General features: G+C 33.1%; 7 protein-coding genes across 11 annotated transcripts in view; 1 reads left to right on the top strand and 6 right to left on the bottom strand.

Annotated features, from left to right (window-relative positions):
- The window catches only part of slgA (proline dehydrogenase slgA), a 52,293-nt gene extending 35,578 nt beyond the window's left edge, over positions 1 to 16,715 (top strand). For all 3 annotated transcript variants that reach the window (XM_080147171.1, XM_080147172.1, XM_080147173.1), the window contains 11 exons: positions 3,294 to 3,355; positions 4,228 to 4,291; positions 4,962 to 5,021; positions 5,302 to 5,349; positions 5,852 to 5,931; positions 6,520 to 6,577; positions 10,880 to 10,972; positions 11,539 to 11,593; positions 12,216 to 12,288; positions 13,053 to 13,125; positions 14,322 to 16,715. In XM_080147171.1, coding sequence (XP_080003297.1) covers positions 3,294 to 3,355; positions 4,228 to 4,291; positions 4,962 to 5,021; positions 5,302 to 5,349; positions 5,852 to 5,931; positions 6,520 to 6,577; positions 10,880 to 10,972; positions 11,539 to 11,593; positions 12,216 to 12,288; positions 13,053 to 13,125; positions 14,322 to 14,381 — 726 coding nt within the window. In that variant the 3' untranslated portion in view covers positions 14,382 to 16,715. The remainder of the gene's footprint in view (positions 1 to 3,293; positions 3,356 to 4,227; positions 4,292 to 4,961; positions 5,022 to 5,301; positions 5,350 to 5,851; positions 5,932 to 6,519; positions 6,578 to 10,879; positions 10,973 to 11,538; positions 11,594 to 12,215; positions 12,289 to 13,052; positions 13,126 to 14,321) is intronic.
- Positions 16,716 to 17,253: 538 nt separating this feature from the next.
- On the bottom strand, positions 17,254 to 19,227 carry LOC145305310 (uncharacterized). Of its 2 annotated transcripts, none has more exons than XM_080146920.1 (3): positions 19,096 to 19,227; positions 18,010 to 18,630; positions 17,254 to 17,658 (listed from the first exon to the last, which is right to left on the bottom strand). In XM_080146920.1, exons 2-3 carry the CDS (start codon positions 18,623 to 18,625, stop codon positions 17,444 to 17,446), a joined length of 831 nt encoding a protein of 276 aa, XP_080003046.1. In that variant the 5' UTR covers positions 18,626 to 18,630; positions 19,096 to 19,227; the 3' UTR covers positions 17,254 to 17,443. The 2 variants fall into 2 exon arrangements, with proteins under 2 accessions (XP_080003046.1, XP_080003047.1); XM_080146921.1 differs by having other exon boundaries at positions 18,010 to 18,627; positions 19,096 to 19,211.
- Positions 19,159 to 22,439, bottom strand: LOC145305309 (uncharacterized). The gene is made up of 3 exons (XM_080146919.1): positions 21,770 to 22,439; positions 21,057 to 21,286; positions 19,159 to 20,657 (listed from the first exon to the last, which is right to left on the bottom strand). Exons 1-3 carry the CDS (start codon positions 22,431 to 22,433, stop codon positions 20,649 to 20,651), a joined length of 903 nt encoding a protein of 300 aa, XP_080003045.1. The 5' UTR covers positions 22,434 to 22,439; the 3' UTR covers positions 19,159 to 20,648.
- Positions 22,440 to 23,943: 1,504 nt separating this feature from the next.
- LOC145305360 (uncharacterized) lies at positions 23,944 to 26,829 on the bottom strand. The gene is made up of 6 exons (XM_080146978.1): positions 26,671 to 26,829; positions 26,456 to 26,578; positions 25,753 to 25,810; positions 25,015 to 25,312; positions 24,434 to 24,691; positions 23,944 to 24,331 (listed from the first exon to the last, which is right to left on the bottom strand). The coding sequence occupies exons 1-6, from the start codon at positions 26,809 to 26,811 to the stop codon at positions 23,944 to 23,946; spliced, it is 1,266 nt and encodes a 421-aa protein (XP_080003104.1). The 5' UTR covers positions 26,812 to 26,829.
- Positions 26,830 to 43,206: 16,377 nt separating this feature from the next.
- On the bottom strand, positions 43,207 to 50,973 carry LOC145305530 (uncharacterized). The gene is made up of 8 exons (XM_080147168.1): positions 50,839 to 50,973; positions 50,636 to 50,702; positions 50,455 to 50,512; positions 50,130 to 50,183; positions 49,571 to 49,650; positions 45,435 to 45,501; positions 45,074 to 45,140; positions 43,207 to 43,942 (listed from the first exon to the last, which is right to left on the bottom strand). Exons 1-8 carry the CDS (start codon positions 50,932 to 50,934, stop codon positions 43,910 to 43,912), a joined length of 522 nt encoding a protein of 173 aa, XP_080003294.1. The 5' UTR covers positions 50,935 to 50,973; the 3' UTR covers positions 43,207 to 43,909.
- LOC145305531 (uncharacterized) lies at positions 50,910 to 59,810 on the bottom strand. 2 transcript variants are annotated; one of them, XM_080147169.1, is made up of 8 exons: positions 59,734 to 59,810; positions 59,475 to 59,553; positions 58,456 to 58,513; positions 57,818 to 57,859; positions 56,937 to 57,028; positions 56,695 to 56,770; positions 56,160 to 56,226; positions 50,910 to 51,376 (listed from the first exon to the last, which is right to left on the bottom strand). In XM_080147169.1, exons 1-8 carry the CDS (start codon positions 59,803 to 59,805, stop codon positions 51,344 to 51,346), a joined length of 519 nt encoding a protein of 172 aa, XP_080003295.1. In that variant the 5' UTR covers positions 59,806 to 59,810; the 3' UTR covers positions 50,910 to 51,343. The 2 variants fall into 2 exon arrangements, with proteins under 2 accessions (XP_080003295.1, XP_080003296.1); XM_080147170.1 differs by lacking the exon at positions 57,818 to 57,859.
- Positions 59,811 to 62,784: 2,974 nt separating this feature from the next.
- Positions 62,785 to 66,647, bottom strand: LOC145305529 (uncharacterized). The gene is made up of 8 exons (XM_080147167.1): positions 66,507 to 66,647; positions 65,678 to 65,747; positions 65,307 to 65,364; positions 65,061 to 65,108; positions 64,787 to 64,863; positions 64,385 to 64,448; positions 63,600 to 63,666; positions 62,785 to 62,927 (listed from the first exon to the last, which is right to left on the bottom strand). The coding sequence occupies exons 1-8, from the start codon at positions 66,585 to 66,587 to the stop codon at positions 62,895 to 62,897; spliced, it is 498 nt and encodes a 165-aa protein (XP_080003293.1). The 5' UTR covers positions 66,588 to 66,647; the 3' UTR covers positions 62,785 to 62,894.
- Positions 66,648 to 71,087: the final 4,440 nt, after the last annotated feature.

Below are 71,087 nucleotides of genomic sequence, written 5' to 3'. Positions count from 1 at the left end.
TTAATCTGCTCATGATACACAATAAGAATTACTTATAATATGTTAATGTTACTTTTTAAAAGGCCTCTGATTTTTGGGTTGATTCCCCTGACCAATATCATTAAACGTTATTATATTAAAGAAAACTTAAATTCAATCATAGTAAAAAGAAACCTTCCATTCCGATTATGCCATTATTGATTATATAGTATTGTTTAAGTACAATATCAGTTGAAATGTTTACAAGCGTCTTATTTGCCTCTAGGGGCACTTAAAGTGTTGGACAGGTGAGAGTGGATCCCCCCCACCACTTTTCAAATATAAGTTTCTTTAGGGGGGAGGGGGAGGGGCGTTTTTTCCTAGAGGTGATTTCTCTTTCGAGTGTAGTTATTAGTAATTAACTTTCAAGGACCTATGAGAATCTATATTGTAGAGCCATATCGGATCAGTGGTTTGAAAGATTCTTAAGTACACACAAACAGACAGACACAGACAGACATCCTGTTACTTCTATGTAGGGATATCTGCTTTACGATAATCACTTAATTGCCACGCTTAAATTCTGTACAAAAACGAAGCAAAAATTATGAAAAAATGACATAATATGATGATTTTACCTAACCAAGTTTAATTGCAAAATATCATTATAGAACTACGCAGTTGTTAAAGCTAGAAAAAATATTTCCGGAGTCGACATTATATTTCATAAATAAAGAAAAAGTTAGGTATAGATATACGTTATATTTCTAATTAATTTGTAAATAATAACCCCCAATTATGATAAACAATATTACTACTATTTTACATTACCCTTATTGGTTGAAAAGCTTGGACATTACTAGTTTAAACCAACCTATCAAGATTTTGGTACCCAAAGTTTTGAGCCAGCGAATAAGAAAGCATGTTTGTTCAACTTTAGATTTCAGTATAATTTATAGTTCAATTTACCCTCCCTTCCTGATAATTTGACATAAATTAAGTCTTGATATGATTATACCATTGTACCTTATCATACACTAGCGGTTACGCCCCCTAGAAGCCTCTAGGGGCACTTAAGGTAGAAGGGGGAAAAGTCGTCCTCATCCCATTTAAAATTTGAGTTAAAAAAGAGAACAAAATTATTTTTTGGGGGGGAGTAGGTTGAAGACACCCTCTCCAAAAATAATTTTAAACCTTCCCAGGATCTATAAGAAGCTTCACTGTAATGGAGAACAATATGGGTTCAGCAGTTAGCGAGATCCTTCGGGACAGACAAAAAAAAGCTTACTACTTAATATAATTGGATAAAATCATTATTAAAAAAAAAAAATACTCCTTATCTTAGATATTTAATGATTTGATTTGGTAATCTATTTTATATTTCTTTTGTAAAGTGCAATGTCTATAAAGTTGCAGCAACTAATGGATATATTACTACATGGATGTTACAACAGATTTTCATGTAATCTAATAAAGTAATCCTCCCAGCTGGCTAAAATAACAATACCCCCATCCACCCCCTTTTACCCCATCCCTATTAAACTGTGAACTAACTGACATATTATTGTGAGGTCCATATTAAAAAGGTAAATTGACGACAAATTTTTCCCTGTCAATATATCCACGTATATCATATATCCATTGTTTTTGTCATGACCGTGAAAATGAAAATCATTAAGAATTAATGTTTTATATTTTAGATGTAGACTTTTATTGGAATATTAAATAGAATTTAAACTAGGATAACAACATCCATAAAAGCTATTCCCTTCATTCATACGTTAGGACAAACATCCAATTTGCCTTTTTTTTAGGACTAAAACATAGAGATTATACGCTAATCTCATTGTACCTTGTTGTCTTAGGAATAAAATGCTGTCAAAAAGTTTTAAATAGACGTACGGACTTTATTGTTTTACAAGATTCTAAAGTTATTACGCGTTCTAAAGCATACCAAACTGTTAATTACATGCATAATTTTGTATCTATATGACAATCATAACATGCCTAAGTTAACGATATAGACGGACATACCTTAATTGTTTCAAAAAGCTTTGCTTAAAAAAAAGATAAATTAATATTTAAGATATATTAATATTTAGGTATGAATTTCATTTTATTAAATTTAAAATAATTAATTTTAATCATTTTAAAAATCAAATATAATGCCTTTTTTTGGCATTTTTTTTCTGGAATGTATCTTTTCTTTACTGTAGTACATTACACTATATTTTCCGTCTGTAGTTATGGCATAAATTATTTCTTATAGATCCTGAAGAACGCCGCCAAAAATCTTGTTATCTTTGTTAAAAGCTTTAGAATCATCCTATGGTTTTCAAACTGTATTTAATTAAGAAAGTGTAGCAACTCTATGTATGTTTTAGTTACAAGAAAGTTTTCTACTTCCCTTTGTTTGTACAATTGATTCCTAAGACAATTATGCACAATACGAGCGAATAATTTCTTAGATCAATTATGGAACATCTTTTAAGTAAGAATAAGAATACGATTTTTTTTCTTCAGTTTTCTAAATCCTGCTGAAAATTAAATATGTAGTTATTCTTCAATTGTAAATGTTCGTTAGTCTGATTGTCTGACCATGTTAAGCTTCACATTTATGGAATGTTGTGATCCTTGATTACTCTGCACCCACATAAGGACAATGTGTATTGTTAAGAAAAGTGCTGGGATCTAAAGGGATAAGACATTGGAAGATAAATTGATGATAAACAAAATTACAAATAGTGGTTGAAACCTTTGGACACTTAACTTGATTAACCAACCCATCAAAATTTGAGAAAAGTCGCCAAAGTTTTAAGCCAACAAAGAAGATTATTCTATGATTATAAAACGTTGGGTACTAGTGTAATAAACAGCCCTTTGTCCCCCCCCCCCTCCTCCCTGGCAAAGTGCAATTTTCCTGGTTTTCGAGAAATTAACTTGATGGTGCACTTCACCATTAAACTTATTCAAATACCAGGGTCCAAAAGGGATAAGACAATGGACGATAAATTGATGTACACCCCACAACAATGAAAAATAAACCGGCAGATTAAAATTATTGGTTGAACCCTGCGAGTGTGAAACAAAACATATTTACTTTTTCACAGATATTAATATGAAAAATTATAAGATTAAAACCAGTTTAGTTAGCCCCGAGGGGCCAAAAGTATTAATTTTGAGACTTTTTTTGAATATTCATGGAAAATTATCTGTAATACGATGCTATACATGATTTTCAGTATGCTTAGTACCGGTTCTAATCCACCGGATGTTAATCGGTTTCGAATGAATACGAGATATATTAGATATTTATCAATTCTAATTATTTTTAGGATTTGGACGTACGGGTGATGGTAGATGCTGAACAGACCTACTTCCAGCCTGCTATCTCCAGGTATAGAGTAGCTTCTCGTCACTGGTGGCATCGCCTCTAGCATTAAACGGATTCTTAAAACATTAAGTATTTGTATTAACTCAAGGGACAAGATAATTAATGTACGCCCTTAATAATTTTAAGCATAATTACCTCTTTTGTGGATTAAAGTTATTGATGGGAAAATTGGACACTGCTAGTTTGAACCAACCAATCAAAGTGAACATACATTCATCTGGCAAGAAAATAATGAACTCTCCAGAAATTAAGAGGACATCAGACTTTAAAATACAGTAACACCGAAAGTTTAAAAAAAAAACATTTCAAGGCTTAATTACTCCTTGCTATGCAATTTTTAAAATATGATTTTATATGTATATTTAATAATTTAAATGTATTGCATTAGTTAATAAATTCTATTCTATTCTATTCTATTCTATTTGTTTATTTTTGGATTCAACCATAGATTTTAATCCACTATAATATTTATTTTAATATTCGTGGGAAATTGTCTGCAATACTTTGCTGTACATGATTTTTCAGTATGGCTAAGAACTGGTTCTATACTAGCGGATATTAAACGGTTTTAAAGCCATACTGGAAAATATATTTTAATTATATATTAAGAGCGGAATATTCCTTAGTTTACAACTTTTTAACAAAGACAAAGTTTTTTTTTCAGCAATCAAATAATGTTGGAAATAATTGAGCATAATCAGGGATAAGACAATGGACGATTTATTGAAATACATACATCCCACATGATAAACGAAATTACCTCTTGTTCGGATCAAAAAAATAATTGGTTGAAAAATTTGAAAACTAGAAGTTTGGTTCCCAAAAACTTAGAAAACTTTACAAAACACACGATAAGATTTATGTATTTTATTTAGGTTGACTATGGAAATGATGAAAAAGTATAACACAGAGAAGGCCATTGTATTTAATACCTATCAAGTCAGTACTATTTAAATCCTTATTTAAAAGTAACAGGATGTCTTTGTGTGTCTGTAGCTTAAGATCTCTTTAACTGCTGAACCAATATGGTTCTCTTTTACAATAAGGCTTCTCCTCTGACCATGGAGGAACGAATTGACCAATATCTGAGAACTTTATTAGCAACCTTAATTAAGGACAAAAATTTCCCTGTCACAATATCCACGTATCCTATATCTTTTTGTGTAGTACACTACACATATTTTAAATATGTAGGATTCTAAAAATGACCTAAACACTTACACACACGCGCACACACACACACACACACACAAACAAGAAGTATTGTGTAAAAAGGTTACATAATTTAGGTCGTGAGATAGTCGGTCAAGTGGCTTTATTTATTTTGACAACAATGTTAAACATTCAAATGATATAATACTTAGCCCCTATCGCCCAGGCCCTTAAAAGAAAATATGACTGACAATCAATAAGAAGAGAATAAACAAAAGTTTTACAAAGTATTCTTTAATCTTTTTCCCTTTTTCTGTTTGCAGTCTACGTCTAGTTGAAAATGACATGTTAAAAATAAAAACTTTTTTTGTTTTTCTTACTTTTTCAAGTACTTTCCATAAAAACAATTTGTTGCATTATTATAATTTTAAAAATCTAATATTATTATATTTTTCAGTGTTATCTGAAGGAGGCATACAAATCATTGATACTTGACTTGGAGCAATCTAACAGACAGGTATAAATATCTATCTATCTATCCTTCTGTCTGTCTATCTAGTTTAAAGTTATCTATTTGTTTGTGTCTCTGTCTGGCAGTCTACCTCTCTATCTATCAATCTATTTATTTATCTACATTTATGTCTATCATTCTATTATTTAGAAATCCATCAGTCTACTTATCTAATTAAATACCTTTTTCTTATTAAATTTAGTGTATAATCTCCTTTTAATTAAATAATCTTTTAATACATGATCAAACCATATAGAAAAAAGATTAAATAAAATTTTATTTTCAGAATTTCTTTTTCGGAGCCAAGCTTGTGCGCGGAGCTTACATGGAACAGGTTACCGCATTTTTTTTTAGCAGCGAGGCTATACTATAATTCACTTTGTCTGTCTGTCAGTCCGTAACACTGTGGGGAAAGTGAGAATTTTTCAGATGAAGATTCTCTGTACCAATGTGCATAAAAAACTGTGGAAGGTTTCGTGGTTTTTTATATAAAGCATTAATTCTTGATTTATTAGCACTCATTGAATCTTTTTTGTCAAAATTTTTTTTATGGATGCCTTTTTGCTCAATTTTTTTTGCAGCGCAACCACTTTATAACTAGAGTATGTCCACATGTTACAACTTTAAAAAGTTTTTAAGCTAACAAGATTTTTAAAAAAATTCTAACACATGTTAGAATTAAGATTATCAGAGTAAAATTTGCCTAAAATGTTTGATATATAATATCTATATATATAGCCATTTAAGTGATTTATTGACAATCTTTTTTTTACTTATTTACTCATCTCCACTTGTATCTAACACAAAATAATAAGGATAATATTTGTGTGTAACAGGAACGTGCAAGAGCAGAGGCGCTCAACTATCCTGATCCAATTAATCCAAGCTACGAGGCCACCAGTGAAATGTACCATAGGTATATTATAGTTATTTATCACATACATCGTATTATAGACAGCTTTCAATATTAAAAGTTTTGTTAGCCAGGGCCTTTGGCTCCTCAGGACTATCAAAATTGGTTTTAATCTTATGATTTCATTTAAACATTCGTTAAAAATTGTCTGTAATACGATGCTTTAAATGTTTTTTTTTTCAGCATACCTTAGAACTGGTTCTAATCCAGCGGATATTACTACCTAGAGCAGAAGCTAAAACCGCGTCATAACTAAAAGGGTTAAAATTTTGATCTACTGCTGCTATGCGTGATATCAAATAAAGAGAAGGGTTAAAAAGGCGCAACTCATGACCATGCACAGATAAGACTTCTTTAATAGTGGGGATGTAAGTGCCTTGTTGGGACTATAAAGTACACTATCGGCTGCGCCCCTGGCATCTAGGTGCAGAAATATAGCCTAAAACCATCCCTAAAAGTCTAAAAATTAAATAGCATTAAATCATCCTGGCAAGCTCTCAAAAAAACAACATTATTAATTGATAATAAAATATATTAATTGATTTAAACTTCCAATTGAACCAAAAACATTTAAAAAAAAAACATTTTCAGATGCCTTGATCTCTGCATGAAGAGGATTCATAATCTCAAAGCTGAAGGAAAGGAAAAGGTAATCATTCTTTTTTATTCATTAAATAAAACTATTTTACCTCTAACTTCTATGCTATTCAAAATTTGCTATAGTATTAGGTAGCAGATATATTTAAGGGATAAAATAAGTTATCACTGCTAGATTGAACCAACCATTATTTGATAAATTCACTTTAAACCAGCTTGTATAAAAATTTCCCTTCCTCCCAAATAAGGGGGGGGGGGGTTAATGCAACCATCTCGTAATCAGTGAGCAAATGGCACTTAGAATTCGAATTTCCATCTAAAATTTTTCATGAGTAATCCTTGGTAGGTCTATTTTCCCTAAATGGAACAAAAAGTTGGAAAAGTAACGGCTAACGGCTGGCGGCTCAGCAGTTTTGCCATTTTTTAGATATCTATAGTACAAATTATTCACGAAACCTATCTCCACCTTATTCTCGTTGCCACTCCAAAACGCTATCAAACGGTTCTAGACGGTAACTGTTGGTACTAGAAGTTTCAAAAATGGTTATTGCTATTATTTAACATAAATTAATCAAAAGTATATTTTAAATAGTTGATTCCTACGTAATTGATGATGAATTTACCCTGAAAATAGGCAAAAAAAAACCGGCTGAACGACTGAGCCGCCAGCCGTTACCTTTCCAACTTTTTGTTCGATTTAGGGAAAATAGTCCTACCAAGGATTACAAATTCGAATTCTAAGTGCCATTTGCTCACTGATTACGAGATAGTTGCATTAACCCCCCCCCCCCCTTAGCAAAGAAAATGAAATTTATAATTTTTTGACCAGCATAAAAATTGGAGGAAAAATAGTAATTTCTTTACTTGCCATTTTGTATGAATTTTAATAAGGGTGAATTGTAGAGAAAGACGGGCGCAGTTTGCGCTGTTGTAATACTTTTATTTCATTGTGGCAAGCTAAAGTATTACATATACAAAATTGAGCGACCGAAAATGCTAAAAAAAAATCAAAAAAGAATATTTCTGAGAAAAAAAATAACTTAAATTGTAATATTTTAGGAAAAGGTGAATATAAGTATTTGTGAGTATAAAAATATTGTAACTTTTTATTTCCTTTAAATGTTATGTAATCATTTTTTTTCATGTAAAATTTTTCCATTTTATTTTGACTGAGAAACATCTTGAACGAAAACGGTTTAAATCGATTTACTAACAAAAAACTAAAAGTTTCAAAAATAAAATTTTAGGACAGAAAAAAACAAAAATCGACAAATGACGTCTAGAATTTCTGAAACTGAGTTTTTTTATTTTACTTTTAGTTGTTATAGATATATAGTGTTTTATAATTTTATCATTTTATAGATTTTCTTAAAATAGCTTTCTAACTAAAAATTAGGTTTTTATCCAATAACTTTTTACCTAACAATAATGCATATTCAAAAATTTTCTTATAACTAACAATAACATGGATTGGATGATTATATCGATATGTAACGCGACAATGACAAAACATTTAAATAATAAGAAAATTTGTCAAATCATTGAGAATGCACCGGTGTCCTGGATAGAAAACAGGTTTTTTTTTGACATACGTCTCACAAGACCTATGTAGTCATGACCGGGAGACAATGACGGTTCAGTACATGACTTTCGTTAAATCACAGCTGATCATTTTTGTAGATTTTTTTGAAAATTACTTTTTTATCCAAAATTTCATAGTTTTTCCCAAAAAAATCTCAATTTTCTCACATTTGCTGCTTAGTTAGCCTAAATTTACGCAAGAAAAGTATAATAAGTAACAGCTGTACTGAAGATTGTGCTATCACCTATAACAAGATCTTTCAGAATCAATGGAATAAGATTTGTAGTCTAGAAATTGAGTAAGAGTTAATTATTTTGAATTAATGTTCAACAATAAATTTGCACGTCAGAACTGCTTCTAGCCTCCATAGGCTTTCACCTGGCTTTAACATGATTCAATCTATCTTACTTTGCCTTTGACTCCAAAACATAAAGTTATTGCCCTCAAATTTCTTTCACTAAAACATTATCTCCTACCAATCCACATGTTAAACTTCTTGTTTAAAGACGTTAAAGTTACCATCCCTGTCCTTCAACTTAAACAAGTATGCCTCATAATACTTTCCACTAAACAGGGTACCTCTCTCCACCCTGGTATAGCCAGACCTCTATTCTAGCCAGCTGACATGTTTCACCCAGCCTATAAATCTTGATGGAAGTCAGTTTAGAATTCTGACCTTGTTTGTTAATCAACAATTTCACACACTTTTGACTCTTTCTTTATGGCACTTGTTTGTTATTGAACTTGTGGCTTGACTTTTGCCATATAAAGGGATAACCTCAAGATTCAGAATAAACTTTCATGTATTCTTACTTTTTACTTCCTTTGGTTTCCTATGAACCAACTACTGTCATGAGAGATCTTTCCATGAATGAAAGCCAAGACTGCCATGCATCTAGCTACATGATCTTTAAGACTCCCTTGCCTTAGTTACTTCAGCTAAGAGCTCATATCCTCTCATTCTTTATTACTCAGAAATTCACCATGGTTTCCGCCTACTCTGCTGATTGAAAGTCAGGTGGGTCTATGATTCCAAATTTAACACCACTTGATAGACAAACTGCCCTTTATTTTGCTTTGCTAATCCTACATTTTGGTCTTCCTGTTCAACACCTTCCTAGGTCCCTTTACTACTGGTAGCTTTTAGGAAGGGTAGTATTGATCTGCTTAGGACAAAGAACTTGCTTGCGTTTATTTTCAAATTGGATTTTAAAGTCGCCATTGGAAATCACACTTGAATAAAATCCAGTTATGATCATGTAACCAGCATTCACATTCACTCTAGTAATAAGCCACTATTATTTTCTTCAAGCTATGAGCCAAGTGCTTTGCTGTCAGTTAGCTGCTCTTACACTATCTTGCAAATTATTCATCCAGCTTAGAATCCAATATGTATCTATAATCATTCTGTAGGTTCATCATCGCCATTTATCTCTTCTTTCCAGAGCATAGGCCACGCACAATGGTTCTCCATTTATCTTTGAATTTGGCCTCAGTAGGTTCACCTATGTAAAACCTTCCATGGTTCTCACTATGATATTTAATCAGTAGTAAAGACAAGCAGTGACAAGGCAGAGACTCAATCAAGACCAGCTATAGACTGGTCTTTACATGGATTCCAAGTTCATGTCAAACACTTACAAGTGATAATCACACTTGTTAAAAATATTAACCTTCTACTAAGCTCTTTTGAACCAAGGACTGGTTGTATATTCAATTGTAGCCTGGTATATATGGTAATATAGGACTTTAAACATGGCAACTGTGGTTGTGGATATATATGTTATACTCCAAGCAGATATTGTTTTGATGTTGAGACATCAAATCAGCCAGGAACCAATATTAAGCATGATAACTTGTTAATATTTCAAGGAAACTTGTTTTAAAAATATAATATGTCATGAGGCATGCAACAGGGAAATGAAATATTTTTTAAAAATTTAATTACAAGAGTTGTTTAGACATCAATTCAAATATTTACTTCAAATAACTCTTATTTCATTTCTAGACTACAAATCTTAGATTATTCAAGATTCTTAAAGATTTTGTTATTAATGATAACACAGTCCTTAGTTCAGCTGTATTTATTATACTTTTCTTGTGTAAATTTAAGTTAACTAAGCTGCAAATGTGAGAAAATTGTGATTATTGAAGGAAAAACTATGAAAATTTGGGTATAAAAGTAATTTTCAAGGACACCGGTGAATGCCTTTTTTATATATTTTTTCTAAATGGATAAGATTATGATCGAAATGTATTTGTGGAGAGGTTTGGCCAATGTCAGTTTGTATCAACCAATCAAGATTTAATAGAGACAACAAAGTTTCTAAGCCAACAAATGAGAGTGTTGATAAGGCTTTCGGGAGATCTAGAATAATTTTTCTTTCAATGCCCCTTGCTCTTCGACCTATAATCAAAATTTGTATATGACTTTTTAAACTTTAAGTTTAACTGAAAGACATACTTACCAACAGGCCTTAATTAGAGAATAGCTACTAAAAAAGTAAAAAAAAATACTAGTTATAAAAGTGTTTTTCTATACGTTCTCTAGAACCTAGAAACTAACCTAATCCCTGTGTGAGATTTTCCTGCGTCCTAACCCTGCAGGGCTCCCCCATTTGACATATCTAACATTACCTAAACTAACAAAAAGTTTTCTATTATTGATTTGATTTGTGCTTCGCTGCTTAAAACTGTTGTAATCCTTGCTTAATTGATATTTTTTTGCTATATAGTATTTTCCATCTATTATCTATCTTTATGTCTATCTAGAGAGTTGGTATAATGGTTGCAAGCCACAACGAGGACTCTATCAGATTTGCTATCAAGAGGATGGAAGAACTGGACATCAAGGCTGAGGATAAGGTAGATAATTTGCTATCTTTTTTTCTATAAAAATGTCTATCTATAATCGATATATAAATGCTTGAATAGATATATATATATATATATAAATTATTTATTGACATGGGAAGATTTGTCGTCAAATAAGGGTCCTAATTGCTAGGACATAATATATTGATCTGTTCGTTCATTCCCTGTAGGAAGGGAGGGGATGGGGTAAAGGAGATTTAAGTGGGATAACTATATTTTAGCCAACTGTAAATGTCACTTTATCAGAATGCGTGAAAATCTGGTGCACATCCAAGTAATTACATATCGATTCTATCAATACTTTAAAAAAAAAATTTGTATGCATCTTAGCGGAAATAGTCCGTGTCATATTAACAACGTTGAAATGGATTGTATTGCTTATATATATGATTGGAATGTTAGCCCACTGTATAGACGTATATGGAAATAAAGAGACGTTAAAAATGGTACCTTTTGCTTTAATTGTAGGGGGATATAGGAATGTCTTAGCCAATAATCAGGCTCTATCTGTAAATTAGATTAGGTACCGAATTATCTATTTGTCTATGTTACTTTAGGTAATATGTTTCGGTCAGCTTCTTGGTATGTGTGATCAGCTTTCATTCCCATTAGGTAAATCATTTATTACTAGCGACTTCGCCCTTAGAGTCTCCGAAGGGATAGTGACATAGACAAAACCCAAATAAGCTTCGCTGTATATAAGAAATATATTAGTTCAGAATCTTTCGCTACAGACAGACAGACATCCTCTTACTTACTTAGTTATCTACTCTTTTTATATTTGTTTGACTAATTTGACTATTCAGTATTCTTCTAAAGGAAGGGAGAGAACATTGGACTTTTGATTATACTGGTCTCCAAAGATTTATTAACATGACATCTCTCATTCGTTGGATTAGAAATTTAGTAGACTATATAGAATCTTGACTGAATTGCACAAACCTTCAATGTCTAAACTTTTTCACCAATAATTTTAATCTTCAGAAGTGATAGTATTGTGTATACAAATATGTTCCCTATGGACCCAATTATTTTATATTCCTAGGTCAATCTGGATACAGTGTATACAAATATGTTTCCTATGGACCTAATTATTTTATATTCCTAGGTCAATCTGGATACAGTGTATACAAATATGTTCCCTATGGACCTAATTATCTTATATTCCTAGGTCAATCTGAATACAGTGTATACAATTATGTTTCCTATGGACCTAATTATTTTATATTCCTAGGTCAATCTGGGTACAGTGTATACAAATATGTTCCCTATGGACCTGTCAATGAAGTGTTGCCATATTTGTCCAGGTAAACATTACAAATTTTACTCTTTTATTTTATATTTCATTAGCGGCTAAGCCCCTAGATGCCTCTAGTGGCACTTGTTTTTTTTATATGCCTATCTATGTTGCTTTAAAGTTTCTACGATACCTAGCTAGCGTATGAGTCTCTATACAAAAAAATTCGATTTTTGTGATTTCTCTTGGCAGGGTGGTGGTACCCTCCCCCAAATAGTTATAAACCTTCCCGGGACCTATGAAAATCTACCCTGTTAAGGAGAACCCAATAGCGAGATCCTTCGGTACAAACATACAAACGCAAAAAAAACACAGACAAACAGACTTCCTGTTACTTAAGTATAAGGATTACTATTTTAGATTTTTCTAAATGGTTTCATATACATTCAAATGCATTTTTTTAAAATAAGTTTGCTGTAGTTTGAGCTATACAAACATTACTTGTATTGTTATAAGTACAAAATTACCATAGAACATTCAATCAAATGCTCTTGTTAAGTCAGAAAATATTTAATTTTGACAATTGAAAATAAAGAGAGTTTTGACTTTATTTGTTATTTATATATACACTTGTCTACCTATCTGTTTATTTATATGTCCATCAAATTTTATTTGTTCTTCCTTAATTATTTAATATTAATAATTAATATTTTCTATCTCACTGTTCCTTTTTCTATTCATGTAATCTATTCATCCATCAATCTATTTATCATTATCTCCTTTCATCTATCTTTCTATTTATTCATATACGTACATATTTATTGATCTATCTAGGCGAGCGCATGAAAATAAGGGAATCTTGACCAAGCTTGAAAAAGAGAAAACTTTGCTCAAACAAGAACTCAAGGTATGTGCTTGGCCATGAATAAAGGGATAAGTCAGCGTAAGAGATTATTTTATCAAAAGGTTTATCAAAGAATAGTGTAGATAGTTTATTTATTACTAGCGGCTTCGCCCCTAGCCTCTAGGGGCTTCGCCCTATATAGTTTTGGGAAGTCAACCCTCCTTAATAGAAATATTCAAAAAATTATTCTTTGTTTAATTACTCTGTGGTAAAATTAAACCCAGGTTGTGCGTTTTATGCACAAAAATTTTAATTTGTACAAATTAAACCCAGGTTGTTTGCCGTATACACAAAAATTTCAATTCGTAAAAATTAGACCTAGGTTGTTCGCATACACAAAAATTAAAATAAAAAAAAAGATATTTTAATTTTTTTTCTAGGGGGGGGGATTCATGGGGGCTTCGCCCCATGTTGCAGTGGGGTTCCCCCAACCCAATTACTGGTTTTTGTTTTAAAAAAATAAAAGAAAAAAAATTTTGGAAGTGGGGATTTTTTTTATTTTTGGGGGGGTTGGGGTGTCTCACCCCTCAAGAAAATAGCTTAAAACCACCAGAGGACCAGTAGGATATATTGCCAGAAGGGTAGAGCCCAATTTGATCAGCAGTTACTGAGATTTTACAAAAAATGTAAAAAAAAAATTTCGGGGGGGTTGGATTTTTTTTATTTTTGGGGGGGTTGGGGGTGTCCCACCCCCCAAGAAAATAGCCTAAAACCACCACAGGACCAGTAGGTATATTCCCTGAAGAGTAGAATCCGATCGGTTCAGTGGTTACCGAGATCTTAAGGGACAGACAGACAGACGGACAGACAGACGGACAGACGGACAGACATCAAGTTACTTTGTATTATAGATAAAAGCAGCAACGCTCCTAGCATTTAGTGAAGGATGGGCATAAATTTGACTAGTCTTAACCAACTAAAGACTTAAATTTAAAATAAAGATTGAGAACTTAATTGTTTTAGTGGTTAGCTCATCTAAACAGACATATACATAAAACTTTATATTTTTGGATGGCTTATTTTTTTAAAATCAATGTTTAAAATATCCTAAAAATTAATTCTTTATCTAGGTATAGCTTAATTTTGATGTGGTTATTATTCCTTTAGTCTAGCTTTTTTGTATTTATTTTGAATTTTTTAATAACAATTGCTTGTAATATTTCTAAACTAATTTGTTTTATATTTTTTTTCTGTTTCAGGAACGTTTGAAAACTGGTAAAATCTTCCATCGACCCGAGGGCGACTATATCCCAATCTAAATATGATGTATGAAGTCAGAGATATTTTGCAATTTTAAAATCTCTGAAATGGGTTTTTGAAAGATGAATGTCGCGTTTCTTGATTGATTAAACAGAGTATACAACTATTTATTTGAATATTTCGCTTTTGATGGTACGGCCTTCATAGAAGAAAAACAAATTATCTTCCATCCATTTTTGCTGCATAATGTATCTTTTTAGAGCTGTGTTAGGCATTATACAAATGGCTAAAATAATAATTTAAAATTTTTTATTCTTAAGTTGTATACTCTGTTGAAATCCTATCGTCTTCGTTCAATCAATCAATGTCGAAAAAATGTCGAAAAAACGCGGCATTCATCTTTCAAAACCCCATTTCTGATTTTTAGTTTTACATACCAGGGATATAGAAATATGTGAATGGAATATAAAGTTATCATCCCCTTCAAATAATAAGAAAGAAAAAAGAAGGTGAATCTGGTGGCTACTTTATCTTTCATTTACTTATCCCTAAAATCAATTGAACAACTCATCCATACCAATCTTCATATTGCATAAAAGTTGATGCATTCATAAAGCATAGATCCATTGTAAATTTTACCTCATATATAACTTTCATAATAGTCATCCATGTATTATTAAAGATAAACTACCATTAGCATATACATAAACTATATTTCCATACTGTGTTACAATGCTATAAAAGTTTAGGGAAAGAGTAAATTTTGATTTATTTTTCTAATATGAAAACAATACAGAGGTAGATTCTTAAAAATCTTTTGCCTCTCTAAAATCAGTGAAGCTCGCTGAAAATTTAGAGGGGGTAATTTTGAGCCAAAAAAGTTTTTTATGAGTTTCATCCTTCAAGAAATAACATTAACAATATTTATAAGATGAATATTAATGTGCAAAAGAAATATTTGTTTTGCATAAACGTTTCCTTAAGTTTTTGATTACAGTGTGGCACTATTTGGAACAGTTAATTAAAAGAATTTTTGCATTTGAAAGGCATTGATTTTTATTTTGTCTGTTTGGATGTTATTATTTGCTTGTTTATAATTATTATTTTATTTTACTAGCGGCTACGCCCCTAGAAGCCTCTATAGGCACTTAGGGTCAAAGGGGAAATATTTTGGGGTGAGGTGAGTCATCTTTTATTGGGAGGATGAAGACACTCTCCCCAAAAATAGTTAAAAACTTTCTTTAAACCTATTAGAAGCTTCACTATAAAGGAGAACCTTATCGGTTCAGCGGTTGGTATGATCCTTCACTACCGTCAATAAAATCTTACTACTAGGTATATATTATTATATATATTTCTTTAACTTTTTATTGATGAAACAATTGTTTCATTATTAAATAGATCATCAGTTCCAATTAAGATGTATAAAATAAGAGTAAAAAAATATATGTCCTTGTATTTTGAATCCTTTTAATAGACTAAGTAATAAGAAAGAAGAATGTGTTAGAAAATTATACCCCCTGTGGGGTTTTTACAACTTATATCCTTTATGGGCTTTATATAATAGGATTTCCGGGAGATAGGGTTAGGTAATTGGCGATGAATCAAACTATCTTACCATTAAAAAGTATAAGATTATCCAGTATGGCTTCGAAACCAATTAATATCGGCTGAATGAGAACCGGTTCTCAGCCAATCAATACAATTTTAAGTTCTTTGATTTTTTCATCTTAAGTTTTCAATGATATTTCCTATGATATTATTTTTCGATTTTAGTTTTTTTTTAATTTTCATCCTTTTTTTGTTTCAAAACAAGTTTTATGTTAACCATACCCAAGTTATTCATTCTAGTAATAAACCATCTTTTTTTATGTTTTTAAGTTGATAAAGTTAATTTTTAATAAAAAATAATATTAAGATATACTATGCAAAGTTAAAAAAAAGTATTTAACCAAAGTAAATTTTTAAAAAATGATGTGAATTAAAGGGTCCGTCCCAATAATCGTATTTATCCTACCAAGAATTTAAAAATATAAGTATTACAATTAAACATTTTTAGGTGGTTCTATTTGTTTTATCTTTTAAAGTCTAGATATTGATATTTAAAAAGTAAGCAATAGGTGCCTAAACATTACCGTAGGTTATGTTATAGTAATTTCAAATTGTTTTCTCATAATGTAAATCTCATTATAAAAAGAGTATTATAAAAAAGCTTTCGAAGGAATAATTCTTTCATATTAAATCCTTTTTGAAGATTTATTTTTTTTCAAATTCTAGATTTGAAATTGTTAGATATTTTCCTTCCAGGGCTAATCTGGTTGATTATTATTATATGCTATGTTAAATACCATATGTTATATTTTCATTAAATAAATAAAATATTATTTCTGATATATTATTATATTTCCTAATATGGCTTTGTTTTCTATAATTAGGGTTATTATGTTTATCCGTAAAAGATTATCATTTGACAGCAGGAAAAACCAAGCGGGATAGGGTAAAGGGTGATTACTCCCCTCTTCCAATCAAAAAAATTTTACATCTAAAAATTTATCTCTGTTGGGGGTAGTGTCCTCCAAACTCTTTAAGACCCCTTTTCGCTATTGTTTAACCTACTGATCTTTACTAATCGTGTAATTTAATAACACCACTCCTTAGTTTTGAGATTTACCATCCCCCCACAAAATATATTTAAAAATTTTACCCCGGAGTAAATTTTTATAGGTAAAATTTGACCTCTTTACGACCTTATCAGATTTCAAAATAAATAAACTAAAATTGGTAGTGGGAAGTGGTAACCTCCCCCCAAATAATAATAAACACTCCCGGGACCTATGAGAAGAACCACATTGGTTCAGCGGTTAGCGAGATCCTTCGGTACAAACACACAGATATCCTTTTACTTAATAACAAGGATTAGATTATAAGCAATTATAAAGATAATTTTATTATTATTTTAAATGTATACAGGTTAAAATAGTTGATTCTACATTTGAATTTTACAATATTGATCATTAAAATGTTACATAGTTATTAGCTAATTTACATAACTTAGAAAGTTACAATAAGAGAACGAACATTTATCTGTCGATAATTCTAATTGTGCTAAAAACTACATATTTTAATTGCAACTGCTTAAGAAAGTAAGACAAACTTGTTTTAAGCTTTCAAATTCTTCACAAAGCAAATCATGTTGAATATCAAATAATTGTGCAACATGATTTCCTCTTTCATATTTATCCTTCTCTGTGTTAACTATAGCTCTCCACTCAGTTAGATCTTCAACATTGGATTCCATTTCATCTTTGGTTTTCCTCAACTTATCCTTGATAATGTCTAAAAAGATAAAACACCATAAAAAACCAAGCATTGGGTGCTTCCACTTAAAATTACTAGCAACAATACAGTCACTGTGTTTTTGAAAAAAAAGTTAGTGTGTTTTTATCAATTTCGTTTTTTTTATATATATTTTTTGCAATATTTTTTTATCCACTCCAAAAATGACACCTTTATCGATGACATAAACAAAGTTTAACTGTCATTTTCACACCCATGAAATTCAATGAGGCTGTCAAATTCTCAGTTTTCTTGACCTATTTTTATATTAAGATGTTGTAGCAATTAGATAGGATACAGTTATAGGTTCCATTTTGAAATTTAAGATTATGGTAATGATCAAAGATATACCTGCAGAATTTGTTATAGTTTCAGTATTATCAACACCGAGCAGACCAAATAGATCTTTGAATAGTGCATCATGGGCATCTTTGAAAAGCATTATGAAAGGCAGCAAGGGGATTGCAATAAACAATAAAGGTTTCAAAGCTGCTTGTCTTTCTTGTGCCTTCATGGCTCTTGTTTTTATTTCATCTAGTTTGTATAATATTCTATTGATGTCCTCATGGATATGACCAAACTGTATGATTGCACCTGCTAGTTGTGCATGGCTCTTGTCATTCAAATTCTTCATTTTGACCTGAACGAGACTAATAGGATCCCTTATATTGTGACAGTTGGAAATAAGTCCTTTGCAGTAATCCACACATTGTACTGTTTCTGTTGCAAGAGATGCAAGTGTTTTGTCAACAGATGATAGTTGTTTTGCTGCATTTCTATAATACTTTTGAGCATCATACACCAGCTCCCGATCATAAAATTCTAATTTGTTAAGATTTCTAGAAATTGTATGAAGGTAATTGTCTATGCTTTTTAAAATTGGTCTGCTTTTGGCATCTTTGAATTCTTTCAATGTTAGTTTAAGGTATTGTGTTCCAGTTCTTAAAATGTTCTCCGCCATCATCATATCTTCTAAATAAGAAAAAAATAAAAAGATCATGCCCTCCGCTCGACTTTAAGGAAGCCTGCAGGAAATTTGCCGCTTCAATTACTGAAAAAACAAATACCCAAAATTTGAAGCCTCAAACTTCAAACTTAAAAAAAAGTATAGCCATCTTAAAATGACATTTAGTGAGTTGAAAATCTTCAAAAAATTTTCATAATATCAGAAATTTTGATATCAAATTATACCAGCTAGAAGCAAAATTATAAACTTATTTTGGGCACATAATCATAATGCCAGTAATTTAAATGAAAACTGTCCTTTCCGTAGTCAAAATCTCTCAAAAAATTTAGATTTGACAGCAAGGATTTTACTAAAACATACAAAGGTTGCCAAATAAGGGAGAATGTTGTAAACTTAACCCCCCTTTTTACTTTTTCTTTTATAATCTAAAAGACCTATAGGGGCGTGGCTGCTACTATTAAATAATTTACCTAAACTGTTTGAAGACGTTGCTTGGTCTATACACTATATTCAATTTTTAACTATTTGAAATCCTGAAATAAGATGTCATACTTATTATTGATGATTGAACAGGTTCTTTGAATCAAATGCCAATTTTCAGATATGACAATTTTTACAAATATTCAAATGTAAGCTTCTACTATAATCTAAAAATTTGGTTTGTAATCTTTATAAGAATAATACATGGCTCAGGTGTTGAAAATAGACTATCTATTGAAAAACACAAAGCTCAAAAGATTTTATAAAGAAGAGTATTTTAAAATTGGCACTTAATAAGAAAATTACATTACAAACAAAGCATAAAATATAAAAAAAAGTTTCGTAAAAATTCACCCTTAATTGCAACACAAATTGCTCAGCTTGTGTAAATGATAGAAAAATATAACGCATACTGTTTGTTTCTGGAAACAAAGATATTGTCTTTTGGTATGCTGTCTGTATTTTAGTAGCTATGTTGAAAAGTGCGAGGAAGGTTAGAAAATGCAATATATGAGTAAATCAAGAGAAGTACAATTTTAAATGTTTTCCTCGGTTTTACTTCCTTGTTATTTGTGATGCACAAAGATGGTTATTATATTTCCAAAAACTACAGCTTAGAGTGGTTCTATCGGTATGCATAGTATTTTTCTACCATTTACACAAGCCGCGCAATTTGTTGTTTAAAAAAGGGTGCATTTTTTCCAAAGCCCTAAAGATAAGATAGGTTATAATAGAAGTTAAATTAATAATGTTTGTTTTATTTACTTCTCAAAATCTTAAAAATCCAGCCATAATTCATCAATATATTCATTAAATGGGCATTTTTAGTAGATGTATATAGGAAACTTTTCTTGAAAAGTGCAAAAAAATATGGTAATAATGAATTACAGATTTTTTGAATTTTTAAATATTAATAATATTTAAAGAAGAATAGAAGGTAGAAGTATTAATTAAGTTAAAAATATCTACATTACTCATACAATATAATATTTTTAAAAAAAGAAAGGGGGACATAGTGTCTAAAAAAAGCATGTGACGTCATAAAAATGAGGAAGTATCAACCTCTTTATTAGGGGGTTTCTTTCCCAATTCTCCTCTCATCTCCCTCATTTATATGGCAACGCATGGCTGATTTTTAAAAAACACTTTGTCCTCCTTCAAAAAATGATCATTTAACATTTAAAGCATGGAAACTATAGACCTAAGCAAAAGAATATACATAAAAAGGAAAGAGACTTAATCATGTTAAGAATATAAAATAGTCTTATTATAAGCATAAGAAAATTACATCGACATGTATATAAGTTTTTTTTTTACATCAATGCAAGTTGAAATGAAACATTTTTTATGCCACTTAGGTAGAAAAAAGCATCCATATATACATAACATGAAAAAATCACAAACAAACAATAAAATTACTCATGATTAGTTACAATATTATAATAACAAAGTTAGTAATATTCACATAATAGAATATGTGTGAAAGGACTAATTAATCCATTTCTAGGTGATAAAACAGCTTGAATATTGTGGATATGCTTGTTTATTTGATCTGAAAAAAGAAACTGCGTTACTAAATAAATAACTAACAATCTATTTTAATAAATCACAATTTCTTCCCACCATTTCAAGTTTAGTATTGTATTTTATACTAGCGGAAATTTAGGGGGAGGGGTTGAATATGATAACACATTTTTCATTTTAGATTTAAAAAGAAAAATTTGGGAGGGGGGGACCAGACCCCCCAACCTATTTTTTTTGCTTTTTTAAAATTTAAAAGCTTTTTCAGGGAGGATTGTCATTTTTCTTGGGGTCGATTTCTCTTGGGAGGTTGGTGATACACCTGTGAGTAGCTACCCTATAAAGGAGAACCATTCCGGTTCAGTGGTTAGAGAGATCCTTCGGTATCTAAAACCAGACCGACAAACATCCTCTTTTTTATAAGTATTACCTTATTTTTCTCATCAGTAATGCAGTGTGCAATGTATGCTTCACAGACATCTTTCAGTTCATCAAATTCCTCTTTAAGCAGAGCAGAATCTAAGTCTATGAGGGTCTGAGCATGATCTCCTTGATCATATCCATCTGCATTTTTATTGACTAATGCTAACCAATCTGTTAACCTTTGCTGTGCAGCCTCAATATCTTCCTTAGTTTGTTTTAACATTTCTTCAATCTTCTCTAAAAGATAAAATATAATAATTTTATTGAATGCAGTACAAAGGAAAAAAAAGTTGTAGTTCATAATTGTTATTTAATGAATATTTTGGAATGTAGGTACTTTCATTTTAAAATATATTCAGGTAGTGGCATTCTTACTTAGTGCCCAAAATAAGCATATACTTTTGATTCTATCTGGTGTAATATAATTTCAAAATTTCTAATATAAGGTCTGGAAAAATTTCGAGAATTTCCAACTCCCAGAAAATGTCATTTTAAGATGCTTTTGACTTTTTTGTTATTAAAGCTGGAGGCTTTAAATTTGGGGTATTAGGTCAACTTATGGCAGTGTTTCAGCAGGTAAAGAACTTTATTTCCTGCAGGTTTTCTTTAAGCTACAGATAAAAAAAAAACATTATTACTTAGTATAAAAGGATAACCCTATTTCCTTAAATTTTTCAAGATGAATTGGTTTATTTACTTTAAAATAATAAATAAACTTACTTTTATTTTGTTTCGCAGCCTTTACACTGCCAATTTTATTCTCATACTTTTCAACAACTTTTTCCTCTTCTGAGTAATCCCATCCAAATAGATTTCCCCAAAAGCCAGGTGTTGCAGCTTTCTGAGCATCCTTTTTCTTGTCTTTAAGATCTCCTTCAAATAGTTCTAATTTGGTTAAAAATTTGTCTAGTTCACCAACAATCTTGTTGATCTTTGCATGAAGCTCTAGAAATTTCTTAGTTGCAGTGTCCAGTGCAAGCTTGCTTCTTTCCATCAAGCTTTTCATAGTTTTTTCAATATATTCACAGCACTTTGTTGTTTTTTCAGGTTTCTTTTCCAATACGTCAACAATCTTTTTACATTGTTCAGTTGTTTTGATAGTCTCCAGAGCAAGTACTCTCAGTTCCAGGTCAGTTGCAAAAAGAAAGTCTTTCGCATCCCTTGTTTCTCGTAATGCGTTCAGGGCAATTCTGTATTCACTTTCCTTAAGAAGTTTGAATACGGGTTGAAATTTTGATAAAGATTCATCTAGTTGTTTCAGAACTTTTCGAGTTTTATTATCTTTAAGTTTGATAAATACGTCTTGAAGAAGATCAGCTCCAAGTTTAATAATTTCTTTGGGACTAGTAGGCAGACTTGATAATAAATCCACAACAGTTGCCATTTTGTTAACCTATAAAGTAATAACTTCATTAGTATTTTAACAGTATAATTGGTAAGAGCATATTTGTATATGAAAGGGAATGTGCAAATCACATTGAGAAAATATTTCAACTTTAAAACTTATCTATTAAGTGCAGTCATTATTTTTTTTCCTTGGAACAATATTGGAGTAACTTTATTAAAGATAGTTGAATAATAATTCATAATTAAAAAATTATTTTATTATATCAAAATGATAACAATTGCCCAATGTTTTTAGGGGTTTGCTATGGAGGAAATACACTTTTCAGATAAATGTCAATTAAAATCATTATTTGTAATATTAAAGGTAACTACTCCACCTATGTTCAAAAATTTTTATTGGTTTTAGTGAAAATTGACTGCATTTATTATCTATTGATGTTTACTAACAAATATTATACTCTGCTAAATAAATTTGGGCTTTATTACAAATCTGTATTAAGAAATTTTTATGAGACACATAAAGAAATCCTGCAGGAAATACACTGTATTAAATAATTCTTTAATGAGCTTAAAAATCTTTTGAATTGAACATGGATTTATTGATAGATTAATGTCATACAAAAACTCCCCAAATTCGCCAATGTGCAATTCTATTGTGGGTAGATTGGTAGTTTTTGGGCAAAGTTAGGTGCAATTAATTATAATTTCATTGATTTCTTTTTCTTGCTAGTATCATCAGAAAACAGAATGGAAATGGGGTTTTAAAGATCTAAATAAAAACCTTTCTTTCTATATTTTTTTTTAATAAGAGAATGTAGGCAGATATTAGTTAACAAGTAAATAAATGCAGGTGGTAACTCTACTACTTTTCTATGATTATGAAATTAGTATCAATTTTATCTATTTCTAGGAAATTTATACAGCTATACTTGTAGAATTATCATGTGACTTCATTTAAACAGTCCAAGTTTAATAATCACCATTATACTTAGATTTCTTCTTCTGGTGTCAATCGTTTTGGATATCTGAAAAAAAGAAATAGAATATTAGATTTTATATCTCAATATATAGGAACATTTTGAATTTAAAAAAAAACTACATTTCACAAAAACATACAGAAAAAAACTTCTTCCCCTAAACTTTCAATTGATTAATAAGGAAAGAAGGAGCTATTGCTATGCAATCTGAGGGAAATTTTAGAAGCACTATCTTAAATGTTGAAAAGTATCAGGTTCATACAGTAAATTTAATCTAAAAATTCTTCAATTATTACAGTAACAGAATAGTTATTTATCGCATCATATCATAAACAGCTTTCCATGGATATAGAAATGTACAATTTCAAGATTAAACCAGTTTTGTTAGTTGTCAAGTTGTCGAAGGCACAGGCTAACAAAACTAGTATTAAATTTATGATTGTACATTCTTATATTCGTAAAAAAACTGAATATAATACAATATGTTACATGATTTCTCAGTATGGCTTAAAACAGGTTCTAATCCAACGGATATTAATTGGTTTCGAAGCCATACTGGAAATATTTTATCTAGATATTAGTGACAAAGTTTTGAAACTTTGACTGATACTCTTTTTCTGCTTTGTCAAGCTTAACAATTCTAAACTTTGCCAGATTTGATTTGAAAATCTTCTTTTTTTCAGCCTCTATTTTCTTGACTAGAGTCTCGACCATTAGTTTATGATTTTGATCAAAACCTGTAAATTCCTTGTAGAGTTCTTTTAGTCTAAATTGAAGATTTTGGGCTTTCTTGTTGTATTCCCCATTTCCTTGCAATAGGAATGTTTGTAGTTCTTCAACTTTGTGGCTAAGTTTGCTAAAATCAAAATCAAAGTCAGGTTCCAAGCCAATTTGATGATATTCATTCTGGATAGTTTTCCCTACTTGGTCAGAACTTTCCATCACTTCAAACATCAACCTGATTCATATCATTTGATTAAAAAATTGAAGCTGTCTTTGTTAAAATTTACTTATTCAAATGATTTTAAAATTCTGTATAAGAATGAAACTCTTTATTTACCTTACAATCTTCTCTTTTGATTCAACCTCCTTCACATATTTGACCTCATGTTGCAAATTCTCGCATGTACAAATGAATGTTTTAATTTCTTTCATCTCAGGATCATTTTTTAGTGTAATGATATCTACACTCTCTATTGATATACTCTTAAGTGCGTCCAGAATTCTGGAGTAGATATTAAGAACATTTTCTATCAGTTCAATATTCACTCCTAGTACTTTCATCTCATTCAGAAGTTTGTTAGTGTTTTCTGCTTGACTAAATGAGAAAAAATATATTCAATCTTAATATAACTCAATGTTCTTAGTTAAGACAATATTACAAAAAATCCCCATCCCCCATTTTCATAAATTGAATCAAAAGTATAGATGCAGGGGGTTTGTTTTCTTACTTTTGGCAAGGTTAGGTTAACTTTGGTTAGCCCCATAGGGTTAGATTCCTGCAGCTAAAAGCCCCTCAGGGATAGGACCAATCACTGGGGTTAGGCAAAAGACTAAAACCTCTCCACCCTTATTATTAATTAATTTTAAAAAAGGGGATTGCTCATCAGCATGCACTTTGAGGGAAAACTCAAATATTACCTTTTAACATTCTCTAATGTTGATATATTGGCTTGAAGAAGGGCAGCTAGCTCTTTACTGACATACTTTGCTTCTTTTTCAGATTTATTTGGGTCGGAACCAAAAATCTTCAACAGCTTTTTAATCGTTTGAGACCTTTTGATATTCTCTTGCAGGAGAATATTAAGGCTAGTTCTCATACTAAAGATTAAAGTATCTACTTTAGCCATGTTTGTCCCTATGTCTGGATATTCATTAGAATTAGGAGGAAGCCTTCTACGCCACTCTTGTACACTCACTCTAGTCTTCATGGCTAGACCTAAAATTTATATGATTTCATAATAATTTTGCTAACTTTCTTTGTTTTAACCTAAGACAGGGGAGGGAACATGGAATTCCCCATCCCCCCTAAAGGTTTCATATCTTTTTTCTTTGTGTAAAATATATATGGCTTTAACAAATCGACTTTTAATAGAAGCTGAGATAACTGGGAGAGCATGCGATCAAAGATCTCTTACACCCCCCCCCCCCCCCCCCCCCCAACCTTTTAAGGTCTGGAAAGGGGCCAGATTGTTAAGGGTTGTTAAACTTGCACACCAGATTTAGAATGTAATTTGAGGTGGAAGGGGTTAAAAAAACTGGGACCCTGTGGCGACTTTCAATTGGGACTTTGAATATCAGACAATAGCGTCAGGAATATTAATGCAGGTTAAACATCTATATTTAATGATTTATTAATGTAATAATGAATTAACTTACATGGTAAAACCAGATACCCGAAATCTTGAAAACACGAGATCAGGGTTTTTATTCCAAACTAAAATATACATTCCATAAGGTCAGCTGTATTTGATTTTCCAATTGTGTACATAGCACCTTCATCCTATCTCAATATTTACTACTAGCTAAAAATAGCTTTGAACTTCCTCAAAAAATCTATATTTGAAAAATTAAAATTTTTAATGTATAATGTATAAATCGTTTATACATTACATCGCTTTAAAGAGTGCCTGTAATATATCCCTTTAAAAATTCATTTCAAAACAGTTTAACAAAAGTTTATATCTACCTTAATTTTTTTGGAAAGTTAGGTAGTTTATGAGCCATACATAAATGGAATTAAGATAATTTGCGATGCTACCTAGAGATTAGTCACCAAGCTAGACCCATTTGTAAACAATTTATTTTAAGTATGAAGGTTTTGGCCTTCTTAGAAGATTGAGTTTATAATTTAAGCTTATCAGAAATTGATGCACAATTAGGTTAAGGAAAGTAAATATTTCTATAAAAAATGGAGGGTGCTTTCTCACAAAGTGCCTTTTGAGCACATACACCCTTATATCATAAATAAAAGTAAACAAGAGGGGGGGGGGGGTTGGTTGGGGTAATTTTTTCTATGTCTAACCTGTGAAAGTTCAATACAACCTAACCTACAAAATTTTTATTTGATTCTATCTCATACCTTAGATATTTCAATTTGTTCCATAGTTGGCACAACTTCATCATTTGGATCAACTTCAGCATTTGTAGGATTGAAAATATTGTTACTTTGAGAATCATCCATAATTATGGTATTAATTGAAACCTAAAACAAAATGCAAACTTTAACTTATAAATAAACTGATAATGATGATGATGACAATAAAATACACACATACAAAATACAATTTTACTTACTTCCAATCCCTCATTTGGCTTTGCATCTTTCACAGCAGCATCACTTTTCACTTCAGATGCATCTACTTCAGCAACAGTACCTTCATTGAAGTAGTCATCAATAGTTATTTCCCTATTAATGTCAGATGTAGAATAATCCATTTCTGTTGATTTCAAAATCTGAAAATTTATAATAAACTTGAACAAAATTTTAATTTAAATTTGTCGTAAAATTTATTTAGTGTATAATGCTCTATGATAGTTATTTATCGCATCTTATTATAGACAGCTTTACGTGGACATTAAATTGAAAAATTATAAGATTAAAACCATTCATTTTAATATTAGTGGAAAATTGTCTGTATTACGATGGTATTGATTTTTTTGTTATAGCTTTAAAAAGGTTCTAATTCAGCGGATATTAATCGGGTTGTAAGCCATACATTATTATAGAATTGCTAAGATTTCCATTTTATGCCCAAAAGATATTTTTAACACATTTAAATTAGCAGTTCTGGTATGTGATTCAGTCAGACGTACGGACAAACTGACTGAAAAAAGCCAAAAAAAAATAGCCTTATCCATCCCAAGACTTAAATCTAAAAATAGAATTGCTTAAAACCATCTCTAAAACAGAAAAACCGACCAGTTTATTAGTTATTGAGATCTTAAGTTTCAGACAAAAACGCTCAATTCTTTATATAACAGGATAACAATACAAAGATAAATTTTTAACATAGTCATTGTTTTCTAGTAAGGCTTCAGTTCCGATTAAAATCCGCTGGATTAGAACCGGTTCTAAGCTATACTAAAATCATGTATCGCATCGTACAATAACCAATTTTCTAAGAATATTAAAATATAAAATTATGATATTATAATCAGTTTCGTTGAGATAAATAATTATTATGTTCTCTTGAAGAGTTTCTGATTTGACTGATAAATTGATCTCAGCGGAGCAACATTTATAAACACTCTTCTAATTTCTATTGCCGGGATAGTTGCAATAATCAATAGCGAAGCTTTCTAGTATTAGGTTCGGTCTGTCTCTACATCCTTAACGTATATATATTTCCATATTCACGTGATTTTATGGAACAATTAATCCTAGGACTACAACCAAGTCCTATAAGTGCATAAAAGTATTTATAAGTCTTTAAACAGCATCCTTTATTTACGTAATTTACAAATCTAAGTTTCCATTTTTTATTAGATTTATTAGGTTTTAATGTTCGTTAGTTCTACCGACTGATTTTAAAGTTTCGCTTGTATAGATGTTGTCATGTTTGTTTTGTCTATAATCTAGATATGTATATGGTCATGCGTAGATTTTGCATTTGTGTAGATTTTCTGAATAGTAGTATTTCTGAAAAGGTCTAATCATAATCTATTCATAACAGTTCTAATAATATGCTATGCAAACCGATCATAATTTTAAAGAAATTTTATTGTATTAAATACAACTTTTTTTCTCAATTTAAGAGTAAATGTAGTTTTAAAGGTAAAAACAGATATTTTAAAAATAATTTAAGATTTTTTTAAAATTTAATTTTTGCAAATATTTATTTTTTTATATTTTTTTAAAAACGTGATAGTATCTTGGAGTACTATTAACAATTATAGGTCACTAAATGATAACATAATCAACCTTTACATTACAAGAAAACTTTATTTATAAAGATTTAAATTATTTTAGTGGAAACAATTTATTTTTAATTTACTTATCCCTGTATCCCTGAGTAAGGATGAAATTACAAGAAACAGGTGCAGACTGCAGTTTTCAATAATTTATACCATCAGGTTAAAAATTAAAGTCATACCTTTCATGCAAACTCAGCACTTTTAATTATAGTGCTTTAGAATTAGTTTTTTTAGTAGAGTATTTTTTAATTAGGTTTGAAAAAGATTTTAAAAATAAAAACAATTTTGGATATTTTCCCTCACATGGACCAAAAATGTTTCTGGTACTTTCAATAGGGCATTTACCCTGCAGGACCCTATGCGTTATTTTGTGTTCACATTTAATGTTATTAACTTTTAAAACTTGTTTGTTAGTTATCCTTGACAGAAAAATTTTGGACAATAAAACACTTACTGTATGAAAATTAGAGTTGGGGAGTTAATATAATTAGGAAAAGCAGATGAATTTCAAATAAACATATATATTACCATAATTTCACAGCGTAAAAAAGCTAAAGATAATTTTCTTCTTATACCTTTTAAAAAAAATTATTATTTTATGAAAATCAAATTAAATTATAATTCAATTAAAGTTTTAGCTAAGATTTTCTAAATCTACGGATCGACTTTTCTATGAAAATATCTAAAAAAAAGCAGTGGCGTGCACAGTGCTTCACCAGGAGTTGGTGCAACCGTTAGCGATTGAAAAAAGTGGAAGACAGGCCTTCCCAATATTAGTTTTAAGGGGGGTGTTGACACCCTTCTACACAATCCTAATACATGCCACTGATATCGCGTATTTTCCACATTTTTACAACAAATTAAAATAAAAAGTTTGTTCAGATCCTTAACTTTACGAGGGGGAGGAGTAATGTAATTGACAAGGAGGAGAATACCAATACAACATATTATGTTAAGTTGGCAGCGCAGCTACATTATAAAAATGATCTTCAAACAACATAACATTTAAAAGTAAAATAGGAGAAATTTTGATTTTAAAACTTTTACAACCAAAACAAAAATTTCTGCCTCTTGAGCCATATTTTAGTACATAAATTATCTTAAAAATTGTGTATTATTTATGTGATTTAACATCTCATCACACAAATTATTATCCACGTCCATGAATCAGGAATGTCCTTGTTAATTTGTCTCATTTTACTCTGCACGTCTATTGACATTTTTAAAAGCGAAGCTTTTCTATAATTAGGGTCGGTCCGTCCTTAACGGATAGCTTTTTTGTTAATTTAAACATATTAAAATTTTTTAACAGATATCAAACTCTGTATGATTATTTCTATAAAAATTAGGTATGATTTAGGAAATGTAGCATTTCTATAATCGTTAACAGAAAGTCAGTACGTCCATTTTAACATGCTATTTTTTTAAATTTTGACAGCAAATTTTACTATATGATATAATTATCCTGACCATCTGATTTTTACCCATTACAACAAGGTACAATGATATAAGCAATGCATCTCTATAATCAAGTCCTAAGAATGTAAACATGGCATTACACATTATCCTGTATTTAAGCATTTTTGCCATAAATATACTTACAATTTTATTTAGATTTATACATTTGTATTAAATTTATTTAGTTTTGATATTCTACAAGTGTTAATGTTTGTTTGTCCTATTGTTTCAGAGCTTCACTTTTATGGATGTTGTAATCCTTGTTAGAATATAAACTTGAGATAATTAAACAAGTTGAGTTTTTAATTAAACAAGGATAACAACATTCATAAAAGCATAGCTCAATAAATCAAACGGATACACACACATAAACACATGTAGAGTAATAGGACATTAAATGTCAAGTTCGGACAAAAATTAATTAATTAAATTGTAATTATTATGGATATACCAATTTTTTAAGACTTGCTTGTAAATATGCTTCGCTTAAAACATTAAAAAAACGACGGGAGGGGACATTGTGCTGTTTTTAAACTAGTCTCCATTATAATAATGTTTTATTCAGTTTTGGAGACTTCTATTGAATTTGATTGGTTGGTGCATTAAATTAAATGTCCGAATGTTTCAACCACTAATTGTGATCTACAGAAGGGGAAATTTTGTGTTTAATTATTGCATTTTTATAAAAATTTATATTTCATTGTCTTATCCCTTTAGATCCCTGACAAAAAAGTAGGAGTTATGTGGTATTCGGCAACCGTGAGCCATGTCTATGGCACCCCTGATCTGGGGTTCGGTGGAGGGTCAATGGCCCTCCCCCGAGTCCTGGGGAAGGGGTCTAGTGACCCCCTCCCTACGCTTAGCATTAATGATTGAATCTGTCATGTTTATTATGGTTAACTGTATTCTTAATTCTCCCCCACCCTTTCCAGGGATGGGGGAATCATTATTGCCCAAACTGACCATTGTATATGTATTATTTATGCTTTTATGTTATGATTATTTATTCCTATCCATGTAATTATTGTTTGTTGTATATAGCTTCAGTATCTCTTAACCCTTCAATAAAGTGACAACTGAAAATAGATGTTGATCATTATCTAGTGAAAGCTAGAGAAGCGTAGCTTCTCTATAGTAAGGTGTCCACGTCTGTCACACTGCCGTAATCTAATTGAACTCCGGTGTCTGCCATTTATCCTCGGCGGATACCACAACTTTGGTGACAGCTGTGTGAGATTACGGTGAACCACAAGTGTAGAGCAGACGCGCATCTGAGGCTAAGGTACTCCCAGCAGTGAATCTGGCAAAACTGACGCAAGCAACCTGAATTACCCACCCTGGACAGCAAAGTTTAACTCTGCATCCGGCAGTTGTGGAAGCAAGACAGCGAAATCTGACGAATAACCGCGAGCAGCGCTGATATCTAACGGAGAATTGAGCGCCAAAAGGGCTGAAACAGGCCTGCGGACCGGCTGAAACAAGCCAAATAAGTGTAAACGGCTGGAAATAGGCCAACTTTACTGCAAGAAATAGCAGGATCCGAACCAGTGGCGCTAGCAGGACGGGACATTCCCTGCCGCCATCAGCCGGATTTGGATCAGCGGCGCTAGCAGGACGGGACATTCCCTGCCGCCGATAGGCTGAAACATGCCACATAGCTGCAAGCTGCGAGCTAACATACGAGTGTAGTGCACCAGAACAGAGAAAAACTACGTCAACCCCGAGTATCCTGAGAAGCTACAACGCAGCCACCCATCTAGAAAACAGATATTATATCACATTTGCAGGGATTACCACCCTAGTGTGATGGCCAAACAATAGATTTATGAGCAAAGCTTGGCAAACAAATTGTTGTGTTGTGATAAATCTAAGAATAGAACAGGCTTGGATTACTGTGTATTGTGATAACAGCTAAAAATAGAACAGAGTTGGTAAACAAATCTGTTATGCAATTGTGATAAGGACAAAAATAGAAGCTAGATGTAATATAATCAAGACCCTGATATACAATCAAAACAATCTCAAGCCCACAGCACAACAACAATACACCCCTTATTCCAAGGGAAAGGGAGGGGGCCCCTCTCCATTGAAGGCAAATACAATCAGGGTGATATAATAGATAAGCCTAAGATTAAGAAGAAAAGGCCCTATTACACCAGCACACAGTTACCCCCCTCCCTCACAGGGGGAACGGACGGAGTTACCCCCGTCCCCTCACGCGCTTCCCCCTTCCTACCCACACTAGACTAAGTCCGTCTGCAGTGTGGAGCGAGCGATCGGATACACAGAGCGCCATTCACGGGTAGCGCAACAGAGTGCGGAAAATATCATAAATCCAACGGACGAAGCGGACCAATGAGAGAGCGAGTTGAGGGGTGAGAGCGCGTTTTCCCCGTGTGCGCGGATTTGACGGCGCGAACGCGCGTTACAAGGACAGGAGATTCCACGCACACACCCACACACACACACACACACTCACACCAGAGCGGAGCTACTCCATAGCATTTAATAGGGGTATTTTTAGCAAATAAAGAATTGCAAGTTTCTTTCCTTCTAGCTCTAGTGTGATAAGGGAAAACCCAATCAGTTCCTGACAGCAGTTCAGACCCTCAACACCTATCTACCTCTACCAGCCTACCCTACAACCTCAACACCTAACTAGTGATAAGTACAGCTAAGTTATATCTTTGTAACTAAACTCCCAACCTAGTGATACAAACAGTGTTGGCTGTTAGGCTAGGAAGCCTCAAGTGACAAACCATTCAATTTTAGTACTGTATAACTTTGTGCCCGCCGTTTCACCGTTGACCCAATGGACCAGCATCAAGCCCCAGGAGGTGACCAAGCCCCAGGATGGCTCCAGGATGACCCTCAGCCGGCCCCAGCCGAGTACCGCAAGCTGATGCTGAGCAATCTGCCGGAGTTTAGAGGGCCGCCCAAGCAATCCTGGTCGGCACATATCCGCAGACTTGAGATGTCATGGGCGGCTTACCGCGTACCACCTCATGATTCCCTCAACCGCTGCAACGCCCTACTACTGTCACTGGTAGGGCAAGCGGCGGAAATGGCGTCCCATCTGTTTGGCGAGGCAGGCCAAGCCTTGACCTACGAACAGGTCAAGACCGAGTGTGAGTTGCTATTTCGCCCTGCTTTTGAATCCCAAACGCTTAAACAAGCGTTTAGGGATTACAAGCAACAGAACCTATACAAGCGTACATATCAACTAAGTGCGCCTTGTATAGGGACGCCTACAACCATGAGGATCTTGAGTTGTTGGTGGACGAATTAAATCGTGGAATTCGTAACGCCAACGTAAAACGCCTCATGATGAACCATGAAATTACGAGTGTACCTGAGTACACTCGTAAGGCCATGTTCACCGTGACCATGGTTACTAAGCAGCTGAAGGAAGGTGTGTGCTTAGTGGACTCGACCGACGGGCTGACTGGATCTGCCTGCATCCAGTTGCCCCAATATGACGAGTCGGAGCCAATGGAGATTGGCTCCTTGGCTCCGGGTCTCCACCAGATGGGGAAGGTCGCCCCAGATGACAAGGTTCCAGGCCGCTGCTACCGCTGCCAGGGGAGAGGCCACCGAGCTCGAGACTGCCCAACGCCTGTGGAAGTTAGCCTAGAGGAGAGACTCACCCAGCCACGCCGTGACCGTTCTGCCAAGTGTGAGCGTTGCCACTATGACGGTCACACGGCGGCCGATTGTAGAGCCGACTGGGCCCAGGTAGCCAGCCGCAGGCGCACCGCCAACAAGGGTGCCCCTCCAGGGAAGCCCAGCAGAGTGGCCCATATGGAAGGGAGCGCGCCCCCAGCACCACCACAGCAAGCAGCCGCCCCCAGAGCTGCGGACCGAGCCGATGGGATGCCGCAGTTCGGGACTGTCCCAGCTAGGATCAACGTACTGGGCGGCGCGGCTGAACCCAACCGGGTTGGCCTAGGCTTCAGTCTTAACCATCTGGGGCCAGAGCTGATACAGCCCAACAACATAGCCGAGCCAGAGGTGCTGAGGCCCCAGCCTTTTAGCCTCAACATGATGGAACCTGCCCGACTGAGCCTACCCAGCAAGAGTGGAGGGGCGCTGCCCAGCGTCCCTGAGACGGTGTATGGGGAGGCCCTGGCAGCCGCTGAACGAGAGAGGCAGGAGGTGCTAGCCAGCACCTCTGCATCGATGTATGGGACGCCACCCGGCGTCGCCACCTGGGATGATGGGGGGGTGCTATCCAGCGCCTCCCACCTGGTGCCTGGGGCGACAACCGTCGCCGCCACCGAGATACCTGGATCCTGGAACGAGCCAGCCTCCAACCTGATGTCTGGGGCGACAACCGTCGCCGCCACCGAGAGACCTGAGTCCTGGAACGAGCCAGCGGTCCCAGAGGAAGGGGTGACACCCGTCACCCCCAGTCAGCCAGCGCCACCAGCCTGCAGGGAGAGCCCAGCTACATGCCAGCCAGCGCCACCAGCCTGCAGGGAGAGTCCAGCTACATGCCATCCAGAGCCCCCTGCCAACCAAGGGAACCCAGCTGCTCAACATCAGGATAAGTTGAATTTGTTAAATGTGTTGTATCCAAAATATTGTAAACACCCAGCCTTGCCTGTGCCCCCTGCACCTGAGGCTGGGGAGATTGAAATTTGGGAAAATAAGGACTTGCCTGTGCCACATGCACCTGAGTTCCTAGGGCAGGGGAGGGCAGTGAGTAAGGGCGAGCCTGTGCCACATGCACTTCAGCCCCATGCCACTGGGCATGCCTTGGACAAGGGAAGGGAGCACTTAGGGCTAGGGGAGCCGACACCCAGGCAAGTGCCAGTCGCTTGCCAGTCTGTCATTGGGGAGGGTATCGGGGTGCCTCGGCCGCATACAGATAACGCTCAATGGAAATTTGTATCTAGCCAGGAGCAGCCCAGCCGTGTCCAGCCCCAAGAAGCAGCCGTGACCAGAGCTGAAGATCCCCAGCCGCGTGTACGAGGAAGATGGTTACCTGGAAGCCTCTCCCATTGGTGGATGGTCCTGTGGGGCCTCCTGCTGGCAGCCGTGTGGCCTACAACCAGCTACGTCCTGGTGGGGTGGGACTGTGCCAACCCCACCCATGTCACGTCTTACAATAAAGAAAAGATGTGTGAAACGGAGCCCCTACACCAGGAGGTGCCCCTGGGCCATGAAGTACACGTCCTGCAGCAAGTCAAGGTGAGGGAAACCACTGGGTTCAGCTGTCAGCTCACCGTGTCCCAGTGGACATTCAGGTGTGGGGTATGGGGTCACCTCAAGGTGACCTCGGTCCCCACCCTCATGAGGCCAACCAAGATAGACCCAGAAGCGTGCCGAGACCTGGCCAGGAACCGAGTATACACGTTGCCAGGCAAGACCCAGCCACTGACGTTCCAGCTGAACCACCCCCTGTTCTTCACCATCGACATGGTGGGCGCCCTCATCAACAGCCCCGAGGGGGTGGGTTGCGAGGGGGAGGACGTCCACTTTGAGGGCCAGCTATACCGCAACGAATTAGTGCTCCAGGAGCGGCGGCTGCTGGTCAAGGAGGAGACCTATGTGGTGGAGGATGGACGGGTGGAGTCCCAGTCTGACCACCTGACCCTAGAGTGTCCCCATTCTGAGCTGTCCTGCATCACTGGGGAAGCAACCTACGTGTGGGACCACCTGGGAAGAGATTGCCCCTTGAGGCTGATCCGCAGCCTCCAGCCCAGCCTGGTGATGGATGCATATCTGGTTGACCATCAGGCCCAGTTTTTCATCAACATGACCAACCCCACCTCGATTGTGAACTGCGACTTCGAGGCCCATGCCACCAACCATCCAGCGTTGTTCGTGGCAGCTGACCCAGCCGCGGCTGCGCTGCCCAGAGTGTCGGCCAGGGATGTTGACGTTCCCCTTCAAGCACAGATCCATGCAGGTTATATTGGGTTTACCCTGGAAACGCGCATGAAAAGCACTGCAGCAGAAGAAGTAGCGGCCAACTGCTGGAAGCTCCAGCAACTAGATCCGGCCCACCCGGTGCGTGTCCAGGGGAGCACGTTCTCGGTACTGAGGGGAGACATCCTGCTGCAGCTGACCTGCCAAAGGCACAAGTACGTTGTCCGCGAACACAAGGAGTGTTGGGACAAAGTGCCAGTAGAGCCCACAGGTTTTGTAGACGCTGTGACACGGGTATACAGTGAGCACGCCACCAAGATTCCCTGCTCCTCCACCTACCCCCTGACTGTGCACGCGGAGGAAGGCTGGATAGAGTTAACCCCTGCTCCCAAGAAGAGGCCACCCCCGCTGGATACGCCTAAGCAGTTGCTGACAGAACCCTTGGATGACTTCAGTTCAGGTGGTTTGTATTCGCAGGCTGAGTTGAACGACTGGCAACAACTGCTGGCGTTCCCAGCATACAAGAGTGCCATGCTGACCGGCCTATCCTATGGCTCCTGCGTTCAACAAGGCAGCTGTTCGGCCACAGGAGACCATGGGATAGTGTCCTACAACATTGACCGACTGGCGGAGGAAGGAGAGGCAGCCCTGGATGTCTGGGCAGGATTTAGACAAGCCATCCACAAGTGGGGAGATGGCGCAGCCATACTGTGCTTGCTGTTGTTGATCCTCAAACTGCTGGGGGATCTAACCATCATTTCTCTGGCAGCAGCACAGGGAGGAGTCCGGGCAGCCCTGAATGCGATATCACAAGTGTTCCTGTACCATCCAGCTTTATATAGGAAGGCGCTGGCTAGAGCCAGGCTCAACCATGCCAAGTCCCGGGACTTTTCAGTGGACTGGGATGCCATTCCCATCGGCAGGGAAGCAGCCGAGGAAATGGTGTCTATGAAATCAACTGACAGCGGGCATGACCGCTCAGGTAGGCCAGGACCGCCCTCTGGCAGACCCCGCGGCCCCTCCGGAGGACAGGCCGCTGCTCAGACAATCAACCTGGCAGCCAGTGCCCCAGCCGCTGCCAACAACAACCAGCAGGCCCCACTGCTGACCGTTCCAGCAACAACTGTGCCACCAGCAAACCTGATACCTGCCGGCGCTGACCAACGTATCCAACCCAAGTCAGCCTCTGCCTTCTATCCCACATTGGGAGCCCATCAACCCTAAGAAGATACCCACCACTAGGATTCCATTGAATCATTATCGTTTGTATATATTTTAGCCCTAAGGAGCGGGCCGAAGGCCTCAACCACTGTCGGAAGTCTGGTAGGGAAACCACCTCCCAGCCTTCCGAGGGGAGAGTTGTGGTATTCGGCAACCGTGAGCCATGTCTATGGCACCCCTGATCTGGGGTTCGGTGGAGGGTCAATGGCCCTCCCCCGAGTCCTGGGGAAGGGGTCTAGTGACCCCCTCCCTACGCTTAGCATTAATGATTGAATCTGTCATGTTTATTATGGTTAACTGTATTCTTAATTCTCCCCCACCCTTTCCAGGGATGGGGGAATCATTATTGCCCAAACTGACCATTGTATATGTATTATTTATGCTTTTATGTTATGATTATTTATTCCTATCCATGTAATTATTGTTTGTTGTATATAGCTTCAGTATCTCTTAACCCTTCAATAAAGTGACAACTGAAAATAGATGTTGATCATTATCTAGTGAAAGCTAGAGAAGCGTAGCTTCTCTATAGTAAGGTGTCCACGTCTGTCACACTGCCGTAATCTAATTGAACTCCGGTGTCTGCCATTTATCCTCGGCGGATACCACAGTTACATTATAAAAGGCGGGACAAAACAACCCATACAGATTATATTTTTTGGGGCGAAGCTACTTTAAAAATAAGATTTTAAATTACAGTAATCAATGATATGTATTAATACCCTTATAAATAAATGTTATTCTATGCAAATATGGACGATAGATTGACGTACATTCCAGATGATGATTAAACAAGGATGACAACATCCATTAAAGCGAAGCTCTAAAATGGTAAGACAAACGAACATTAAAACAAGTAGAGTGTCATGATAATTTAATATAGGAATATAGGAATCATCATGAAAAGTTTGAAATTGATTGGACAATTCACACCTGTTTAAATTAACGAAAAGGGCTAACTTATTAAAGGACGTTTTATTTTGACATACTTTTCAAAAAGCGAATCTTTTCTATAATTAGTGTCGGTCCGTTTGTAACGGATAGCTTTTTTCGTTAATTTAGGCATGTTAGAATTTTCCTATCGATTTCAAACTTTGCATGGTGATTCCTGTAGTAGTTAGGTACGATTTAGAAAGCGTAGCAACTCTATAATAATTACAAGAACGTCCGTACGTCCATTATAAACATATTGAATTTTTTACTTTTTTACATTTCTGAATTTTGGTATATTGATTCCTTGGAACAGCAAAGTACATTATTATAAGCGAGGCAACTCTACAATCAAGTCATAAAAATGTAAGTATGTACATAGACATTATTCTGTATTAAGCAGTTTTTCAACAAATTTACTTACAATTTTGCTTCGACTCTTATACATTTATATTCTGATTATTCAGTTCTGACATCATACAAGTGATGGTGTCCGTGTTTCAGTGCTTCGCTTTTATGGATGTTGCCATCCCTGTTTTTAAAGTCTTGTTAGTAAATATGCTTCGCTTATAACATTACAAAAACAAAGTGGGGGGATATTGTGCTGTTTTTAAACAAGTCCCAAAAGTTTTACAAAAACAACCCAGGAAAACCATCCTTTTCTGTCCAAACACCCAGGGTATCAGGTTAAGTAACACCCATCAGACAACTAACTCTTTGATTACACGACCTTTGTCTCAGAAGTCCTAACAGTGCATGGTATGAGTTGCTCCTGTTTTGAGCCAAGGCATTCCCCCTACTCTATCTATTTATGTCGCGCACCTGACATAGTACAAGTAGGAACAACTTTTGATGTCTTTAGTTATGACGTAGCGTTAAACCTATCACCTCCCGACGACGAGCGGATGCGCTTTGTTTTGAGCAACGGTCGTGAGTTAAATTGAAAACTACTAGCAGAGAAAAACCTTTCTCGTATTTATTTGAATGCGGTAAATAGGAACCGGTTCTCATGAATACGAAAAAACTATGTCTAGCATCGTATTATATCCAGTTTTCTACGAATATAGAAATGTACAATCATAAGATTAAAACTAGTTTTTTTAGCCGGTGCCTTCGGCACCACGGGGCTAAAAAAACTAGTTTTAATCTTATAATTGTACATTCTATATCCGCGGAAAGCCGTTTATAATACGATACGAGAAATAAATATTCCTATTTACCGACGGAATGATCGACGATCAAATTATTGAGTAGCTTGACTCAAAGAGAGAGAGTGGGGGGGGACTATGGGCTATTTATTACACTAGTCTAAAAACCAAAAGTTTTATAATAATGTTTTCTTATTCGTTGGCTTAACATCTTTGGGAACTTTTAATAACTTTTGGTAACTTTGTTAAGTTGAGTGTCCAAACGTTTCAACCACTAATTATAACCTACAAGAGGGTTAATTTTTGGGTATTTATATTGGGGATGTACATTAATTTATTAGCCACTGTCTTATTCCTTTAAATCCCTGAACTTTCTTAGACAGGTGAGAACTGTTTCTTATGGTGTTTTATTCTTACAACAAAATAAATTTTCTTTAAATTAAAAGAAACAAAGTATATAGTTCTATGAGAACTTGTGAGCAGTTATAGAAAAATTAAAAAATAGAAAGACAGCACAAAATGATTAGGTATATGCATTAAAATTTAGCAATAAGACCTATAACATATCGGTAAGAAATTACTAAATTTGTAAAACAATAATACATGACTATTTGCTGTAATGTTTATTTGTCGCTGTGTATGAAATCCATATCAAGTTACTACTATTATTATTGGACATTTAGTGTGAATTCGAAACAGTCCAGAAAAACGTTACTGGATATTATAACTAAGAGTTGACTAGTTTAGCCCAAGTCTTTTATACTTTATATAAGAAACAAAACATTGAAAATATTAACATTTCATTTTGGTATTCCCTAAATTCATTGGAGGCCCTTCAATATTTTGACTAAAAGATTAGAAGCAATCTTTTCTAAGCAAGATTATTGAGTATTGTAAGATAATTTTATCTCTTTTTTACACAATTCTATTTATTATCATTTGCCAATAAAAAAAAATGGAAATTGTAAAAACACCGTGTAATATCATATGACTTCCGTTCACCAATGTCGATATGGAAGGGTGTTTACATGGGGCGTAGAAGGGGATTTGAGACCACCTTTTTTAGAATTCAGGATTGGTTTAACTTCCAGAATACAACCAAATTGAATCTTCAAAATTTTAAATAACATTGACAAGAAAGGTATTTTTTAAAGGTTTTACCGTTTTGACACTTAAAGGAGAGAGTATCTTCGATAACAAAATATCCTAAATTGGAGAGAACACCGAAAAAAAAAGTAAATTTTGCCAATTTTTTTTCTATTTAGCTTAGATCTGAACTTCCTGATATCATTTTAGATTTTTTTTGTTAATAAGTGATCATATCAAATAGCCCCACTTTTATTTTATTTTGAATATTCCCCTGCCCCCACGCAGTCTATACGTTTTTCTACATTTATGTCCATTCAGAAAATCTATTTCAGAAAACCTATAGTCAATCATGTATATACATTTAACAGACATTAGATTTCTTTTTATGTCGCAATATTCCTATGAGATGCGCTATGTAGATGTGTGTATATATGTGTGTGTGACTGTGAGTGTGTATGTGTGTGTCTGTGTGTGAGCGTGTGTATATGTATTTATGTGTGCGTGTGTTTATTCAGAAAGATCTTAATTTGACAAAACGGATTGCTCTATAATTTTCAGGTAAGATAAATAGGAAAGCAAGGATGACAACAAGTAGCGATGAACAAAAATAGTTGTACCTTTCTATTGGCTCATTAAAAACCAACTAATGGTGTCGCTTAAATTAACACAGCCAATTACCAGAAAATAATTTAGAAGCAGACGAAAGCGGTCTTTGAAAAGGAAGGGAGGTAGTTGTCTTTATATACATCTATACTATAGATCTATACAGCAGATGGACGGATTTCTCGTATTATAGAGTAGCTTCGTTACTAAAAATAAATTAACATTTCAAATTATTATTATTTTTAAATTAGTTGCAATGGCCATGAACTATTTCTATTGCTCAAATGATTGCAATTAATTTCGGATTCGTAACAAAAAATTCATTGTAATACTCAACTTAGCCTATCCTAGTATATAAAGTAGTTTGGTTTTTGTTAACCATACATCTGATTGATTTATCCTTTATGGTTCACATAGGACCCTTGATGGGGTAAGGCTATTTAATTTTTAGATATACTTAAGCCTTTGGATGATTTTAGGTCATTTTTCTGCAATTTAACAATTTAAATATATAAAGCCCCTATATGTTAGGGCTATATACGGCGATATCTCTTAAAGTATATGTGTTCATCAAGGAGTCCCGGAACCACCTTTAGTTTAAAAGAAATTAAATTATATGTTTTAGTAGGGGGGGGGGGGGGGGGGGTTTGTCTGTTTGTTTAGGTTAGATTATGTAATGCTATATTGGGTACTAGTGGAGGTTTCGCAGGGCTAGAGCCCCGCCTCCAGGGGTAAGGCTTCGAGAAAAAACTTCTTTATCTCATTTCAATCTTTTATTAAAAAATGAGACGGAGGGGGGGTATCTTTTTTACCTGTGCACAACCCCTTAAGGGGGGGGGGGTTATCAGTGTTCCACAGGCACGTTGTTGGAAAGCACCCATACAACATGTTCAGTATTTTCTTCATATGTTGCAATCCTATATTTCCTTAGAAGTCGCAATTTTCTGTAAACACATAAATATGTTATTTAAGCAGAGGCGTGCAGAAGGGGGAGGGCTGGGTTTAACCAGCCACCTCTGGCTATATAAGGTGATTGGATACAGCCCCCTTGTCAAGGGTCTTGGTATACGCCTCTAAAAACGGAAAGGGTATCAAGGTAAAAAAGTCTTACCCACTTAAATTTTAAGGGGTGTAAAAATTATCATGTTCTCTCTCTTTTAATGACCACTGAAAATCTGTTTTCTGCTAATCATAATTTCGTCATCCTTGTTTTTTTTCATACACACTCTATGGTGCATTTTCTCAAATTACCTGTCGAAAAATGAAAACTTTTAAACGAATTAAAATATGGGGGAGTATTAATTTTTCCCCATACTTAACACCTGCGGAGGACCTAACCCTGCGGGGCCATCCATTACCCAAAATAACTTAACTAAAGTGACTTAAGATAATAAGAAAACAAACGATAATTTCGCTGGCAAAATTTAATCTTTTGAAATTTCTGATTACCTATTACATAAACATTTTCTGAAAAAATTTATTTTCTAGCTTCAAGAATAAGGTAATTACAGTCGATTAAGATTTTTAAGTAAAAGAGGACCTAAAGACACAGGTTGTTAAATTAAAGGTTAAAGAAAGCAAGATATGACTGACTGACTTGTAGTAGAAAATTCTTTATCAAACAGGGGACATGCACAAAATTTTTAGCCCTCTAGCTCTAACAGTAGCTGAGATTATAAGGGATATGGGTGTTTTGAGCTTACCCCACCCCCAAGGGTATTAGTGTACACACGGATAAAGTGATTAGTTTAAGAGAGTGAACAAATTGCAACATTGTATCAACAGATAATATTTTGCAACATAGCTGGAAATGTTCTAGAATATTGTATATTTCTCAAATTCATGAAATTTCTATTAAGTACTTACTGTTTCAACCCAGTGCAGGTTTTTGGTTAGGGGGGTGCGCGAAGTTCGCCAGAAAATTTTAACACCCCTCTTAAGAATGTAGGGTTGTGCTATCCTTTTTCAAACAAAATAATCTTTCCAAACCTTTTCTTCTCAGAGGTTGGCGAGATCTTTAGATTCAAATAGAAAGACATAAAAGCTGCCTGTTTTCCTTCTAGGTACCAATTAAGAATCTAGGGAATAAGTTCGTTAAGCTCTCTGGTCGAAATTCTATTCCTTACTCGTCATCAGGTAATGCAGTGCAATGGGTAGGGTGTTGGCCTGGTAATCTAATATATGTTTTACTTATACTTTATATATTGTTCACTAATTTTAAATGAACCTAGTAATAGTGTCTAACTTTTTATCTTTGAAACGTAACAAAAATCGAAGGATGAGAGGGGAGGTGGGAAAGGAAACCCCTAAAAAAGAGATGGATTTTTATTACGTCACAAAGATAAAAAGTTAGACACTATTACTAAGTTCATTTTAAATGTAAGAGGTTCAATCATTGATCTTTTTTGTCAAACTTACAGAAATGTATTGGCTCATATTCTTTGATCATAACAAACTCAATATCATGCTAATCTATGACTCAGCAATATAGTTGCTTATTAATTGTTTTTTTTACTACTGTTACTTTACCTACTACCTCAATTATTAGAAATTTTAATAATTTTGTTTATTAGATAATATTGTTATTTTTGAATATATACAACAGTTAAATAAAGTTTATTAGATTTCTCCTATTAAATCACAAATGTAAGCTCATAATCACAATAGAAACAAGGATTACAACATCCAAAAGTAGCGAAGCACAAACAATCATGTGAAAAAATATTTACAAAAAGATTAAAAGAGCATTTATTAGAATAATGAATAAATTAATATAAGAAAAAAAGTCATAAAACCATTATATATTTTGTATGATGACTGATAGACTGATGGTAAAAGTAAAGCGCATACTGGATGATAAATTAAATTGTTATACTATTATTTTCAAAAACATTGAAAATGAACCAAAAAACAATAAGATTATGGGGAAATATATAAAAAATAAAAACTACGGTTTGTTTTTAATCTTTGAGCAAAATAATTGGTATTTTAATTTTGATTCTGTCATTTATAAATATAATCCGACCAAAAACAACAAAGAAATGGAGAAATAGTGAAAAATATAAAAATAGCCAAAAACCTGCTAAAAAGCAGTCCAACTGTCATGGATATTTTAAAGTTATAGTTGATTATGCTCTAATGATGAGAATGTGGACAATAAGTTATAGCCTTATATCTTAGATAGCAGCCTAGAAATCACATTTTCCCCATAGCCTTATGTACTGATGTAAGACAGGCATAGTGAATTATAGAGTAGCTTTGCTTATAAAAATGTGATTATTAGTTGCATTTAAAAGCTACTCTGATTCTCTGTACTGTAAACACTCGACCTGAAATAACAATACATAAAATTAAAAGTTTACAAATACAAGGTAAATAACAACCATAAAAGTGAAGCTTAGATTGTTACACAAACAATTACAAATTTATAGTAACAAAACATTTATTTTTAATATTATTTAGATTTAAAGCCTGAACAAAAGTTCATTTTATATCCCTCTCAAATTTACTTGACTACATTAAGGTTTATACAGAGTGTCCGTTACAAACTGCTTTTTTAAAGCTTAATATTTGAGCTATCTTAGTAAAATGAATAGGATGGTGATGACTTTGTGTTCATTATTATAGATTTCCTACATCTTCAAATTTACCTTGCTGTTACAGGAATTCTTACACTAAGTTTTAAATCTATAGAACATTTTAAACATGCATGAATTAGTGATAAGATATATCAATGGATGCACCAACCCTGCGTGTAGAAAAACTTTTAATACAGTACCTTGGAATGTCTGAGATCAATTAAAGGTATTGTATTGTATTTATATACAGGGTGATTTTGATAAGGGAGAGTTGCATGAAGTGCATTTAACAGGTGTGATTGCAAGCCATAAGTTACAAGAATATCATCTAACATATATAATTTTGAATTATAATCAATAGCAATCAATTAGGCATCACCAAAAGTTATCATGCTTTTTTTTGTGAAAACAAGACAGCTATAAGTGTTGCATAAAATTATGATTTTCAAGTCTTGATATCTTTAAACTACCTAGTAGAAAATTGAAATTATTTCCAATATATGTTTATTGGATTTAGTTTAAACCATTGAACAGAAAAATGTATGCAGTTCACTAAATTCAAGTTTGCACTTCGTACAACTACCCCTTTAATATGTACTGTTTGATAGAAATAAACGAAAAATACGAGAATAGTTATTTCTCGCATCGTATTATAAACGGCTTTCCGCAGATATAGAAAGTACAAATATGAGATTAAAACTAGTTTTTTTACCCCCGAGGTGCCGGAGGCACCGGCTAAAAAAACTGGTTTTAACCTTATGATTGTACATTTCTATATTCGTAGAAAGCTGGATATAATGCGATGCTAGACATAGTTTTTTCGTATGTATGAGAACCGGTTCCTATCCACCGGATTCGAATAAATACGAGAAAGATTATTACCTTAAGAGTAGGATCATAGTTCAACTGGGATTCATGCTCATACTCCCATCCAGAAGTGATTTCCCATCTAAATAAAAAAATCTTTAATTCATTTGAAATGTGAATTAAGGAGTGAAATATCTATCTAGAAAAAGGTGTAAGAAAATTACTTTTATGAATTTTAAAGATGAACTGCTATTTAGGAAACTATAATTTGTCATATTTTCATATTTTTCTATGTCAAATGCATTTTTAGTAATAAGATCTTTTTTAAAACTGCGCATATGGAAAAAAAGCAATTTACTTATTTATTTTATTTGGATATTTTCAAAAATAAGAAGGTTATAATCATTTTATTAAAAAAAAAAAAATTGGTCCTTACGGGCAGAAATCTGAAAAGCCAAATTGAAACCTGCTCTGAAGACCAACATTAAGATTAATACGATCATCTGAAAATAAAGAAAATACTCTTTTCAATTGTATTTTTCAATGAATTGTTCTACAAAGCATAAAATAGTTACTGCTATAAAAATAAATGCAAAACAAATGTTTAAACAGTACTTTTTAGAAATTGGAGGTGGATCAGAGCCAACTAAACTGGAATTTAAAATTTTACTATGTGTGGAAAGCTGTCTATAAAATGATTGTATAATTACCTTTTAATAGTTAACAATATATTTACAGCAATTTGCAAAGTTTTGTAGTTAAAATTATATAATAGAGAGTATGATTTTCTGAAATACCAAAACATAGTACTAGCTTAATAATTAAAGAAAGTCAATCCCTCCTAAATCCTAATATCACCATTGGACAGTTATGTAATATTCAATTAGATAAATATTTTTAATTTTATATGTTTGTCTGTCTGTTTGTTCCTAAGGATCTCATAGATCCTGGGAAGAGAAATCCCAAAATTTTTTTTTTTAAATATTCTCGCTTTGAGCGCAACATAGACAAATTATTTCTTAATTATAAATTTGAAAATAGGCCCCTCCCTTCGCATTTAAAAACCAGCTTAACAAATGAAGAAACAAAACAAAAGAAGAAAAATAGGAAATTCATCAATAGAAATCGTTATAGGAAGCTTAAACAGAAAATTGATCGCAAAATGCAACTACCTTTAGTAACCAATTTTAGTGATATTGAGGTAACAAAAGACATGGAAAGTTTATTAAACAAAGGTTTAAATTATGCCATTGTCCCTAAAACTGTTAATACAACTCAGATTGTTGCAGGTTTTGAGAGAATGGGACGCACAATGAACTGGATGGACAAAATCAATAAAGAAAAAGAGTCAAATGAAGAGAGGGAACTTGACCTATCTTTGACTGACAATTTTATTAAGGTTCCATGGAAACCAACCAACATTAGACAACCGCAAGGTACCCCAACAGCTGACCTGACAACCTTTTTAAATGGTAGTTTATCTTGTGTTTTAGGCTCAGACTTGAAAAAAACACACAGGAATCTACCTGTAAATGAAAGAGCAGCCATGGACAAGCTGGTTAGTCTACAAAAATCCAGAGTTATTACCATCAAACCGATGGACAAAATGGGTGGGGTAGCAATTCTTAACACCCCAGAATACATTTCAGGAATGGAACAGCTTTTAAAGGCAGAATTCAAGGACGAAAATGGTACTAATCATCTTTACTTTAGGACTTTAGAGGCTGTTGAAGCAGATCAGCTGCAATTCAACCATTTAGAGGAGCTTAAGGACATTGTCAGGAAAGGTAGGCAAAGAGGCTGGATAGGAGAGGATGAAGCAAAGTGGCTAGTCCCCGACCATTTCAGCCCAGGGAAGCTATATGGACTTGTAAAAGACCACGTGGACCCAGCTAAATGGCCAGCTGGAGGAAAAATCCCCCCCCTACGCCCTGTTGAATCAGCATCAGGTACAACCTTTGGAAATTCCAGTCATTTTGTTGATTATCATAGTAACCATTTAGTTAAGGATATACCCAGCTTCATTGAAGACACACCAAATCTTCTCAGATTCATAGAATCTGAAAATCAGAAAGGTCCACAACCTGCAGGTTGTGTGCCAGTCACTCTGGATGTTACAGCTCTATACACAAACATACCTATAGACGAGGGAATGCATTATTTTCAGGAGTTTTTAGATAAGAGAGAAGATAAAACAGTTCCAACTGCATTTTTAATAACTCTTTTAGGTATGGTGCTCAGTTGTAATATCCTAACTTTTGACAACAAATTTTATTTGCAGGAAGTAGTCGTGGCAATGGGAACCAGGGTTGCCCCCACATTTGCTAATATTTTTATGTCTGTTATAGAAGGTAGAATGCTTAGAACTTGGAGAGGCCAAGCCCCAGCATGGTACAGACGGTACATAGATGACTGCATTATGCTGTGGACTTGATCTGAAGTAGAACTTTTAAATTTTTTAGAACATATAAACAACATACATCCCCTGATTAAATTTAAAGCCTCTTATGATTTTCAGAGTAAAAAAGTTAAATTTTTGGATACTGTAATTTCCATAACTGAACAAGGATTTATTAGGACATCCCTTTTTACAAAACCTGGCAAGAAATGTACATATCTCTTGCCATCAAGCTGTCACCCTGGTCACATCACCCAAAACATTCCCTACTCTTTAGCTCTAAGACTCAAACGAATCTGCTCTGACAATTTAGACTTTTTAGCACACCTGGACATATTACAAGAAAAACTGTTAGGAAGAGGTTACAAACAAAACTTAGTTAAAGCTTTTGAAAAGGTCATTAATCTACCCAGAGCAACAGCATTGATAAAAACCGAAAAAAATCCGGTAAAGAGAGTTGTACTCTCACTTCAATTCGATCCCAGACTACCCAATATTTCTAATATCTTGTTTAGGTTTTGGAAAGTCATGATACAGAATCCACACCTCAAAAGAACCTTTCCAGATCCACCAATGATTTGCTGGTCCAGACCAAAAAATCTACGGGATTTTTTAATTAAGGCACAACTCCCACCAGTAATTACAGAGAGAAGGTCAAGCAGGGTTTGTAAAATGTGTCACAATTCCCTCCGGTTTTGTAAAAGTGTCATAAACACTAAAACCAATGAAATCTTCCCTATTTTAAGCACTCTAGACTGTACTAGTAAAAACGTTATATATCTTATTACTTGTAGGAAAAACAGTGGATCCTGTGCAGTTAGGAGACCTCAGTATGTGGGCCAAACAAGTAGAATGATCTCCAGCCGTTTTAACGAGCACAGCCACACAATCAAAACGGGATCAACTACAGTTGGAAGTCATTTCAAGGCCCAAGGACACAATCTACAGGACTTGGAAATTGTCCCAATAGAGAAAATAAGAAGCACAGACCCCTGGATACGCCTAGTTAGGGAAAAACTTTTGATTAGGTCTTTTGATTCTGCTCTCAATAAAATTGTGTAATTTGCTTCACCCAACAAACATTTAATCATCAATTAAACAAAAAAATCCTTTTTTCAAACAAGACCCATCTTTCCAACTAATTTCTTTTTCAACACATAACATTTGTTTGCAGTTTCAGAGATCTACTAAAAAACCCTCATCGTTTAGTTTGTAAAAAATATTTTATTTCTAAACATTTCTTTAAACTCAAATTAACTGTGTGCATTTGCAAATTTTTATAAAAAAAACTTTTAAAACACAATTAACATTTCAAAGGATTAAGCTTTTTTGATATTCAGGTTATCCCTAAACACAAATCAATTGTTTGCATCATCAAATTATACTTCCAAAATTCTCAAATAAGTCAACATTTTATACCATTTAGTTTTCATTTCATGTTTCATCAAAAAAATGTACACATTTTTTCACTTTTTTGGTTAATTCAAAAAAACACCAATTCTTCCTCCATCCTAAAACCTAAACAAAGCAGGATATCATAAAGATAAAAATTTTTCCCATCTCAGGAATAACTCCACCCATTTTTTTAACAGATTTCAAAATCCAAATCTCCACCCATGAACAACCAAGGACAAAGATAAATTCACAATCTTTTCATAACCCCCCCCCACTCCTCCCACTTTTTTGTCTCCTCCCAGTTTTTTTCTGTCTCCGCCTTCAACCAAACTCACCATCCAAAACTCCGCCTTTTTCCTAACCATCAAAAAAATTCCTTTAATAAAAACTATGCCCCGCCCCATAACTCAAACAAGGCCAAGAATTATTCCCTACTCCTCCTGTATTAAAAAACTAATGTTTTAATCTTTTATTTCAAACTTTTTCAGTAGTCATCTGTATTCTATGGTGATACCTAAGATTCAAAATAATTTGTGACATTGTTCTATATAAAATTTCTAATGTCTCATGCCTATATTTTTTAGACAAAATGAATTGAAAATGATTGCTAAAATCGAAATATATCTTCATGTCTTAGAATAGTGTAATTTTTTTAAAATACGTTGAAAAACATACTAACTTTAAAATATAAATTTAAAATAAAAAAAGATTATACAATTATTAGGCCACTAGGGGCCTCTAGGGTTGTAGCCAATAGCTTATTAATAAAGTAAAAATACCAGCAACTTTCCAAGAAACAAACCCCATTTCTGGGTTAGTGTTTAGATGATGTACCCACAGCACTTGGTCATTACCATTTCTAAACAATATCAATTGTAATCTTTTAAAATCTAAGTTGCAATAATTTTAAATTTGTTTTTGTTTATGTTACAAAAGTTTGTTAGCTAAGAATAAAACAAGAATGGCAACATCCAAAAGTAGCGAAGCTAAAACATTATGGATGGATAATTGGTAAAAATGAAATATAGAACAGTTTCATAAACGTGAAAATCTAGGAATCGATCTAGCACCTCAACCAATAAGATTAAGCAAATAATCAATAAAACTTGATAAAAGTATGCAGAATATAAACGTATTCAATCTCTTAAAATTTCAACTGAATATCTTGAATAGGAATTGAGAAAATCATGAAAACTTAAAAATGTAAAAATTAAATTGATCTAGCACACCAACCAATTGATGAATCTTAATGAAACTTGATTTCCCCCTTTCTGTCTCAGACGAACAGACAGACATTTGGTATTAAAGAGTAGCTTCGCTACTAATAAGAATACTTACCTGAAAGCAGCAAACATCCATTCCCCAAGTCTAAAAAATCCTTCATAAGTGTATCTAAAAAGAATTTAAGTTGTACAAATGAATATCTTATATCAGAAAAAGCAGCTGTATGTATATTATCTATAAAAAGCACATTTTCCTGTAAATAAATTCCTTTTTCATCATTATGGACTAAACTTTAGAAATAAACTTATTGTAAATCAGCTTTGTATTAAAAAAAGTTCTTCTTTTTATAATTTTTTTAAATTGAAAACAACATGCTTAATTCTATAACACTGAAAAGTAATGTTTTGGGTATATTGATTAACTGATTTTTTAGACTTACATGCCAAGTCTGTTTGCTTGATATTGAGCAGCGCCACCTGTAGAGGTAACTTCAATCACTGAAATTCATAAAGACATATAAAAGAAATATCATGTGCATGTAAATATTTTCTAATAATAAATTCTTACACAAACAAATAATATTTGTAGTTGGTACCCATTAAGTAATTTAGATGCTCTACCTGCACATTGATTACAATAATATGTATAAGGATAGTCTGGTATTTTGGTACTATTGACTTCTTCCAACTAATGAAAAATATGAATTTCTATATAATATTTTTCTTTTTAATCAATTTATATATTTATTATTTTTAATAATCATAAGAAAAAATTTAACTAAAATTAGAAGTAGCAAAAATTCAATGTTGTTTGTATCATAAACCTTATGATTGGCAGAGATTTGTAATTCTGAGCTAAATCCAATCAACAGTAAAACAGCATACATGAAATGCATTTTTGTCTGTATAGAATAATTCATTAAATATTCAATATAACTATATGATTAAGTGATCCTCTTGGGATAAATGCTTCTATTTAAATCCACTGAAATAAATTTTTTAACTCTCAAATTTTCTTCTTTTACAAATGTAATTCACCTACATAATCAACAGAAGGTAAGAAAAGTGTCTATTGACTAGTAAATTGATAAACGACCATTGCAATTTTTTTTACCTTTAATCCCAATTAATTTTGCCAGGGGGATAAATACCGCTGTAACAATGAATTCTATGGGATAAAAATTACTCAGGAATTCATAACTACTCAATAAATAAAAAAACATTATTCAAAAATGTTTTGCAAAGAAGAAACATACAGAAAATAAATTAGCTTTAAAATAATTATCAAAATTAACAGTTTAAAATTTTTTTATCATTTTCTTGTGAAGTTTATTCTTCTTCTCTAAACCAGACACACTCAACCTAAAAAAATGGATTATCAACTTAATCAAAGACTGGAAAATTAATTATTCAAGTAAATAATTTTATTTGTTGTGATTTTTATGTCTATTTCAGTATTTTAAAGGAAAACTGCAAGAAGTACAGCGATCAGTACTGCTGAAACATTGCCACAAGTAGACCCAATACCACAAATTTGAAGCCATTAGCTTTAATAACAACAAAGTTGTATGCATTTTAAAATTAAATTTTAGGTGTAAGAAAAATGAAAAATCAGTTACTGGCAACCTAATGTTCTGTCAGAAATGAACTGAAATGATATAGTTTCTATGCAATTTAATTTAACCCTTAATGGTTGAGGGGGGAGGGCCTTGAACGCCCCCCCCCCCCTTTTAGTTTTTTCTATCTCATTTTCTGTGTGTAAAAGATAAAGAGCCCAAACTGCGTGACTTTTTAAGTATGGGTAATAGATCTTTTCATGAAAATACTCTTTTTCGAATTTTAGTCTTCTGCTAACCTAAAAAGTTACTTTAGGAGCCTAGAAATACATGTACAAAATTTCAGCTCTCTATCCCTACTGGCGACCTAGCGCCAGGCATGTAAAATATCAACAGATAACGGTAGCACGGCGGTTTTAACAATATCTCAGCAATGTGCAGGTTTTAAGCTCTTCTGCATATTTCAATTTAAACACATACGGGCAAAGATATATTATCCCAAAAATGTTTTGTCAAAGTCTACTCTACACCTAGCGCCAGTCAGTTTTCTAAAATCATGCATTTTATACCTGTGAAAATAGAAATCGCCAGCGCTAGGTGTAGAGTAGACTTTGACAAAAGATTTTTGGGATATTATATCTTTGGCCTTATGTGTTTAAGTTGAAATATGCAGAACACCTGAATTCATCTTCCAAGCCATTCTCTAGGCATTTAATTTTTTTTTATGAAATAACGGGATTTCAAAACTGCCCTTTGAAAAGGCCTAAAAAATATCTTTTTTTGTCACTTTTTTCACTGCTTATAGTTACAACTTATTAAGATATTATGCTCAGTTAAAAAAATCGGCGCCTCTAGCACCAAAACCGGCAAAAACTGGCAGCTAAACTTCTGTGCCCCTACTTGCCCCCCTCTTCGGTAAACAGTAGTTATCTCAAGAAGTAAAAGAGATATCAACACACAGAAAGAAAGCTTTTTAAATAAAACTGAACTAAGTAACTATTACATATTTAATTTTGGGACTTTCCTTCTAGGGGCTTGTGGAGCAAAAGACCCACCAAAACACTAATAATATGAGTACTGAGCTAAGATATCAACCTGATTTTTTTAAAAATCTTTTGTTACCATAATTGAACTCAGTAACATTTACAGATTTCATTTTGGGACTTTCCTTCTAGGGGCTTGTTTGGCAAAAGACCCCCAAAAACTAAAAATATGAGTTCTGGACTTATTTTTGAAGATATCAACCTAATTTTTTTTGAGAAAACTTTTTTCACATAACCAAACTCAGCAACCTAGACAGATTTCATTTTGGGACTTTCCTTCCAGGTGCTAGTGGAGCAAAAGACCCCCCAAAACACAAAAAATATGAGTTCTGAGCTTATTTTTAAAGCTATCAACCTGATTTTTTTAAAGAAAATTTTTTAAATAAAACTGAACTCAGTAATGATTACACATTTCATTTTGGGAGTTTTCTTTGAGGGGCTTGTGGAGCAAAAGACCCCCCAAAACACAAAATTATAAGTTCTGAGCTGATATTTAAAGATATCAAACTGATTTTTTTAAAGAAAACTTTTTTAACATAACCAAACTCAGCAGGGGCGTCCAAGCTATTTCTTTAGGGGTAAAATTTGCTTGGAGTGGGGGGGGGGGGGTAATTACCCCCCCTGAAATCTGTTGGTAAAGAAAATTTGCGTCCAGGCTACATTTTTTTTTTTGGTGGGGGGTAATTTAAATTTTAATAAATGTTTGGTATTTTTTTTGTTAGAGATTTTTTATTTTTTTGGGGTATTCAAAATTGTTTACCCCTCCTAAAATACCCCCTCCTAAATGGTTGATATCTTTAAAAATAAGTCCAGAACTCATATTTTTAGTTTTTGGGGGTCTTTTGCCAAACAAGCCTCTAGAAGGAAAGTCTCAAAATGAAATCTGTAAATGTTACTGAGTTTGGTTATGTTAACAAAGTTTTCAAAAAAAAAATCAGGTTGATATCTTTAAAAATAAGCTCATAACTCATATTTTTAGTTTTGGGGGTCTTTTGCCCAACTAGCCCCTAGAAGGAAAGTCCTAAAATGAAATCTGTAAACATTACTGAGTTTCATAGACGTCCAAGAGGGGGGGTAAAGTGGGGAATACCCCCCCCCCCAAAACGAATTTGGGGGTGCCTCCCTCCCCCCCCCCCCAAAAAAAAAACTCGGTTCGGTTATGTTAAAAAAGGTTCCTTTAAAAAATCAGGTTGATATCTTAAAATATCAGCTCAGAACTCATATTTTTTGTGTTTTGGGGGGTCTTTTGCTCCACAAGCCCCTCAAAGGAAAGTCCCAAAATGAAATGTTTAATCATTACTGAGTTCAGTTTTATTTTAAAAATTTTCTTTAAAAATTTGGGGGTAAATTTTGGGAAGGTAAACAAAATTTGCCCCGGCCAACAGGTTTCAGGGGGGGTAATTACCCCCCCTCCCAAGCAAATATTACCCCCCCCTCCCAAAAAAAAAGCTTGGACGCCCCTGCTGAGTTTGGTTATGGTAAAAAAGTTTTCTTTAAAAAAATCAGGTTAATATCTTTAAAAATAAGCTCAGAACTCATATTTTTTGTGTTTTGGGGGATCTTTTGCTCCACTAGCACCTGGAAGGAAAGTCCCAAAATAAAATCTGTATAGGTTGCTGAGTTTAATTATGTGAAAAAAGTTTTCTCAAAAAAAATTAGGTTGATATCTTTAAAAATAAGTTCAGAACTCACATTTTTAGTTTTTGGGGGTCTTTTGCCAAACAAGCCCCTAGTAGGAAAGTCCCAAAATGAAATCTGTAAATGTTACTGAGTTCAATTATGGTAACAAAAGATTTAAAAAAAATCAGGTTGATATCTTTAAAAATAAGCTCAGAACTCATATTATTAGTGTTTTGGTGGGTCTTTTGCTCCACAAGCGCCTAGAAGGAAAGTCCCAAAATTAAATGTGTAATGGTTACTTAGTTCAGTTTTATCTAAAAAGCTTTCTTTCTCTGTGTTGATATCTCTTTTACTTCTTGAGATAACTACTGTTGGCCGAAGAGGGGGGCAAGTAGGGGCACAGAAGTTTAACTGCCAGTTTTTGCCGGTTTTGGTGTTGGAGGCGCCGATTTTTTTTTAACTGAGCATAATATCTTAATAGGTTGTAACTATAAGCAGTGAAAAAAGTGACAAAAAAAAAATTTTTAGGCCTTTTCAAAGGGCAGTTTTGAAATCCCGTTATTTCATAAAAAAAATTAAAATGCCTAGAGAATGGCTTAGAAGATGAATTTATGTGTTCTGCATATTTCAACTTAAACACATAAGGCCAAAGATATAATATCCCAAAAATCTTTTGTCAAAGTCTACTCTACACCTAGCGCTGGCGATTTCTATTTTCACAGGTATAAAATGCATGATTTTAGAAAACTGACTGGCGCTAGGTGTAGAGTAGACTTTGACAAAAGATTTTTGGGATAATATATCTTTGCCCTTATGTGTTTAAATTGAAATATGCAGAAGAGCTTAAAACCTGCACATTGCTGAGATATTGTTAAAACCGCCGTGCTACCGTTATCTGTTGATATTTTACATGCCTGGCGCTAGGTCGCCAGTAGGGATAGAGAGCTGAAATTTTGTACATGTATTTCTAGGCTCCTAAAGTAACTTTTTAGGTTAGCAGAAGACTAAAATTCGAAAAAGAGTATTTTCATGAAAAGATCTAATGGGTATAACACATAACTGAGAGTTAGAATTTTTTGAATATCTCCATCCTTGCAGGCATAGGATGCCAGCAAACCTGGCAGGGTCATCCAGGTAAAGAGCAAAAATATTTTTTTTGACCAAACAAAGCATTTTATCTTAGCAATATACTAAAATATCCTCTAGTAGTACATCCTCATATTCAAGTGTTTAATTCAATTTCAGGTTTCAGGTATGATCCTGCAGGTCCTGATCCTCCAGGTCTCCAGAAATCTTTAAAAGGCTCCTGTGGCCGCAATTTTTGACTTAGAGTCATCAAATTTTTAACTTAAGCTTAAGCTTTTCTTACATGTCCACATAACGTATTAAAATTAAAGATCTGCTGCCAATTTTCCGCCGACTGCCCACTGCGGCGGCTAGCAGCTGCCAAGTACAGAAATTTGTGTTTTGATATTTCTAATATAAAATTTACATTAGGATAAACATTTTCTGGAAAAAAATGGTTCTTCTAGCTTCAAAAATAAGAAAATTACAGCCGTTTGAAATTTTTAAGTAAAAAAAGGACCTAAAAACAAAGGTTGTTAAATAAAAGGGTGAAGGAAGCGAAAATTGACTTTGACTTATAAAAGGTCAGAAATTCATTATCAAAAAGGGGACTTGAACTAGCTCTAATAGGAACTGAGATAATAGGAGGGGGGGGGGGGGGGGGCGTTGAAAATAATTAAAGTAAATAAAGCAGTGAAGGTTTCCTTTATGTAAAAGAAATGTTTTCCACCCCAATAGATTGAAAGAAGTGTCAATACACTGAACTGGATTATCAAGACTAGCTTTTACCATGGTGTAGCAATTATTTCATAGGTTAAACCTTTGGATGCTAGAGAAAATGATATTTAAAGATATAATTACTTTGAGAGTAGGGTCATTTGTCCAGTGATGTTGGTAAACATATTGCCACCCATCTACATATTCCCACCTAAAAAAAATTATCACACTTCAGAAAATAAATTGGACTTTTACAGTTTTCAAGTAGAATCCAACTGCATTATTGGTAAGAAGATGTGCATATTTAAAACAGAACAGAAGATATTTGTCATTTAATTTATAAAAAGTTATATTTCTTAGAATGGTGCTTTAATTGGTGAAATTACATTGATCTAAAATTTCATTATTCTTTTTATGGGATTTAATTTTATATAATACAATTTTTTATTTGTGTGATACTTTAAGTTGAATCAATTATTGTGTCTGAATGACTATCTAGAGTAATAAATCTATGAGTGATTTATTTCTGTTCCTACATCAGTGTTATGTATGAAGCTTTAGAAATCAGAAGACCCCCACTTTATTGTCCAAGTTTATGTTATATGTAAATTTGGGAATTTTGTTGTGGTTAAATTAATTAATTATACAAATATTACCGGTTTAAAAGAATTGTACTTACGGGCAAATCATTCCACCCTGAGTTTGTATTGGGTGATGAATAAAAACAAAGGCATTAACATAGGGGTCCAGACTTTCTGAAAATGTAAATGTTTAATTTATCAAAAATGTGTTTATTTTATGAATGTTATTGTGATCAAATCTATATATTAATAATAAATCTAGGAAAAGTTATCACATAGATTTATGCAGAAAAAAACTTGTATATTTTACAAATTTTAGGTTATTTAAAAATAAACCTACCAGAAACAAACCAATGTACAGAGTTAGTCATAGGGTTAGTTCCATATCCAGGCAGTAAATATAAATGTTTATCATCTGGTCCTATTCCTTTCCTTAAATGTTTAGATAAAAGTTAAAATAAAAATAATTTTATTTATACTTAGATTAACAATAAAATCATGGTATTTTAAGGTGATCTTAAAATTATTTTATAAAATTTGATTTCCTAATTTTAATATAAATAAGTTTTCACCAATAAAGCCAAATGACATTTGTTTTTAAGAATTATATGTATCATCCCATAATTTTGATTAAAGATATAAGTTCAATATATATTTTTAGTGATTCCTATGACATATGCCCATCTTATCTAACCATGTTTTGTCCATCTGTATGTTATTTGGGGTGCTAGATTGATTCCTAGATTTTAAAGTTTTTGTGATTTTCTCAATTCCTATTCAAGATAGACGGCTAAAACTTTTAGAGATTAAATTATTTTACATTCTACATGTTTTTACTAAGTTTTATTAAGTTTTGTTTATTTATTGAAGTGCCTGATTGATTCCTAGATTTTTAGGTTTTCAGCATTTTCTCTATTCCTATTCAGGATTGATGGCTGAAATTATCAGGGATTGAATATACTCATATTCTACGTATATTAACCACGTTTCATCAAGATTTGTCTATTAGTTGAGGTGCTAGATAGATTCCTAGATTTGTTTTCATGATTTAAAGATTGTGTGATTTTAAAGGCTTCATGATTTCCCTACTTTATCAAGTTTAATGATTATTACATGACACTGCTATATAATAATTTTTTTCCCAATATCCATTCATAAATCTTGAGCTTTGCTACTTATGGATGTTGTCATCCTTTTTTTTACATGCATAAAAGGGCTTACCTAAAGTAAGCAATAGTCCCATAGAAACCACCTAGTCTGTAACTAAAATGGATGAATGTTAGGAAATAATGCCTCACTAAAAAGTTTTATTTAAGTTAACAAACAACATAATAATATGGAAATTACAGATTTTAAAAATGAAAATGAAAAAGGGATAGTTGCACGAAATGCAATTAACAAGATGAAGTACTTGGAGTAGTGAACCTTGAAATACATTGCTCAACATATGATGATAATTGGTAAGCATAAAAGATATAAATAAGAAATATCAAATTTTACCAGACAGTTCTATGGTTCACCTAACAATGTCTAATATGTGATTGTTTAGGCTACCATTTTAGAAAAATGATTGCAAGCTTAAATTACAAGAATAAAGTTCTACTTTTGTATGTCACAGGGAAGTAAGCAATAATCATATGGCTCCACTGAAAGTTTTGCCATGCTATTTTAAGAATATTGAAGCTTTAAAAGATGCATATATCACAAGACTATCATTTTCAAGTCTTGTATATAGGTATAAATTTACAAGATATTGTTCAATGTTATTAAACTAAAATGTAAATTAAACTTCTAAAAAAGCGAATATCCCTAATAGTAGTCCTTACCTCATGAAATAAGAAAATATAAATGTAACAAACCTGCCAAGAATGTCCCCATAATTTTCTGCTGCACCTGCTGTAGATGTTATAGAAACCTCTAAAAAAAGTATGCTTTGTAATGAGGCTTGTAGTCTACAAGGAGGTCCAATGGGGGGGATAAAGGGGTGATTACCCCCCCCCCCCCATTAAAAATTTACCCCTACCTTGAGGGTGCCATAGGCACCCCCAACAATTCAGAAGGGGGTATTTACCCCCCTTAACAACTTTGGGAGTAAATACCCCCCCCCAAAAAATAAAAAATCCCAAACAAAAAAATTTTTACTACTAAATATTTAATAGAATTTTATTATTAGGTAGGTACCTTTTTACATTTACCCCCCCAAAAAATGTTACCCCGGGAGTATTTAGGGGGGGTAAACAAAATTTACCCCTGCCAACAGATTTCAGGGGGGTTAATTACCCCCCGTGAGCAAATTTTACCCCCAGGGTAAAATTTTTTTTTTTTTTTTGGGGGGGGGGTAAAAAAATTTGCGGCAAGCTTTGCGCGGCATTTTACTCCCCCCCCGAAAAGCAAATTACCCCCCCCCCCTTAAAAAAATGTTATCCCTCCCCAAAAAAAAGCTTGGACGCCCCTGTTTGTAGATAAAAAAAATAAAATTGCATTTTTATCTAATAAAAATATAAAAAAATACATAACTTTTTCAATAAAATACAAATTTTACACTTCAATATAGCTTAGCTGGCATTTATTCCTTTAATTTGGAAGGCAAACCTTCAGAAAGCATTTTAGATTTTCACATGGTAAGTTTTAATTTAGTGCTAATAATAGTTAATGAGCCATTTTGTGAAATGGAAGGAAAGGCAGGCAGTACAAGTGACAACTCAAGCTCAATTGAGCAAATAAATAATCTAACTATAAATATTATATTGTTGTGCTGTCACTAGAGGCTGGTCTATTTCATTTATAAAAATAATATGCTCTTCTTTTAGAATAACATTTACAATTACATTGTCTATGAATAAGATTTTTCAGAGTTATTAAACATAAAATTATTCACCTAAACAGTTATTACAAAACATACACTGAAGCATGTTAACTTTGTTATCCATTGTCATAATTTCTTTGTCTTCATCAATCTTTAAAAATTCAACTTATTATCAATGCGTTAAAAATTAATATTCATACAAAAAGTTATAATGAGTTAGAGTTTGGAAATATTAATTGCTAATTGAACACCCTTATAAAGTTAAATGCCATAAATATTTTTTAATTGGAAACTAGTCTTTAGAATAATTATTGAGAATTTGTTTATTAACCTTTTCATTGGCAGCAATGAGTATAGATGAGCAAGAGATAACCAGTAACAAACCAGCTAGCTGGTCATGCATTTTGTTCTAAAATATATTATATACTCAACTCATATAAGATTATATATTTTATGTACTAAATTCTAAAACTATGAAAATTTATACTTTATTTTTCGTTCATTTTGAATTTAAGATTATAATAAAATTATTCCACAATTTTTGTTTTGCTTTAACAAAGAAATATTCCTAACAAACCATTATAGTTGAAAAATAACCTGATTGAAATACCTTAAAGGGCGAATATAGGTTGAATATAATATGGGCTCAAGAAAAACGTGCAATTTCATAGATTATAAGTAACTTTAAGATATTGACATATCCAAATGTATAAGTCTGTTATAGCTTAAAACCTGAACATTCTCAGGATAAATTTATGTAATAAGTGTGGTTCCCTAAGAACTCCAAACACCCTAGCATCACACAAGGCTTCGGTTTAAGGTTGAATTAAAAAGCTTTCGTTAAATGATAGTCATAATAAAAGTGGAAACCAGTTATCAATCTATTTTTTTTGTATTGTGGATTGTTTCTTCCTTGACAATATTCCCCAACAAAGTGTAAAGTATATGAATTTTATTTTTAAAAAAAAACCTTTACAGGAGAAATTTTATTTCATGTAAGTATGAAAATTATATGGTAATTGTTATAATTAATTTAAAGAGGACAAAAATAATAGGTGAATAGTGTTTTTTTTCTTATATTTTTTTCTGGAGAAAATCTGGCGATCGGTGCGTTTGTGTGTGTGTGTTGAAAAATGCGTACTAGGGTAATTATATCATCAAGAATTAACCATTGATCTTTATACAGAAAAAAAAACTTTAAAACGTATTATTTACCCTAGTAATTACTCCGGACGCAAATTGACGCAAATTATTTTATGCTTTTTAAAAAATCAATAAAATAGTATATAATATAAAAAAAATAAACACTTTAATTATCAATTAAGATGCATGCCAATGTAATAATCAATTAAACTTAAGAAAACTAGTCAAAAAAAGTCTTGTAAAGGGGTAAAATAAACGATTTTGTTGACTTTCTCATTTATCATATGTTGAAGTAAAAGCAAAAATTGCAAAATCTACTTAAGGATTTTTTTGATTTTTTAAATTTAACATAGATATTTTAAAAGTATGTAATGGCACCTTTCATATAAGCTCATATCATATTGAAACTATATTCGCCCTTTAACTCATAAAGAGGGTTAGTGCAACTTATTATTACTTATTGTTAACTAAAAACAGAATAACAAATCTTATCTTCTGTAATTTTTGTTCATTTTATGTAAAATATTGAAAACAAATGATAAGATAAATAACTAAAATAAACAAAAATAAAACTATTATTTTTAACAAATAATTAAATGATATTTGTTTTGCTAGAAGCATGGGACAAAATCTTAGAGTGATAAAATTCCCAGATAATGTAAGGTTTTTCACATTTTCATGATACATGTTAAAAGAACTACTACTTCGAATTTACACAAAAATTATACAAAACTTACATATACATTTTACAATTGCAGTAATACGTACATTTATTTTCTACTTATAAAAGTTTAGCCATATTTAAAATATACAAAATTCTGTCAGCCAACTGGAACGACATTATGTATCACATTGTTTTTAATTACATTCTCTCCTAGTTACAAATCATCATAAAGGGGTGTTAAATAAATATGAGAATTTTTTTCAATTTATTAATGTTATAAAGCCAGCCATAAGATTTTTAATGTTATAAAATGAGTTTTATTTCAAATACTTTATGAGTTTTGTTTTGAAGATTTTGTCATATTAATTTTTAAAACCATCTATAATACAAAGTAGCTTGATGTCTGTACGTCCGTCCGTCTGAAGCTTACGATCTCGGTAATTACTGAATTGATTGGATTCTACTCTTCAGGGTATATACCTATTGGTCCTGTGGTGGTTTTGAGCTATTTTCTTTGGGGGTGGGACACCCCTAACCCCCCAAAAAACAACCCCCACCCCCCCTTATTTTTTTTAATTACATCTTGGGTCGCAGCCCCTAGAGGCTAGGGGCGAAGCCGCTAGTGGTAAAATAAAGTACTTAATAAAATAAAGAAAAAAATATATTCTTTATATTTTAAAAACAAATAGTTGAGTCTTGTTTGGTTTACCTCCAAAACTATGAGCTTGAAAGTTATTTTCAGCTTTTTTATCTTCAAAGCTGACCTATAATTTTCATCCAAAAATACATTTCTAGTGAATCCTTTAAATTTATTAAAATATAAATTTTGAATGCCTTTAAAAGCTAGAAGTTGTGTTAACACTTTTTGCAAATAGTACTTTTGTGGTTTTAACCTTATTAACCAGTAATTTCTGTTTAATTTTTTAGTAATTATCTCTGGTAATACAATGTCTTTATATATAACTAGTAGCTTAGCCTCTAGACCTTCCCCTAGGATTCAAAATGCATGGACATATATCTTTTTAACTCTTATTTTATACATCTTAATTGGAACTGATGATCTATTTTTATAGAGAAACATATGTATTCCACAAATAAATAGATAAAAAATTAAATGTGTTTATACATATAATAAATACTTTAAATTTAGTTTTAATAGAAAAAGTAAAAAAAAATCTGAGGGGATTGATTTTTCTTTCTACTGGAAGGGTGGTGGTACTCTGCACCAAAATAGTTAAAAACCTTTCCTAAACCTATGAGAATCTACATTGCAAAAGAGAATTATATATTATGAGCTCAGCTGTTAGCAAGATCTTTCGATATACACAGACAGACACTCAGTTACTTTTTTATAAGGATGTGTGGAAAAATGTGCATACAAGCAATTTATAATAGCTTTAAAGTTGTTGTGATCTGATTCTAACATGAAATCTAAATTTTTTTTGAAAGCCTATTTAGTATGAATTTGGTTGCTTTGCTGCAGCTTTGTAAAGATAAGTTACTCTTAATATTATAATATCTTTATTCAGGAATAATAAGGTTCAATTTATTTGTTTTATTAAGAAAATAAATCAGTAATTTAAGTAAGTTTTATTTGCCTTTATTATTTTACATATTTGTTAAATTACATTAAAAGATAGAAAAGAAAAAAATGACATTATCACAAATGAATGTAGATCAACTGTTTATTCTTCATCTCTGAATCTAATACACTTGACCTAAAAAATTAAACAATCAACTAAAGTTCATGTAATTTATATAATTCTACTTTTAGCAATGTTGAATTATTGAATTACATCTAGGTAGCAATTAACATTAACATCTTGGTAACAATGCATAATTGTTGTTGGTCTTAATTTTAATTGAACTTTAACTGATAAATCTTAAAGTTTTTATGGGGAAGTTTAAACTAAGAACCTCGTAAAAGTGTCGAACTATGACGTCAGAAAAAAATAACAACTAACCAATGAGAAGCCAGTATTCACTGTAATTGACCAATGGTAAAATATATAGCGGTCTCTCATTGGTTAATTATTAATTTTTTCTGACGTCATAGTCAGACACTTTTACTGGGTTCTTAAACTAATTATGGCCATGATTTTGTCTGTTAATAGCTAAATTAATCTACCTTTCAAATTCCTAATAAAGTGCATATATTTTAATATCTCATGGGAACACAGTAATAGTGTCTGACTGATTATGACGTAACAAAAAAAAATTAGCCAATGAGAGGCCGTTATTGACCAATGGTAAAATTTATAGTGGCCTCTCTTTGGCTATTTTTTTTTTGTTACGTCATAATCAGTCAGAAACTATTACTGTGTTCTCTCATGGTGTAGTTCAACCATGGCTTTATATTTTTAGAGATATATTGTGAAAAAGATGCTTACTCTGAGAGTAGGATCAATGGTCCACTGGAACTGGTGCTCATATTCCCATCCATCCTCAAATTCCCATCTAGATAAAAACAAATAATTATTATTTCTCATATCATATTATAAAAAGCTTTCTCGTATTCATTCGAATCCGGTGGATAGGAACCGGTTCTCATCCATACGAAAAAAACTATGTCTAGCATCGTATTATATCCGTTATCGTATTAAAGCCGTTTATAATACGATGTAAGAAATAACTATTCCATGGAAATAAAATGTACAATTATATGATTAAAAAGTGGATATAATACAATGCTAGACATCATTTTTCAGTATGGCTGAGAACCGGATCTTTATCAGTTTTGAAGCGATATGGGAAAACAATTTATTGTATTTTAATTGATAAAGAATCAAATTACAGAATGGAAAACTACTAATGTATTAGTTATTCATCACATTTTGTATTATAGACAGCTTTCCATGGATAGCAATATGAAAAATTACAAGATAAACTCCAGTTTAGTTGAATTAAAGGCCATCTAAATTGATATTGATTTAGTGATTTTAATTATTCATGAAAAATAGTATACAATATGATATGTTACATGATTGTAGCTTAGAACCAGTTATAATTCGTCGGATTTGAAGTCATATCAATGAATCATTTGTTACTCAACATTCAATAAAGGGGGAATTTTGAATATACTTATAAAAAATTACTGTGCTGCTTTAATATTTTAAAAATAGATTATTAAGCACAATCAAATAAATCTGTGAAATATTTTGTTTTAAAGACTTACGGGCAGTTGATTCCATCAACATGGAACTTGTTCTGAAGACCAGCATTGAAACCACCAAGAGTCTCTGAACAAAGAGAAAATATTTTTTAACCTAAAAATTAAAGTCTTTTTTTAAAGATATAGTACCAACACCTTTATCCCTAGCATCTAGGGGGTCTGTATTCTAAGATATGGTAATCATAAAATATTAACATATCTTAAAATCATCCCAAGATCTACATCTTAAAAGAGATAGCCTAAAACCACATTATCAAAATCTTAAGCTACAGACAAATATATTGGAACTCCACAATATATTTTATTTGCATATCTAGGAAAGTATCATTTATACTTCCATTGTGTTAATAAGTATTTGACTTGCATTTATCATACTTTACTGTAAGAATCATTGAAGGTTCTTACCAGATACAATCCACATAACAGTGTAGATGATGGGGTTAGAGTAGGGTCCAGGGGTCAAAAGCTGACCATTAGAGGCCCTGAAAGATTACAAATTATAGTTTACAATTTGTTAATTCAAAATTATTAAGTTGAAAATTTTATTTGAGTAAAAAATGTATTTTATAAGTAAGGCTCAAATATTTTAAATAGTTGGTTTTGTAATCTACTAAAAGGGCTTGGAGGTAGTGATTTTAATGGCGGGTCTTGTAAATTCAGAATCATTAAAAAAACTTACTCAAAGAAAGGAACCATGTTCTCCCAAAGAGCACCAGCAACTGTGTATCTGAAATTTTGTAATTATTGGAAAATCATAGCGTATATGCTAAAAAAGGAAACAATTTTTATCTGAAAATATAGTTTACAAGTTTATAAAACTTTTATGGATACATTTTAAAGCTTGATGAAAATTATAAGCAATGCTTTAAGCTGTAAAATTGAAATTCAAACATTTCAAATGATTTCTATTAAAATGTGTTATCACCTGCCAAGTCTGTTTTCTTGGTACTGGGAAGCACCACCAGTAGAGGAAATCTCAACCTCTGAAATGGAATTTATAAAGGTTAATGGTGAAGAAAGTGAAGAAGTAAAGCAATAAAGGTTTAAAATTCTGGAGTTATTGTTGAAAAGTAAAAATATAAAAAAAGTACAAGGCTTTAACAAGTATTAAAAGCTTAATGGTTAGTAAAATGAAATATCCCCTAGAGGCTAACTAAACTGGTGTGGATTTTTATTTTAATTTGATTGGAAATTGTCTATAATTTGATACGATACATGATTTTGTAGAATAGCTAAGAACCGGTTCTAGTCCAGCGGATATTAGTCAGTTTTGAAGTCATACCATAAAATACTTACCAACACACTGGCTACAATAATCAGTCTTCACATTTTTGTCCCAAGTTACTTTTCCAAAAACTTCCTCCATCTAGAAATAAATCATTTTGAAATTCTTAAGAAAGATTGTCCTATTCTCTAGCATTTAATAAATATATGTCATGTGAGTGCTAAAAATTTTAATTAGACTTTAGATACATTAGATTTAATTTGTTTCAGTTATAGATGTGTAATAAGCTTGATAAATAGAGTGCATTGTTTCTCTATTAGCTGTTTGCTTGTAGTTTTAAGGCATTGAATAAAAAAGAAGGGATATAAAAAGTAAGTTTTCTAATATTGGATTCACTGCAAATGTTCATCAGTATTTGTGTGTCATGGAAATTTTAAACCAATAATGAAAAGTCTTATAATCTCTTAGTCAAAATAATTGAATCAATACCATAGCAATAAACATAGTATACCTAGATAGTCCACCTGACCCATTTTTCGTCCAAATAGTAAAGAAATTTTTGCAGGCATAAACCTTTGTGACTTTGTGTAATATACGAGATGCGGGCGACGAAATTTTTAGAAAGCTAACTTTATTCTAAGAAATTTAACTATTCATAACTAACTTATATCTTTTGTCATACGCTTCTCATTATACGAAAGAAGATATTTTTACTTGAAATAATTTACCCTAGAGAAGCTTTATCCTATAAGGCTATTTATAGCTGACTCATAATGTGAAAGAAATGAAAAAAATATGCCCTTATGTGAAATATCTCAACCAATCGGATGTCTTGAATGTACCTTTAGTATTCTCCTATTTGCTGATTTATACAGCATAGCCATAGGTTATCTCTATTACCTTAGCCTTGGACATGGGGGCAGAGATGTGGAGAGCAGAGCTCAAACCAGCAAATAACAATACAGCACACAGGGAACGCATTTTAGTCTGAAAATAATAGAATTTAAGATTTTTAATTACGTAACTCTTGTCTAAATATACATATGTTTTTGAAATAATTTAATTCTCATAGTTGGTAACCCTTATGCTTTACTGCTTTACCAGGAGAGTGGGCACTGCGACTCTGATAGGAAATTGACAACATATTCATATGTGCTGTACTAAATCAATCATTACTTGGACTAATTTAATTAAATTAGTTTTTTTTTAGGTTTTTGATAATTCATACAACCCCCTTAAGTTATTCATTACAATAAAATACAATTTTAAAATTTATTTACTGTGTAAATATGCATAAATATAACGTTTTTACTGACAATTAGGTTGATTTTTACTCAAAGCATATTTCTTGTAGACAATAAAATGATTCTAACTTTTGTTCTATTTAAGATAAATTGATGAAATAAAAAGTATATTCAATTTTATTATGCTGAGAAGTCACTCATTGATTTTCAGAAATAATAAACCCCTTTGAGTGGGGGAGGGGGGGGGCCTTGAGTATCGAAAAAAGAAACTATTGTAAATTTCTTTTCTATTGTGGGTTTTGTCTGTCTGTCCCTCTGTCTGTCTGTCCTTTTGTCTGTCTGTCCCACCACTTGTCTGTCTATCTGTCTAACTGCCTCTCTTTTGGATTTCAATGAATCATCTAGCATAGCCTAATTGTAATTTGTTAATGCCTCAAAGACTGTCTATTACTATTTACCTGTCCCTCTGTCTGTCCGTCTGTCTATCCCTCCGTCTGTCTGATCATTCACAGGTTCTCTATTGGATTTTATGTAATTAATTGTCTATTATAGTCAAACTTTGATAATTCTTCTTGCCTGTCTGTCTGTCTATCTGCTGAGTTTCTACCCTTGGTCTAACAGACTGATTCACTTAATTTATAAAAAATTAGATTTAACTAATAATATGGTGGTATCTTGCACCAAGAGATACACAAATAACCTTGTGTTGAAAATAAACAAATAAAAAATTATTCAATTTCTTCTATGAAAAAAAGTGTAATACATGTTCCTTAAATCTCTTTGTACATCAAAAATATGTTTCAAATTTATTATATCAGGTTATATTCCATTAATTTATTAACAACTAAATTTTTTGACACCCCACTTATGACTTTTAACAGCCCCCTTAAACTAAAATCAAGGGTTATTTTATTAAGATTTTATCAAAACTACTTTACATAAGAAATTTATTACATTTCAAAATTTTTTTATAAAAAGAGGATTGGTATATATCTCCCTCCCAACATTAACTTTGAGCACTATTGTAAAATATGTTAAAAGTTATAAACATATATCTATCAAGATCATTAAAGGAATTAATTCAAGTTTAAGGGGGGGGGGGGGGGGTTAATGCAACCATCTCGTAATCAATGCGCAAATTGCACTTAGAATTCGAATTTCATTACAAAACTTGGCATGAGTAATCCTTGGTATATCTATTTTCCCAAAATGAAACAAAAAGTTGGAAAAGTGATGGCTAACAGCTGGCGGCTTAGTCGTTTAGCCGTTTTTGGGCTATATTCAGGGCAAAACTATCATTAATTACATAGGAATCAACTTTTTAAAACATATTTTTGCTTTAAATATCCATTTTTAAAATTTCTTGTACCAGCTGCTAAATGGCTAGAACTGGCTGAAAATGGCTGGGAGCGGCTAAGAGTATGAAGAGTAGATAGGGCTTGTGACATGTCTAGGGGTAAGTTTTTATTTGTACCAAGCTCAAAAATACTACTATAAATAGTGGGGGTCCATCCATTTGGCAGCTGGGGCTGATACACAGACTGTTAAAAACCTACCTAGAGACATGTCACAAGCCCTATCTACTCATTCTACTCTTGGCTGCTCCCAGCTGAGCTGCGGCCGTTAGCAAGCTGCCATATGTATGTTGTGTGGTATTTTTGAGCTCAGCACCCATAAAAACCTACCCTTAGACACATCAAAAGCCCTATCTACTCATCATACTCTTGACCACTCCCAGCTGTTTCCAGCCAGTTCTAGCTGTTAAGTGGGTGGTACTGAAAATTAAAATATGGTTATTGGTATAATTTAACATACATTAAAGCAAAAGTATGTTTTAAAAAAAAAAAACCTACCCTAGACATGTCACATCTTCCAAAGTCAAAATTGCATAAATATATATAATACAATTTTTGAGGTCACAATTTACTATAAATACTAACACTATCTGTGTAAAAACTTTGAGGGAAACCCCAAATAAAATTAATGGTCTTCTTATCAATAAAGGGGGTTTAGTGTTGGAAGGTGAGCAAAATTGATTGAATATTGAGCTAAAATTTTAAAACTGCCTCGTTACAGTAGTTACTGCATCTAAATGAAAACCAAATTAAAATTTTTATTTTTAAGTTATGTAAGAAAAACTCTGCAAAAATGGAATTTGACTTTGCAGATTACTTGCTACACCTTCATATGTTATAATTGAGACTGCTCCATTTTTTTGGTAAATTTCAGGTTTATATTGACATACTAGAATTTAAATTTTGTAAAAATCTTTAAAATTGAGATCACACAAAAGAACTAAAAAAAAAAATTTTTTTGGCAGATTTCAAAAACTTTGCAGTGCTCATAAGGTCACAATTATTGCATCACAGAAAAATATTTAGCATGGGTCATTTTTTTGCTTAAATCAACCAAATTTTACTGGGGGCAAAACTTTTATCAAAATTTTTCCAGGGCGGGATGATTTAATCTACAATATATACTTTTGGCTGTTGACAGCTGTTCTCAGCCATTTTTGGCAGTTTTTTCGCTGTTATGACAGCGAAATCTAGAAATTAAAAAAAGTTCTTTTAGTAATATGTCCATGACATAAAGTGATAATTTTAATTAAGAAAAGTTTATTTCCATATAAATATTCAATTTTTTATATCCTTATAAGCCATTACCCAGCTGCCACTATTTTTGGTAGTATTTTTCAGCTCAGCACCCATTAAAACCTATCCCTAATGGATGATTCCTACATAATTATTTATGGATTTGCCCTGAAAATAGCCCAAAAACGGCTAAACAGCTGAGCAAACAGTGCCATTTGTGCATTGATTACGTGATGGTTGCCTTAACCCCCCCCCCCTTAAGCTTAACTTTTTGTTAAATTTTGAAAAACAGACCTACCAAGGATTACACATGCCAATTTTCATAACAAAATTTGGATTAATTGATTATGGGATGGTTGCATTAACTTCCCCCCCCCCCTACATATGTATGAAAGCTTCCTCATGTCCCAATTTACTAATTAAAAGTTGTACAGTACAGTTGTACAGAATATTGCAAGATTATTTTAGTAAAGTCTGGTAATTAATTTATCTAAAAATAGATAGCATATAATTATCTGAATCTGTGACTTGCTTATATACACCCTCCTTAAACACCCCCAACCCCACTTTATTTTAAGGGGTGTAAATTTATTTCCTTTACACCCCCTTGGAATTTATAGAGGGGTGTATCTGAGGGTGTAGGCTCTTGTCAAGAGGGTGGACATGGGTGAAAACCTAGGGAGGTGTATCCATCCCCCTTAATTTTACAAGGGTGGTGTAAACAACCCCTATACCAACCTTTTGCACGCCTTTGATCTTAACTATACTTTCAGAGTCCATAACGTTGTAAATTCTGTAATTATTCTACAAAAATTATCTTCCTAAATTGATATATAATTTTTGGGGTGACGTGGGGTGGACTAAACATTAAAATTTTATGGAAAAAAAGACATCTTTAGAACATTCATGACTTGAAATTATCCCCCCTTTGTACTCAATACGCATTTTTTATTCTAAGTGCGTCAATTTTGCGTCTAAAGATACCCTTAGTTTAAGCATTAATTTCTCCAAAAAATGATGAAAAAAGATAATTTTTTTTTTGATAAAATGATAAAAGTATATGTAAAATAAAATAAACAGCAAAAAAAATGATAAAATTACGTTAAATAGAACGAAAATTAGAGCGTTTTGTATGCCTTATAAAATGCGTATTTCTCATGAAAATTGTTACGATTTCATGTGTTGAGTAAAACTTTTATAAGTTTCCCATTTCTATAAGTGAGCGAGCCGCCGTGTGGGAGGGGACATTTGGCTGTTATTAAACTAGTTTCCAAAATTTTTATAATATTCTTTTCTTATTCATTGGCTTTGCAACTTTGGGGTCTTTGATTAAATTTTGGTTTATTAAGTTGGGTATCCAAACGTTTCAGCCACTTATTGTAATCTACAGAATGGGTAATTTTATGTACCATCATTAGGGATTTACATAAAATTATCGGCTATTGTCTAATCCCTTTAGATCTCTATGCTTTACCTTAACTTTAAAAATATATGAATTATTGAAAAAATATGCATTAAGCAAGATAATTTTAACATAAAAATTATAACCATCAAAGAACACAGTAATAGTGTCTGACTGATTATGACGTAACAAAAAAAAATTAGCCAATGAGAGGCCACTATAAATTTTACCATTGGTCAATAAC

The sequence above is a fragment of the Acartia tonsa genome, chromosome 14 (genome assembly GCF_053477335.1).
Source record: "Acartia tonsa isolate MP-2025a chromosome 14, ASM5347733v1, whole genome shotgun sequence".
NCBI lineage: Eukaryota > Metazoa > Arthropoda > Copepoda > Calanoida > Acartiidae > Acartia > Acartia tonsa.
The sequence above is the reverse complement of the archived record's forward strand: the minus strand, read 5'-3'. Positions and strand labels throughout refer to the sequence as shown.

Bases quoted from the DNA above. Each gene is read 5' to 3' on its own strand.
- LOC145305310 (XM_080146920.1), bottom strand. From the start codon at position 18,625: ATGATGATGGCGGAGAACATTTTAAGAACTGGAACACAATACCTTAAA. The intron at 17,659-18,009 runs GTATATCTTTGA...TTATCTTTTTAG, and splicing joins AACTATAACAAATTCTGCAG to ACATTATCAAGGATAAGTTG.
- LOC145305309 (XM_080146919.1), bottom strand. From the start codon at position 22,433: ATGGCAACTGTTGTGGATTTATTATCAAGTCTGCCTACTAGTCCCAAA. The intron at 21,287-21,769 runs GTAAGTTTATTT...TTTATCTTTTAG, and splicing joins GGCTGCGAAACAAAATAAAA to AGAAGATTGAAGAAATGTTA.
- LOC145305360 (XM_080146978.1), bottom strand. From the start codon at position 26,811: ATGGATTATTCTACATCTGACATTAATAGGGAAATAACTATTGATGAC. The intron at 26,579-26,670 runs GTAAGTAAAATT...ATTTTGTTTTAG, and splicing joins AGCCAAATGAGGGATTGGAA to GTTTCAATTAATACCATAAT. The intron at 25,811-26,455 runs GTATGAGATAGA...TGTATATTTTAG, and splicing joins AACAAATTGAAATATCTAAG to TTTGGAATAAAAACCCTGAT.
- LOC145305530 (XM_080147168.1), bottom strand. From the start codon at position 50,934: ATGAATTATTCTATACAGACAAAAATGCATTTCATGTATGCTGTTTTA. The intron at 45,502-49,570 runs GTATTTTTACTT...CTTTATTTTCAG, and splicing joins TGTTTCTTGGAAAGTTGCTG to ATGATCGTATTAATCTTAAT. The intron at 43,943-45,073 runs GTAATAATCTTT...TTGTTATTTCAG, and splicing joins ACTATGATCCTACTCTTAAG to GTCGAGTGTTTACAGTACAG.
- LOC145305531 (XM_080147169.1), bottom strand. From the start codon at position 59,805: ATGCATGACCAGCTAGCTGGTTTGTTACTGGTTATCTCTTGCTCATCT. The intron at 58,514-59,474 runs GTGAATAATTTT...TACTTTTTTTAG, and splicing joins GTTTTGTAATAACTGTTTAG to AGGTTTCTATAACATCTACA. The intron at 57,029-57,817 runs GTAAGCCCTTTT...TAAACATTTAAG, and splicing joins GGGACTATTGCTTACTTTAG to GAAAGGAATAGGACCAGATG.
- LOC145305529 (XM_080147167.1), bottom strand. From the start codon at position 66,587: ATGCGTTCCCTGTGTGCTGTATTGTTATTTGCTGGTTTGAGCTCTGCT. The intron at 65,365-65,677 runs GTAAGTATTTTA...ATTCCATTTCAG, and splicing joins TTATTGTAGCCAGTGTGTTG to AGGTTGAGATTTCCTCTACT. The intron at 63,667-64,384 runs GTAAGTCTTTAA...GTTTTTATCTAG, and splicing joins GTTGATGGAATCAACTGCCC to ATGGGAATTTGAGGATGGAT.